The 72089-nt window shown below is 39.2% G+C and overlaps 1 protein-coding gene across 1 annotated transcript; it reads left to right on the top strand.

Moving 5' to 3' along the window:
- Positions 1-18389: 18389 nt before the first annotated feature.
- TMEM47 (transmembrane protein 47) lies at positions 18390-49770 on the top strand. The gene is made up of 3 exons (XM_056131170.1): positions 18390-18914; positions 33394-33534; positions 46408-49770. Exons 1-3 carry the CDS (start codon positions 18689-18691, stop codon positions 46584-46586), a joined length of 546 nt encoding a protein of 181 aa, XP_055987145.1. The 5' UTR covers positions 18390-18688; the 3' UTR covers positions 46587-49770.
- The last annotated feature ends 22319 nt before the right edge of the window (positions 49771-72089 follow it).

Below are 72089 nucleotides of genomic sequence, written 5' to 3' on the forward strand. Positions count from 1 at the left end.
ATACCAACTTGGACACCTACCAAAAAACACAAAAGACTACACGAATTCTAAAACTCTTATGTATCAACCGTTATTTTATCCCTGATGCAGCAACCACTTCCCACGTTGTGTTGAATGAGTTTGTTCCAGTTACCTTCAGGGCTTCACTCTCACTGGGCTGCATTCTGCATCCTTCCCTTCCTAGAATCCTGCAGGTAACCAGGATGGTAAAGGTTACCTGCATGATTCTCTTGGACTCATGCATCTGAAACCTCCAAGCAGAAGTCAATTAACCACCACTTGAGTCCATACTGGCCCACTTCTCCCACATGGACAATTCTGAGTTGCCTTTCCTAAGTCTCCTCAGAAAACCTAAATGTTCGTGAAAAGAGATAACAATAGAAACTTTATTTCATGGTCTGGTGGTAGAAGTATAAACTGGAAAACAGTTTATAGTGTTGTCCAATAAAGGTAAATAAGAGCATATTTGATGATTTATGTGTCACTAGTTAGTAGTACATAACACTTGTGCATGTACATTAAGCCTTTAATAGTTTCTGAGCAGCATTGCTCTTTCAAGGAAAAATAGAATCAACTCAAATGTCGCTCCACAGATGCCTTCACTCATACTTGATTAATATAATAATAATACAAAAGTTTTGCACAAAGGTATATTGGTGTTGTTTGAGGCTTTTTAAAATAAATGTTGTTGAGTCTGAAAGAGTCAGCCTCAAGGTAACAGAAAAGGCTTAAAGTAATGCAAGGGGAAGAGAATGGGTAAAGGGGCATCAGTCCTAAGCTTAAGTCTATGTGAAGGAATAAAACAGAAAGCAATTAGCAACACTTGTCAACTCTTGTTCCCTCTGTAGAACATAGCTTAAGTACCTCTTTTTAAAAATAAAATTTTACTTGTAATAAAGCACTTTTTTAAAAAATTTATTTTTTTTCAATAGTGAATCACTGTGATGTACAGTTACATACTTACAAATTTTCATGCTTGTGTTTCAGTCATACATACAATGATCGAGTACCCATCCCTCCACCAGTGCCCATTTTCTACCACCAATGATCCCAGTAGCTCTCCCACCACACCCACCCACGCCCCCCTCCTCCAAACCCTGCCACTGTGGCAGGGCATTCCCTTTTATTCTCTCTTACCTTTTGGGTATTGTAGTTTGCAATAGAGGCATTGAGTGGCCATTGTGTTTGATCTATAGTCTACACTTGACATGCATCCCCCCAACCGTAGTGGGTTCTCCAAACACCCTTTACTTTGTGTTCCCTTCTCTATCTGAGCTGCTTTTCCCCCAAGCATTTGAGGCCAGCTTCCAAGCCGTGGATTAAACCTCCTGTCCTTATCTCTACTATTCTTGGATGTTAGTCTCCCATTCTGATACTTGATATTCCACAGTTAAGTACAATCTTTCTATGGCTATCCCTCTCTTTCTGACTCATTTCACTTAATATCATACTTTCCAAGTCGGTCCACTTATCCTTGGTTTCCCTCCTGACCCACTCATTGTTCAACATTGAGTTGTTTAATTTCCAAGTGTTTGATTTGGTTTTCTGCGTCTGTGCATGATTAACTTCTATCTTCAGTGCGTCATGGTCTGAAATGGTAGTTGATGCAATGTTTATCTTCCTGATTCTGCTGAGGTTTGTTTTCTGGACCAGCATGTGGTCTATTCTGGAAAATGTTATATGTGCTCTGGAAAAGAATGTATGTTCTTTTTCTTGGGGGGAGGGGATATAAAGTCCTGTATAGATCTATTAGGCCTTTATCTTCTATTTCTTCCTTCAAAGCCAGTATTTCCTTGTTGAGTTTTAATCCTGTTGTTCTATCCAGAGATGAAAAGGCAGTGTTGAAGTCTCCAACTACTATTGTGTTGTTTGCAATGTCCTCCTTAAAGTCTGTTAGCAGTTGTTGTAAGTATTTAGCTGGCCCCTCATTGGGTGCATATACTTTTAGGGGTGTGATTTCTTCCTACTGTACATATTCCTTGATTAATTAAAAAAGGCCTTCACTGTCCCTTCTGATCTAATAAAGCACTCTTGATGTTCTATCCATTTCAGATGACTTAAGATGGAAATCTCAGCTTTCCTACTTGATCTCGTGTCCTTCGGCAAATAACTCAAACTCCATGCAACTTGGTTACCACACTTGAAAAGCATAGTTGGTGTGCCTACCTCTGTCATTGTATTCATGTATTAAATTAAAACACTCAGGTGAACCACCTAGAAAATTCCAGTGGTTGAAAAGAGCTCAATAAAGTATAGTTAATGGTTGTATCAATAAAATGGTACACCATATAATTGGACTTAACACTGCTTAAATCTCTCAAATAGTAGATCTCTGGGGATGAAAAGACAGATGGGGGAAAGGCACTTGTTCTACATGCTGCTGATCCTGTTCAGATTCCAAGCACCGCATATGGCCCCCACCCCGCGCTCAGGACCCCCAAGAGTAATCCATGAGTACAGAACCAGAAGTAAACACTGAGCCAGCAGTGGCCCCAAACCCCAACAACTCTGCACCACAACCCACCCCCCTGCATAATACTGGGTCATTAATTCCATTAATTCATGGTTCTAATAAGAGTTAAATCTTTGACGGTTTTCATTTGTTTAGGCAGAGGTCTGGGGGATATGAGGGTCTTCCAAGCAGTGCTCAACCAATTACTCAGTGGCGAAGTACAAGGCATTACACGGGACATCTTAGTGGTGCTCGGGAATTTCCAAGGCTGAATTCTTCAATGCCTGGGGAACCATGTGTTGCCTGGGATTGTACAAACAAAAGTCAGCTGCATGTGAGACAAGCACCATAATTCATGTACTATCTCTTGGTCTCTAGTCTCTGACAGCTCCTGAACATTCCTGGAAGGGACATGCACAATAATCTCCTCCTTAAAGCCTGACAGTACATGATAACAGTGATATTACAGAACTACTCTTACTTCAGATTCAACAGGCCAGATATTGGAATGGCAGAGTCGGGGTGAGAGAGAGCCCCTTCTGCCCCTTTTCCCAAGACCGAATTCACAATCATCACACAGTAAAATCAGCTCTATGGCCCTTGTAGCCCTGAGCCTAACACAAAAAAGCATAGGGAGAGTTGAAACAATGCCTCTCAGGGAAAGAGCTGCTTTATTTATTCCACCTGGATCAAACCTGAGCCACAAAGAACTTTTAATGCTAGACGCATTTTGGAGTTTTGATTCATATGTTGCAGCTTGAATTCTAATGGCTGAGTTGAGGTTGCAATTTCAATTTAAAGTGAGAATAGGCATGTTTCCTACTGATTACCAGTTCTCATGTTGCTTCTACTGTCTTTGGGTGGAGGGAAGCATTCAACCAGGAGGAGGGGGTGGTGCTGAAAGGTGGTAAAGTGTTATGTGTGAAACCTAATCAGCCAACAGTATTATAAACCACGGGGAAATAAACTTATGTTTTAAAAACAGAAAGAAAGAAAGCACCTCTCATTGAAGCAGACTGGTGGGTAGGAGGCCATGGGGCTGTGAACGGAAGTGGTCATGGGTAAAAGGAGTGATGCTGAAACATTTTATGCTTCAAATCCAATCATGAATAAATCTGTAATTTCACAGTGACTAAATAAAAAATTAGGTTAAGAAATAAAGTGATGATAGCGTGAAGCTAGAGAGATGCTACAGTGAGCAGAGCACTTGCATGCAAGTGACCTGTTTGATCCCCAGCACCCCATATGGTTCCTTGAGTAGCATCAGTAGTGATTCCTGAGTGCACAGCCAAGAGTAATCCCTGAGTACTGTAGGGTGTGGTCCCCAAACCAAATATTATAAAAAGGTAAAATGAGATTAGGATTTTCTGTTACTTTAAAGTGAACCAATGAGCTCTGTGACAGGTTTCAACTAGGCAATAAAGAAGATTACCTTATACCAAAAATGTTTCATAAGATCTCAAGGGAATGGGAAACATATAAGCTGACTTTTCCTCCCTTTTAATTCTTTTAATTCTTTCACTGTGGTAAAATACACAGCTCATAGTTTGCCACCTTATCCATTTTGTTTGTTTGTTTGGGGGCCATTCCCAGCGATGCTCAAGGTTTACTTCTGGATATACACTCGAGAATTACATGCTCAGGGGATTATATAAGATGCCAGGAATCAAACCCAGGTCAGTGGCATGCAAGACAGGAGCCCTACCCCATTACCATAGCCATCTTTAAGTATACTGTTTAGTGGAATTCAGTGTTTTTACAATATTGTGCTGCCATCACCACTATGTGTCTCCAGAAATATTTTCATCTTATAAAACTAACACCCTATACCCATCAAACAATACTTTATTATTCTCTTATTCCTTCCCCACACCCCTGGCCCTTTCACCTTGCCCAGCTTGGCAATCACTATTCTACTTTCTGTAAATTGCCTTTAGAATCCCCATGAATTTTTTTTCTAAAAAACCTAATACTCATAAGCGGTTACCCATTTTTCAATTCATGATTCCTTAATATCCACATACATTGGTTGATTCCAAATAGGTTTTGAATTATTTTCTATACAATATTTTCTCCCAATTTTATTTCTTCTGGACTCATTTCCAAATGAGTTCTTCAGAGTCTAGTCAATTCCAACAAAATCTAGAATAACGTTTCTATCTCCTTTATTTAAAAATAATGTTTTAAGACACAGTGATTTCCAAAGTTATTCATGGTTGAGTTTCACGCAAACAATGTCAAACACCAATCTCACTAGGTCAACTTCCCTCCACCAGTATCCCTAGTTTCCTTCCCAGAAGCCCCTCCATTTCTATAACAGGCATATTTTGGTTTCAGATACTGTGGTTTACAGTAATATCACTGATAGAATTTTATGCCTGACACATTTCAGTTCAACACCTTCCCCAGAGTGACCACTTCATTCCACTGCTGTCTCAGTGTCCCCCTCCCTATCCTATCTCCCCTTCCCTCCCCGGTGATGTTTAAGACCAGTTCTCCATTTCTGTTGCTTTGGGACAATTGTTATTCCTCTACTATGCTTTTGCTATAACTTACATATGAGAGAGATCATACTATGTTATTTCCTCTCCTAATTTTACTCAGAATGATACTTTCTAAATCCATAACTTTCCTATTTCTAATCTCTTTTCATTTTAAACATCATTGGTTATTGCGTTCAAAACTATCTTCATTTATACATACAATCCACTTTCTTCTACTGCAACTTCTCAGAATATTGGTAGGGGCATGAAAAACACTGCAAGTCTAATTACTGCCACTTTATTGAATAGAATGACAAACTTGGGCCTGGTTGGCAAACCATTTGGTGCAGTGAAGAGAAAATGGAGTGGTGACAAAGCCACCAAAGTGGTTGGCTTTGACAGTAAAGAAGTCTGACAGAAAAGAGATCAAGGACAGAGGAACCTTTTGTACTAAATATCTATGGATTCAGCAGTCCCTTGTCCTAGATTTTGCAGGTTGCTCTTGATTTTTACTGGTTTTTTTCCTACTTGTTCCTTTGGAAAACTTAGTTGATCAGATCTTTGTGTTCTCAACGTGGGTTTGTAGTCATGCTGGTTGGCATGGATCTGGCTTGCTAATGGCAAAACTAGTCTCTGGTTAAGTAAAATGGAAATAGAACATTATCTCAAAATATTCAGTTTCCAGATCAGTAAAATTGCCCACATCCAAGAAAAATTTGGCAACAATTCATGAAAAAGATTATACATTTTCTCTGGGAAGACAGAAGGCTTTCACAAGGATTTAAGTCATAAATATAATACAGTATTGGCTGCACAAAACAGGTTTGTGTGTATGTGTGTGTGTTTTCTGATCATCTTAATCACTATGTTTTTATTTCAATAGAAAAGTTAGAACTTGCATCATCTGAGAGACTAAATATGATATGGCACCAAAAAAATCAAAATTTTTTGAAATAGGAAATAGCAAATCGTGTATACATACTTTACAAGTGCTTTGTTGACTGTTTTTGCTTCTATGTCTCTCTCACTGGATTTAAGGACTCGGAATCATCATTGCAAACCACTATGAATTTTAAAGGATGTAAAAAATTAAAGCAGAATTAGGAAGCATGCAAAAAAACATATTTATATAAGTTCTATCAAAGTCACATTCTTTAAAATAATTTTAATCTTAGTTTTGCTGAATCTAAAGCACATCTTTAATATATTCACTTTTTCTTATAGTATTTAATACTAAACTCAGAAATTTTAGCAAAAATTGAAGACCAAATTTGCTTTTTTGTCCTAAAAGGAACCCTGTTTCTAAAGGAGAAATCAGCAGAAGAGAGAACAGAGACTGTCAAGGGAGTGTGGGAGAAGAGGCAATCTAGGTCCAGTGGTGGAGTGATATAGGGGGATGGGGTTGGTAGGGAAGCACTGTAAGCATAAAACAATAATATTAACATATTGTATATAGTGACACCACAATTTAAAAAATAGGGAAATAAAACTTAGAAAAAACTATGGCTGAAGAAGGGTTCAGATAATGAAATGAAAATGACAGTGAACTAGTAAAAAATAAAAACATAATATTCAAAACATTTTGAGAAATAAATGTAATTGTGAATAGAAGTCTATATTTAAAACACATACTTCAAAAAATTAAAATAAAAAATTTTAAAAATATAATAAAAATGTACTTCTCAGAACGTGTTTAGGAATCTGCTTTATCTGCCTTGTTTTATCAAAATTGATGATTCCTTGTCAAGAAATAATAAAGGGTTATCAAAAATCAAAGCTTTACTTAATTCACTGTAGGGCAATGGTGTCAAAACATATAATGGTGCTGTCAATCACCATGATTCTAGGCCAACTACGAAAAATTGGTCAGTGCAAAGATTACTAGGCTGTCCTTCAGTCTTAATTATCAATTCTGGTATTCAATAATTTTATCTAACTTCTATATTTTCTCCTGACCTGTAAACTATTTCTCTATAGTTGAGATTTAATATTTTAAGTAAAATTATATTATCTGCCACTTATATTTTTCTCTATCACACCAAAAACCCTCTATAGACTCTATAACTCACATTCCTAAATCAACTTTAAGTGCCATGTTTATCTTACTTGTGCTACTACAGGCATGTCTTGTTCTCACAGTGCCCACAGACCTATCATTCTGTTTGTCCAATCATCAATTAAGAAGACCGCATATGAGATTCTAAAATCTAGTAACTGGATTGCCTAAAGATGATAAGGAACTTGAAACGAGTTCAGAAAGCAAACAGCAAAGTTGGAAGAGTTTGAAACCATAACAATTCAGCTTTATCCTCTTACTTTACCTAGAGCTATCATTTCCAGGCTTTTGACTCCCAGTATTTGATGATATTTATCAGAAGGGATTAGCTGCCCTTTTGTACTTTGTTCCCTGATGTTCTTTTAGATGACCTGGATAACTGAACTTCTGCCTTTTACTTCTAGATCCCTGGTAGTTTAGTATTGTGAAGCCACATGAATGTCTCAAAGTGAATTCAGAAGAAGTCAGAGGTCATTCTTCTGGTCCTCAATCCTAAAAGTTGGCATTAAAGGGTATACCTAGAGAGACATCCTCATTTATCTTCATCAGTCAACTCACATACTGTTAGACTCTTGCACTCAGAATGATGGCTCTCAAAAGTAAGAGCAAGACAAAGCCATCTAGAACTAATGAGTCAAGAATAAGGCCAAGAGAGATAGCTAATACAGGCACTTGATTTGCATGTAGCCAAACCCATTTCATCCCTGGCACCCCATATAAACCACTGAGCACCACCAGGAGCAGGAGTCGGCCCTGGTCTTTGCCAGGTATAACCCAAGAACTGTAGCACTGTAGTACTGTCCTCCTGTTGGTTATCAATTTGCTCGAGTGGGCACCAGTTACATCTCCATTGTAAGGCTTGTTCTTACTGTTTTTGGCATACTGAATATGCCACGGGGAGCTTGCCAATCTCTGCTGTGTGGGCGGGATATTCTCGGTAGCTTGCCCGGCTCTCTGACAGGGACAGAGGAATCAAACCTGGGTCGGCTGTGTGCAATACCAATGCCCTACCCGCTGTGCTATTGCTCAGCCCAAGAACAAAGCAAACAAAACAAAAATAGAATATACTGATTCCAGTTAAAGTAGACAATGTTGACTTACCTTTGCCAATCAGTGACAATTAGAGTCTGTTGAAAAGTGGGCAAACTAGTACAAGGAATTTGTACTTTTAGTAAACTCCCAGATGACTTCAGTCTGTTGGCAGGAATAAGCCTCAGGAAGCAATGATTCAGTGCACTAAGGCTAGAATGAAAAGAGACAGATGAGGGATCCGGTGAGGCAATCTAGATATGGATGGCTTTATTTTTCAAAGAGAAGTCATGTTTGCCATGACTTATTAAGTATGTCTGAAAGTTTTGTAGATTCAAAAATCAACAGCGCCTTTTGATTTATATTTCCTGGAAACTGGTGGAGGGGCTGATATTTAAACATAGGCTAGTTCAAGGGAGAACAGGCACAAAGGCAGATATAGAGAAGAAATAAAGAAATAAGTATTAGTGAAAGGACTTAAAAATCAGAAAGATAATTACAGCATTGATTCAAAGTTTAGGGAACACTGACAGTACAACTGGCAGGGTGTTTGCTTTGCATGTGGCCAACCTAGGTCTAGTCCCATGCACCCCATGTGGTCCCCTCAATCCTGCCAGGAGTGATTCCTGAGAGCAGAGTTAGGAGTAAGACCTTAGCAATACTGAGTGTGACCAAAATAACAAAAACATAACAAAAAATAACATGTTTACCTACATCTTACAGGGATCAGAAAGCCCTAGCTGACATCTGAATTATAATAATGTAATAATTATAATTCGTGTTTGTCCTGCTAGACATTATAGACCATATAGATGACCTCACTAATCCTTTTGTTTTCTTGGGTTTTTTTTTGGGGGGGGGTGGACACTCAGTGGTGCCTGGGGTTTACTCCTGGCTCTGCTCTTAAGGATCACTCATGGAGAAGCTCAGGGGACCATATGATGTGGTGCTAAAGATAGAATCCAGTCAGATGCACGCAAGACAGGCACTGTACCCACTACACTGTCTCTCCATCCCTACCTTGTAAATTAAAATGAACTAACAGTACAGCTACAACTCCATCTTATAAAGTAGGGAACTGAGGTTAGTGATATGCCCAAACCCATATCATCAGTAATATCTTAAGTAAGTTTCTTAATCAATGAAATTCCCATTCCTCAATCTGTTTCCTGAGGACCACTAAAGTAGAAAAAAGAAAGGACAAATATGTGAAACTGGTAGGTGAGCAAAAAGCTGAAAAAAATGACAATAACACTGATCTTCATATTGTTCTGATATTTCCACCTATATTTGTTTGGACCTGAATGAGCTGACATTTTGAATTTTTTTCAGACTGCTGAAAAATCATGCGGCACTACTTACTCACTTTACAGACAAATTTTAAAAGGTGAAATCTAGAGAGGAAAGCTATACTGAAATATAATTCCTAAGAGGATCTTTTTTTCCACTAGCTTCAATCCCCTGGCATTGCTGACATTTAAGACCATCTTTTGGAAATTCCAGAGAGAAATAACTTAGCTGCATTCTTCAACTTGGGAGTATGAATATAAATGGCTTCAGATACCCTTTTTATTTAATACTTTGTAAAATTTTTGTATCTCCTTCAATTAACTTTCAAACATCACCACGTTTGATATGTAGGAATTTGAAGCTCATTTTTCCCCCTCGGTAAATGTGAGTTCTTCACACCTCAAAAAAAATGGATTCATACCTTCTAATATGTGAACTTTCTTACACAACAGACAAAATCCATATTTGGAGAACAACAGGAAAGAAAACTCAGCTATAATTTTGAAATTACCATATTATAAAAACAAAATCATGGGAGAGAATACAACAGCACCAATCATGAACATTAACAATTCTTTTTGTGATAAGAAACATACTGTTGCACTCAAATTTAGAATGAGAGATGTTTCTAGGTAGATATTTCTTTGAATTTTTCTAATTACAAGTGAATTTAGTCAAAATTCGGAGGGTTACAAATATCCATCAGAAAGTGTACAGAGATGACTTTAGACTAAAATCTAAATATTCAGAGGACACTTAACTCAAAAGTTCCAAAAAGTATAGTGGAAAGGATGAATGATTTCCCAGGATGATTTCTGATTCTCCCTTCTCTCTCAATTTTAATGTCCTTTGGTCTGTGTTTACATCAATCCTTAAACCATGATTCAACACGAATTCCCTTTAAACCCCATCAAGCATAAGATAAACTTGTTTATCTTACCCAAGTATTAAACTATTCAGAGCAACTATTTCTGAGGTTTCCAGAGTTCCATGTTCAATTTAGTCCTCAAGCATGAAGTACACCAGAAGAAACACAGGGATGACATAGCATACTGAAGGTGATAAAGGATGACCAAAATTTCACTGCAATAAGAATATGCCATAATATGTCAATATGTAATTGTAAAAACAAAACAGGAATGAGATTAAGTATTCAGTTGCGAAAGATATGGGGGATGGGGCTCAGTATGAGAGCACCTGCCTTACGTGAGGAGTTCAATACCAGGCAACACCTCACATCATCAAGTATGTTTCCTGGCACTGTCCTTATGATCCCTGGAGTTACAATAAATATGACATCCATTGTGAAAGCCATCTCCTCACCCTCAACCACCCAACATCTCAGGAGTAGGAGGAAAAGAGAAGGGTAGGGGCGGGGTGGGGGAATGCAGGCATAAGAAGCTTAAAAGTTTAGCACTTCCATTCAATTCTTTAAAAAGTTATATGTGAATACAATATGGAGTAAAGTGTGCCAATATGTGATTGTTGTTAAGGAAATGAAAGTTGGGGAATGGAAAAGTCATTTAGAATTAATCCCACTGAAAACATTCTAATTTCCAACACACACACTCCTACCTGATTCGCCTGTTAATTTTAAAACTAAATATACTTTCATTCCAGTGGCCTCTTGTGTTTTCAGCCCCATGATTTATTTTCTTTCCCTGTAGGAAAAGACATTGTGGCAATAGATCTTATTATAAAATAAGAATCAACCTAAAATTAAAACATCAACACATAATGTGAATAGTAAATATAGTATTATCTCCACTGTAACTAATTCAACAATAAACTAGAATTTCAATTATGAAATGTCAGAAAATAATGAAATTTCATTTTTAGATGTAAAATTTCTCATATTTTGTCGATGTTCTTTTAAAAAAGCAAATGAGTATGACAATTATTAGTCATAATTATTTCTAACTTTAAATCAAGAATTTTGCCACAACTCAACAAGAAATCTCAGTAATGCAACATAGAATGTACCAAAACCTTGAACTCTCTTGTTCCTCATTAAATATTATAAATAGCAGGCAGGCCTCATTAAATCATGGCTTCATTTGCTTCAGAATGTGTTCATTACAGAACTTAAGAACGGAATTACAGTTAAGGGAGTATAAATCCAAAATACCTTCAGTATTTCTATTTTCTAAAGTATTTTGCAAATATTATTGTAAGTTACACTTGAAAAACAGTTGGTGGCTATTTCTAATTTTTTAATGATTGCTTCATCATTTCCCCCTATATTATATTCTCTTCCTTTCTGAGAGCAAACAGGTCTAACCATGTACATCTGGATGTGCTCACACTGCTGAAAGACCATGGTGTAGATCTTTCCAGAACATGGGAAGAGAAACATGACTAAGGCACATGCCCTAGCCATGAAGGAGAGAGGCTACTCTAATTGGATGTTAACCTGGATTCAGAAAAGTGGAGGCCACAACAGCCCATTCACAACTCCCACCTAAAGAAGGGGTTCAGGATTGATATGAAAGTTTAACAGTGACCAGATAAACGTCTATTTGCCAGGCACATTTACAAAAATAAATAAATCAGTTTTTCCCCTTTTCAACTGGTTTAGACCCTCTGGTTTATCCCAAATGACTACATCTTAGTAGCTGCACATTTGAACCACCAAGCAAATATAAATCATGGTGCCCTTGCTGACAGACAATGTGCTGACAGCTCCTCTTTTTTTCTAAGACACATCTACCAACTCTTCACATGCTTTATGCTTTACCTTCTACCGCGACACCTCTACATTCCTGATCAGTTTCCCAGTTCATTCCACAAGACCTCATTTCTCATATTGAGGCTGCTTTCCTGGCCCTACTGATTCAAGGCTGAGGCTGATGCCTTCACTTACTTTAGAGAATACCAAACTTTCTGTATTCTCTGGCATCACAACTCACATAGAGGCATCCATCATAGCTCTGTGACTCTGATTTGTTGATTTTCCTGAGCTAAGGACTAACTTTTTTCATAGTTAAATATAGAACTATATCATTTCTCCCATTCCACTTCTAGCCAGGGACCTTATATCTTGGGGTAGGGTTTCATTCAATGTTTATTAATTGTTCTAGTATCTTACCTTATTTTTTCATGTATAGGGTAAAAGCACATCTATTCATTTACATGAAACACTAGGGGCTTGATATGTTGAGAAATTCAGACTATTTCAGGTTTTGAGGGATACTATGTTGCACACACTGTAAATTATACAACACACAGCAATATCTGGGGCTGCATATTTATTCATGTTAAGTGGGATGACTCAAAACCAATAATACCCTCACATCAGTTAGAAATTTGTTTTTCCCTGAAAGAGTTTGTTACAGATTTGTGAAAAAAATTATATTGAGATCTTTTCATATTTGAAAAATAAGGATTAAGGGTGGTTCATTAGTTGAGAAGATTCTAGAAAAAATTGTTATTATGAAATTATCTGCTATTAAACTGTGTGAATTCCAGAAATGACAAACAGAAGTATGCAGCATTTGAGACATATTTGGAATTTTTGGGTGTTAAAAATGGCTTATTTCTCCAATTTTAGAGACAATATGAAGACAATTTTATTGACAGTACAATGAATGGTAGAGTCAGTCAAATAAGCAGTTGAGAACAAGCCAGAAAAAGGAAGCAAATCAAATGTGGGTGTAGAGGGGGCTTACTTGGAGGTAGACGAGGAAAAATGTCTAAATTAGAGGCAAAAATATAATGAAAAACATTAGCTAGCTGGAAGTGGTAAATTTGTAGAGAAATGTGTTAAAAGTTGGGGGCAAAATATTTATTACTTTGATAGCATAAAACTTTTAATAATCAAGACATTTATTATTTTCAATTGTGCATTATAAATCCACAAAAATAAATGCAGGTCAAAGGAAAATATCACAAGTCTGATCACCCCATTAATCATTGTGAATTTTTTCTTTTTAGTGTTCTATTCTAGGCTGGAGCGATAGCACAGCGGTAGGCTGTTTGCCTTGCACGCAGCCAACATGGCCGACCCGAGTTCGATTCCTCTGCCCCTATCGGAGAGCCCGGCAAGCTACCGAGAGTATCTCACCCGCACGGCAGAGTCTGGCAAGCTCCCCGTGACGTATTCGATATGCCAAACACAGTAACAACAAGTCTCATGTTACTGGGCCCGCTCGAGCAAATCAACGAACAACGGGAGGGCCTTTACCTTTTTACCCTATTCTGAAATACTTTTAAAGAGAAGCATTTAAACTTCTTTCTCCTTGGGTTGCTGAATGGTGGGAACATCTTTATAGTTAGAGTCTAACAAGCTTTGGAATGCTTCGATCATTCTTTGCTAAGAATTTTGTAGTAATAATCATAATTGAGAGATAGTGGACATTGGCTAGTTCCCAGTTTTCAAATATACGAAAACATGAGATTTTATTTCAATTAGTATTAGTTCTTATTCTCAAGATCTTTGACGTTAACTCCACTGTTTCCTACATTCAAAATGCTGCTCAGTCCAAATATACTTAAGCCTATAGAAAGATGCAGAAGGAAATATTTAGAAGAAAAGAAATTACTGCATCAAAAAAAGTTAAAATATCTTGGAATAAATTTATCTCAGGTGGCAAATACACAAAACAGTGTGAGACACTGATGAAAGAAATTGAATAAAACACAAATAAACATTATATGCTCAGAATTAATATTATATGCCTAAAACAATCTACACATTCAACACAATTCCTGTTAAGATCTCAACAGAACTGTTTAAAAAAAAGAAAAAAAATTCTAACATTCATATGAAATCACAAAGAATCCTGCATAGTCAAAACAATATTAACAAAGGGGAAAAAAAGTTGAGGTATCACACTTCTTAACTTCAAAGCATATTACAAAAGCTACAATAATAAAAGCAGCATGGCACTGGCAGAAAAGGAGACTTGAAGATCTAGGTAACAAAGTAAAAAGTACAAACATATACGATCAATTAATATATGACATAGGAGCCAAGAATATGTACTAGGGAATGGACAGTCTTGTCAATAAATGGAACTAGACACCACTTTCAGTCACTTGCAAAGAATGAAAACGGAACCACTATCTTATACCATACACAAAAATTAATTCAAAATGCTTCAACTATTGAAATGCAGGACCTGAAACTATGAAACTCCTAAAAGAAAACAGAGAATAAGCTCCTTGATATCAGTTTTGGCAGGTAGACAGACAGACAGACACACACACACCTGAACCAAAAGCAAAGGGGACAAAAACAAAAATAAACACATAAACATGTGGAACAATATCAAACTAAAAGCTGGTTTTAGTTTTTTTAACCCAATAATTTTCACCTTAAAATTTCATTAAATATGAATATTTATATATTTAATTGCTATTCGTATTGTGCCACAGTGTGGTCCCCCAAGTTAGCTAAAAGTGAAAATTTAACCCAATTTTTTCACTACATAAAACTAAAAGCACATAGGCTCAGGAGCTGGTTCAAAAGGCTGGAGTGTATGCTTTGCATGTGGGAGGCTGGGGATCTCCAGCACCTCATGGTTTATCTAAGAAGCGCAGGGAGCAAGCCCCAAGCACAGAGCTGGGAGGACCGCCCAGTTGATACAAAATGAAACAGACAAAAGTGTCTGCATAGCAATAAAAAGGATAAACAAAATAAAAAGGCAACCTAAGGAATGAGAGAAACTACTTCCAAACCACACATCTGATAAAGGATCACTTTCCAAAATATGTGAAGGGCTCTTATAGCTCAGTGGCTGAAACAAACGGAAAAGTTCAATTTAATTTAAAATGGACAAAAGATTTTGAATAGATGTTTCCCAAAGAAAACATGCTGATGGCCAACTAGTACATGAAAATAAAAATACTTGGCATCATTAACCATCAGGGAAATGCAATTCAAAAGCACAATAAGGTCCATTCCCTCCCACCTATTCGATGGCGAATATCAACAGGACAAGAAATAATAAGTGTTGTTGAAGATGTAGAGATAAGGGAACTATGGTGCTTGTTGGTGTATCCACTGTGGAAAAGAGTACAGGGGTATCTGAGGAAAAAAAAAAACAGGAGGATGAGAAAGATAATACACTGAGTGAGGCACTTTCCTTGTATGCAACTGACCTGGATTCAATCCATAGGACCCCATAAGTTCCCTCAAGCACTACCCAGCTCAGAGACAGAAGTGAGCCCTGAGCAGCAGTGAGTGTGACCCCAAATCAAACCTCAAAACAAAGCTCAAAAACAGAGAGCTAGTTCATTTGGCTGGGCTCATATTTTGCATACAAGATACCTAGGTTTGATCTTCAGTACCCAATGATCCTCTGAGCACCACCAGGCGTGTCTTCCAAGTAAAGCCAGGAGTAAGTCTGGAGCACCACCAGTATGCCCCCCCTAAAAAAATTAAAATGGGAAATACCAGGGGCGCTAGGAGCTGGCTTATGGATGAAAAATGACTGCCTTGCAAACATGAGACCACATGTTTAATCCCTGGGGCTACCCATATGTCCCAAGCTTGGTCTTGGCAGCTCTGCTGACTGTGATTCTTGGCAATAAGCTAGAATGTGCCATCTTTGGCTCATAGCCAAGTGTATGGAAACATTACAACTAAAAAAATTGTACAACCCTAGTGAGCAGTTCAACTGAAAAGAGCACAATGTCCAGGAGTGTGGCTCCCTGCCAACACACGTATGAACACTGCAGCACGCACTTGTGAGGAGGACATCAAGAATGCACTTGAATTCCAAAAATAAAGGCAAGTGATTCCCGGTGCAGATAACAACCAAATGTGCAAGCACCACAACCAGGCAGGTGCAATCACAACAACAAGAAGAGACGAAAAACCACCAGCCCACCCAGCAACTCCACCTGGGAAAACATTATCTGAAAACAAAACAAAGAACCAAAGCACTAACTCAAAAAAGTAGATGCATTCCCATGTTCAATGCAGCATGATCTGTAACAAACAAGATAGGAAGTAACCAAATGTCCACAGATGTATTGATGGAGAAAGAAAATGTGATGTAGAGGGCCAAGAGGCAGTACAGGGGGTAGGAAATTTGTCGCCCATGTAGCTAACTCAGGTTCAATCCCTGGCACAATTTACAGTCCCTGAAAGGGTTATGCCTGAGCACAAAGCCAGCAGTAAATCTTGTGCCCTGAGGCTGCCAGGTATGGTCCAAAACCAAGTAAATAATAACAACAAAAGAAAATGTGATGTAACATCTACAATGGAATATTAGTCAGCCTTAAAAAGAATAAAATCTTGCCATTTTGACAACATAGAATATAAGCACATGAAGCTACATGAAACAAATCAGAGAAAGAGAAATATATCAATGTCACCTCTATGTGGAATCTTAAAAACAAACCAAAATCAAGCTGGGAGATATAGAGAACAGACTAATGCCCAATGGAAAGTGGGCAGAATGGGTAAAAGGGATCCAAACATGCAAACTTCCTTTTATAAAAGAAGTAAATCGGGATAGAGAGATATGTCAGAGGGTAAGGCACATGCTTTGCAAACTGCTCACCCCAGTTCTGACACCTCATCCAATTCCCCAATTCCACCATGGCCGTGAGTGATGCCTGAGCACAGAGAAAGGAGGAATCCACGAGTACCCAGAGTTGTGCTCCAAATCTGCCAAATAAGTAAATAATGGGGATGTAATTTGTAGCATGGCAGCTGTAGCTAATGATATTTGTATATTGTTTCATAAGATAATTCTGACAAGTAAACAATTTTGTGCCATATTTGTGGTGATGGAAGCTACCTAGACTTCTTGTGATCATTTTACAATACAAACAAGACTAAATCATTATAGTCTACACCTAAAACCAGTATAATCTTATATGCCAATTATACCTCAAATCAAAGGAAAGAAATTGTTACCAAAACAAAGTATCAAATCTGGCAGCGTCAAGTGCAATGTTTCACTAAAGGCGAGAAGGCAATTTTTTCCATTCCCCAGATCTTAACAACTATTTGGTTTTCTTGCCAAATTCCACAGATGGTGACAGATCTGGGCACACCCACAACGACTGGGAAAGAAACAAGAGATCAATCGAGATCCCTAATCGGACAATCAGGGACTCAACTAGTCAATTATTGAGGTGCAATGGCATTTTCAAGAGGTTTCTATTCCTCACACACTAAGGGGAGGGCTTTCAGAATTTCCTAAGACCCAGGAGAATCCTGCACACAGATGTCCGCATTTGTAGGTGCCCGTGTGTGTGTGTATGTGTGTGTGTGTCTTTCCTAAACTAGGCCCAGGTTTCTGTCTTGCAGGGTCCAAGGTCGGTTGGGAATTCAGCTCCAACTTAGTGCAAAGGTGAATAAATAAAGGTTTTCGCCAACAGGCGAAGAGTACCAGCGGGGGAAGCAGGCTCACTTCACATAGTGCGGGCGCTCTGGGTCCCATTTTCGGCTGCTTAGGGATCGCCCTCCCTGGGCTATGGGCCAGGCAGGAAGCCCAGAGAATTACGAGTGGCCGCAGGCTGGAGGGGAGGGGCCGGGGGGCTAGGAAAAGTTAGGAAATCCGGGAAAATTCGGCTTTCCTGAGTAGGACGCCAGGTCTGGGGCGCCTTTGAAAAGAAAGGACCAAGTACCTATTGTCACTTTCTTCTTCTCTTTCTTCCCGATCCTCTGGGACTAGAAATTGGCGGGCGGGAGGCTTACATCACTGAAACGCACTGCGAGCCTCGCCGAGCTCTAAGCCACAGCCCAGGAAACCTAGGAATTCACAGCCAACGCCTTCGAGAAAAAAAAAATCCCCCCCAAAACGCCCCGCTTCGGCGAGCAAAGGAAATCCACGTGACTGAAGGGGGGTGGGGAGTGGGGGGAAGGTTCGGGGGGAGGGAAAGTCGACGACCTCCCTCCTCCCCCTCCCACCGTAAGGCCCCCGGGACCCAAGGGGCGGGGCCGGCGGGCTCCTGGGAGCCGGGGGCCGGGGTCGGGGGCTCCTCACCGGGCGGCGCGGGGGAGGAGGCGCTGGCCGACGCCCGGGTGCGGGGCTGCCTGCTCCGCCCAGCTCGGCGCCGCCTCCCGCAGCCCGGGGCGGGGCCGGGGCGGAGCCAGCCGGGCCGGGCCGGGGCGGAGCGGGCGCTCGGTAGAGCGCAGCGCGGGGCTCGGAGGCAACGGTCCGCGCTGGGATCCCGGAGGCTGCGGCTGCAGACGCCTCCAGCTCCCCTGTTTGGGATCGGCCGCCGCAGCGGATCCACCCCCCCAACACACACACACACACACACACACACACACACACACACACTCACACACTCACTCACTCACTGCGCCCGGCCCCGGGTGCGCGGATCCCGGAGGGGAGCGAGTTCCCGCGCGGGCGGCGACCCCCCAGAAGAGCTCCGGTGCCGGAGCCGCCTGGCGTCCTGGTCGTCCGGGGCATGGCTTCGGCGGGCAGCGGCATGGAGGAGGTGCGCGTCTCGGTGCTGACCCCGCTGAAGCTCGTCGGGCTCGTGTGCATCTTCCTGGCGCTGTGTCTCGACCTGGGCGCCGTGCTCAGTCCCGCCTGGGTCACGGCCGATCACCAGTACTACCTATCCCTGTGGGAGTCCTGCCGCAAGCCGGCCAGCTTGGACATCTGGCACTGCGAGTCCACGCTCAGCAGCGGTGAGGGCCCGTCGCGACCCCTGCCCCCCTCCCCCGCACCCCCCCATCCCGTCCTGGTCCCCTGAGTCCCCTACCCTGGCCCGGCCCCCTCTGTCCTGGCCCTTGGCGGGATCCTGGTGATCTCCATGCCTCTCCTCTTCCCAATCCTCCACCCCGAGCCTAGGCGCTGTCCCACGCCTTCTCACCTCCCTCAGTGGCCTTTGCTTGGGCTGTGGAGTAACACGTAAGCTATTTCGGGGAACTGTTACCATTTAAGGGGATAACCATGTGGGTCTGCTAAAAGATGCAACACCTTCCACTCCTTGTTTGAAAAGCAGCCAGCAAGAACGCCCCCAACTCCGGAGAGATGCCGCGGCGCTTTGCCCTGTCTTCACTCGGGCGTCCTCCCCTCTCCCTTCTCTCTCCCGGTGGAATTTGCCCGAGTTAATCTCAGAGTACCCACGTTTCTTTCTTCTCCCTATTCGACTCCACCTTCTCGCGGTCTCTCCAATAAGTTCTGGTTTAGATTCACTTTCCTAAAATGTTTAAGGAATACGGAGATTTGGGAGAGGGACAGAGTTTAATTTCCGTTTTTCTTCTTTTTATTTTTTTCCCCGTGACTCTTTCATTGATGTTGAGCTGCCCTTTGCCGTGCCAAAATACCTCTTCTCCCGACTTTTTTTTTTTTCAAATCCGTGTGTCACTCTGAGATGCTGGAAAGTCCGATTTTATTCAGATTTCCCTGGAATGTTAGAGAAGGTAGTCCCCGGGACTACAAGCCCCACGGAGCTGGGGGTGGGGGGTGGCGCTTTTATTGCTATGCTCTCTTCTAGACCCCTGGTTGCCTTCCACCGCGCCCCAGTTATGCTCATAGCAGCAATGTGGCAACTTCCAGTTTCTTGCTGCAAACGCTGTCCCCGTTATCCCAATTCTTCAGCTTCTGGCGTCGGTGCAGAGAAAGGAATTGCCCGTGATTTTTGCGCGCACACGCGCTCCCCTAAGAAACTCATTAAATTCCTTCGTGACAGTTTCATGTCTTCTCTGGGACTATTTATAAAGCTTTGCTGGAAACGTTTCAAGTTTCAACAAAGTTGAAACGGCACAAAACCCCCACAAAAATCTGAATTACTTTTTCCTTTGGTTTCTTGCCACAGGCGAGATTAATACTTGGTTAAGTTGCTTCCATAAACCTAATTTTCTGCTTACAAAAGACTTGTGCTTTGATTTAACCTCAGAATTCCCATTGAAGGGATTCCTCTTTGTTACTTAATTCACTGTGGAGGCGGCTGGTTGGCAGCGGGAGGTCAACATTTAGGTCTTTTAATTCTTTCAGGGTTGGTTGTTTACAACTAAAGATAAAATAAATCGGGAAAATGCCTTTCTTCTGTAACCCGGGGATCCAAATAAACTTTGGAGAAAATATCCCCCCCTCCATAGAAATGTAAATTTATGTAGGAATGCCAGCTTCTTCTTGTCTCCGTAGCAACGTGAATCTTTTGCCCCTTTCTCTGTCTGCTGAAATAATAGCCCCACGCTAGCATAAAGACTTTTCTGATAGGATCGGGAAACGCACTTTAACTCCCATTTTCTTTTCAGCCCCATATACGGTTCTCTTGGCCAGGAATGTAGTGACGGAGAAGCAGGTCGAGAGTTTGTAGTGTGGTCTGCAGTGTTTGCTAATCTTTGCTTACTTGTCTCTGCATCCTTTTATCCCTGCTCCTCGCCACCCTCAGGGCAGAAAACCAGAAAACCCGGCGGCGTGTGTGTGTGGGGGGGGCGGGGGGGGGGGCGGGGTGTTGGGAGCGGGGAACGGACCCAAGCTTAGTGCAAATATAGCGGTGGTAATAGGATTCTGAAAGGTGAAGCTTAGAGGCGGGTACACTTTCTGTCTGAGGGTTTTTTTTTTTTACCCCTCCCTAGTCCCCTTAGGTTATCCTCTGGCGCCAACCCAAACCCCAACATTTATTTCTCTTCGGGTGCCTGAAATCATCTTGGTTTTCAAAATAGTTTTTGTCAAATGCCCCTTTCCCCGCCCAGAGCAGTTTGTAAGCTCCGGCGGAGCCCGGAGTAGAGTGGGGATTGTGGGAGGCTCTCAGAACTAGTTCTGGACTTTGTTTCAATTGAGGAGTAGCAATTCCTTTCCCTCCTTCTCTCCCAGGTGGAGGGGTGTTTTATTTTGGCGGGGGGTGCGGGAGGATGTTTCGTCTCCCCACTTTGCAAAATGTGCTTTCGGCAAACGTGCCTGGGACTTAAAGCCGCGATTCGCCCTGCCCCCCGCCCCCCTTCCAGTGTTTGGAAATGAAGGGGGGGGGGGGGAGGAGGACGCTTGAATTGAAACCAGCAATGCCTTTTCTTGCCTGTTTCAAAGGGCTGGCAGCCATTCTCAGTCTATTTGCTTTGTGGAGTAGCAGAAAGCAGGGAGGGAAATGTCTACTCTGAAGATCTGAAAAGGAAAAGATCCACTTCATTGTCTCTTGAAATGAATTAACTCGGGAGAAACCACCAAGGACAGTTTTACTGAAGGCCCTTCACCAGGACCTTCAGGGCTTAATTAAAAACCGTTTTCTTAATTAGAATTAAAAGTGCCGTGAAGAGGCAAGCTTGTATGTGCAGAGGGAAATTTCAGGAATGTTTCTGTTGACAATATGTCCTACTTAGGCCCAGTTCCTACTGGAACTTTCCCCTCAGCCAGGATTTTTAAAGTAGCTCTTTCTCTGTGGTCCCAAGGATGCATCGTTTGCTGCTTATAACCTGTTTTATGGGTTCTCACTGAAAGCAGAACCATGCCTTTTGTGTCCTGGTGTATTGAAGGTTGTATCAGCACTTCAGGAACCAGTGACTGAGTCAACCAAAATGCTTTGCTCCTGAGTTCCAATTCAGTGCATGGGCAACACAGTCCAGGCATTCATCCTGAGCAATAACTTCCAAAAAGACAAAGGAGAACCGGCTAATTGGCTGTCACTCTCAGTGGAAAGGGGGGGGGGAGACATTTAGTAAAGTGTGCTTGTTAAGAAGTTTAGAATACTCACACCCATTGCCTGTTGGCCAGAGAATATCTTTCTAAGGAGTTTTCTTCAGAACAGATTTTGGCAGTCTTTTAAATTAGTCATAAACCTTATAAATGATAGTGATAGTCTTTCGCTTAGTCACATTCAGTTCGCATAACTTTTTTGAGAATATAGTTGTCTGGGTTTCACAGCCAAAGCAATTACAGGCGATTCCATATGCAGATCAGGTTACAAGTGTCCATAGATTGCTGAGAGGCCAAATTTGGCATCGCCTGGGCTGTGGGGTGATTTCCCATTTCTTCTGTAAAATGTATACATATGCAGTTATTTTATATAAAGCATATTTCTTTTTTCATGTGTATGATTTATTGACTAAGCAAAAAAGCAAGGATGTGCAGATGGTCAAATGAACACATTTCAGAGAGTGATTGCAATGAGGATATATAAACAGCCCATTTACCCGTCGTTCCAGTCATAGAATTTATCCTTCTTTTCTATCCACAAATCACTCTATCAGATGCTTAGTGCTTTTTTCAAGGAATATTGTTAACATCATTTTTGCACTACCCTAAAAATAACTGCATTTGTAACATGATTCCCTGGCATTTTTGAAGTGGTACTGCACTGTAGGCTAATTCTAGGTGAAAGATATTATTTTCAGTTGACAAGAGGTTCTTTAAAGAGTGCCTTATATGTAATGTGTAACTTCCTTTAAACTGTAATATAAAACTACACTTTAAAAGGTGTTACAAAAAACCTGTTTTGGGTGGTACTTGAAGATAAACTGAACTATGGAACATTGACAACTCATAAATATTGTGAGAGTAATTCTGCCTTTAAAAGTGTATCATTGATACATGCTTTGAATCTAGATCTTAATTGGGAAATGGGGTGTCATTGCTTTGGGGAAGATTTCAGTTTGTTGCTTGAAATGAATTGTTATTGATGGGTGTTTACAAAAAGCTCAGTAAGCCTGAAAGTCTCTATAGTTATACCTTTTTCTATCTTCTTGCAAAAGAGCACAAGGAGAACAAATGCAGTTTTTCTTCTACCTATACAGCATAGATATTTGGAATGTGAACAAAGAATAACATTTAGCGCTAAAACTTCCTTAATTAACCATCAGAGAAAACCAAGTGTAACTTGTTTCAGGATCTTTGTGCTCATTTTCTTTTAACAACTCCTAAGTTTTTCCGGCTTCCCTATATTGATTTTTACAAAGGGCATTTTCATTTCTGTGCAAATATATTTCCCCTTTTCCTCACAATTATAAAAGATTTTTAGTTGCTGAGGGACCTTGTAGATCAAGTTTTGAGGTTTTTTTTTGGGGGGGTGAGTTGTGGAACTTGATGAAAGTGTGAAAATCTTTCATAAAATGATTTTAAGAAATAAAAAGCAAAAGTATATCTTGGGCAATAAATTTGCCTGCTTTCAGGAATACATCTTGGGAGTTTCCCTTAAGTTTCTGTTTAATAGTGACACCACCTTGAGAGACCATAGAAACATCTAGTGCTATTGTATATATTTAAGAAAAAGATGTCTTAGCTTCAAAACAAATCCCTGGAATATATCACTTATATGAGTAAGCTACCACAGACTTATTTATGAACTATGGTAAATTATAATAAAATCCTTCCTGGAGGGAGGGCAAGGTAGTGATGTGAACACTTTTGAGGCTTTGGATTCTCCCTGGATTTGACCATTTACCAATAATGTGACTTCATACAACACATATCTCTGAATAATTTTTCATAATCACTAAGAATATGGAAATACCTGTTTATTAACAGTGTATTTCTTCTTTTGCTATGCATTCAGAAGACAAATCCAAAGTGACGTTTTCCAGTAATTGAGACTTTCCCCCCTTAGGTATCACACTTTTGCTTTTTGTTGAATAATGAAGTATTAGGTTATAGCTTGCAAATTTAAATTTTTAGATGCATTACCTAGCATTTAGCAATGCTTTCGATAGATTGTACAAAACTATTAATTAACACTTGTTTAGTACTATTACAGACCATGTATTTTGACTGTACCCTGTGTATATAAGCTCATGTTTCTAATATTATGCATACATATTATTAAAGGCCAGTGATTTTCCTAAATTTACCAAGTTATCATTCTGTAATAGAGGTGAGTTTTTAACCAACAGTGTTGCAGTTACTAATGCAGGCTGTGGCACCAAAGATTTCCATTAAAAGAATAAAACTTAAGGCCAGAGAGATGGTACCAGGATTGAGGCACTTGCCGTGCATGTGACCAGCCCTGATTTGATCCCCAGGACTGCATATGATCCCTGAGAACAGAGCCAGGAGTAAACCCTGAGCACTGCTGGGTGTAGCCCTCCCCCCTCACCCAGCCCAAAATAACAAAACTCTCTGGAAATAGAAGCATCCAAGTTCCCAAAAAGCCAGGAGGGGAAAAGTAGATAATTTTTGTTACAACTACCACCTTTGTTACTGTTCTGAGATTTCGATAGATTAATGATCCACATCCTACAGAAATATCACAGGTATTAAGATTGCCTTTTCAAAATATATGTTAAAGAAAAAGATGCTGCAAAATATAGAATCCGGAACCACAGTGTCACACATTCTCCCTATATAAAAGGGTCACCCACAAAAGAACTCAAATGTTCAATCAAGGATTTCTTTGTCTTTTTCTTTGTTTGTTTGTTCTTGTTTCCTGGTCACCCATGTGGGTTGCACTCAAAGATCAATCCTGGCAGGGCTCAGGAGACTATTCATGGTGCTGAGGAAGGAACTCTGGTCAGCTGTATGCCAGGCAAGGACTCTACTTGCTGGACTATCTCTGCAGCCCCAAAGGGAGTTTTACTGCTGTGTGGTGTAAGTTGGAAGTTGCTCATCAAAATGCTGCCATGGTATTACGTGAATGAAACCTCGAGTCTGTTTGCAGCATTACTAGGTGGATGACTTAAAGAGAGACACCTCTGTCCACACTTTGCACACATAGCCAAGGAATTCATTTCATTGACACGTAGTCATTGATTTCCTAGAAGGGATCCCATCTAAAAATGCTTGCTCACAGGGAACTGGCAGGAGCACTAGCTTGCCAATTCTGTCCCTCCATGTTTACTATGGGGGTGTCTTAATTCTGCTCGTGGGTGCTCTCTTGGCATGCTTCTGGCTATTCTCGGGTTATTATTAGTTATTATTATTAAAGCTGTTGGCAGAATGCAGTAGCTTTTTCAATGGCTAAAGGGAGGTCACCCATATCTAGTCCTGGCATGGGATTTCTTCTTCTTCCTGTCTTTATAAACAAGCTTATTTACCAAATTGTAGCTTTTGATTTCTTCCAAAAACTGAATAAGGAGCAGCGGTTAAATAAGCCATGCTCATCACAGCCTATAGAAATACTATGGAACAATACCAGTGGCCCTTAAGTAATACTGCCAAATGCTAATGGAAGCTTTTTAAATAGTACACCATAAGAAACTGCAGTCTTTAGCAGCAATGGTTTCTTTCTTTCTTTTGGTCTAAATACCAAAGGTATGCTTTAATAATAGGGCTTTTTGCTAATCACTGTGTACATTGAGGGATGATAACGTATATTGTGGTGTTTAGATGATAAATTGCATCTCTACCAGATTTTCTAAGATTATGTTGGAGGAACTAAAATGTCCATCTTATTTGTTAAAAAAAAATAATAAAAAAGCACAGTTTTCTAACATTAAAACAAAACTACTCAAAAGAACAGAATTGCCCTGGACTGAAAATTATTAATCCTTCTGACACTTTTGGACAACCAGAACTTTCCAAACATGTAGAAAAATTAACCTGCACTTTGATCCTTAGAATTGCATCACTTTCTCAGATGGTTATCTGCAGTCATTTATCAGAGTATCACCATACTTTCATTAGTAGATCTAAAGAGTCTAAGGACTGATCCGGTGAAATAGCTCAAAAGTTTGAGTGCATACTTTATGTGAAGAAGGCCTAGGTTTGATCCTGTACCACATGGCCCCTGGTGCTGGAGCAATAGCCCAGTTGGTAGGGCGTTTGCCTTACACGCAGCCAATATGGCTGACCCGAGTTCGATTCCTCCGCCCCCCTTGGAGAGCCCTGCAAGCTACCGAGAGTATCTCGCCGGCACAGTAAAGCTTGGCAAGCTTCCCGTGACGTATTCGATATGCCAGACACAGTAACAAGGCTCACTATGTTACTGGGCCCGCTCGAGCAAAATCGATGAACAACGGGAGGACCGTGACCATGACCACATGGCTCGAGGCACGAATCTCAGAGCGATCCCTGAGCACCAAGCCAGGAGTAGCCTCTGAGCCCAACTGGGGGTGGCCCCCAAGTAAAAACAAAATGTAGCTCTCTAAAGTTTAATGTTATCAGCTTGTTTAAAATGGCTGTCTATATTGAAGAAGTGTAAAACTATACTCCTAAAACAAACAGTATTATAAATAAGTGATATACCTATTTTTTTTTAAAAAAAGACATTCCATATCCTACCCCAAATCAAATACAGTAGGTGCTTTCTTAATAATCCACATTGTGTAGTGCAGTACACATAAGTTTCCATATTTTTGTTCCTTTTAAAAAGACACAGTTGTCTTTCAATATTTGCACAATAAAGAATGTTAGTTTAGGTATTAGTTATTTGGGAAAAGGTGGTCATTTTTAACTATGGGAATTAGAATCTGAATTCTTTTGACTGTCTTTATTTGTGTCTCTGTCTCATGAAGTAGTGGAAAATGAATGCCACACTGACGGATTTAGGTCAGAATGCAACTTAGCCAAGAAAACAAAGTTTAAATTCCCTCAGTAATGGTTTCAGTTTTCCACTTCATTTGCCACATGCAGACTAACTTGAAAAAGTTAAGTATGTCATTTGAGAGCTGAAGAGATGGTTCCACAGGGCTGGAGTGCAGCCGTTGCTTGCAGGAGTCCCAAGTTTGATCCCTCCCCAGCACTGCATGGTCCCCTGAACATCACTGGCTGTGCCTTGTCTCCCCCACCCCAATAGCAAAGCAAAATCTCTTCTGAAAATAAAGCATTCAGTACTTAAGGAAGTATCTTATTGCTTTAGTCTATAGCTACTTTCTTTTTTTGTCCACCGTTAATAACTTAAAACAGCAGCACCATTTTGGTTCATTGTTCATATATAAAGACACAGCCTTTCTTTCAGACTGAGATGTATGCAGCTGTAATCTCAGTTGAAATTCTTAAATTACACTTGATGGGAAGAACTAAATGCCATAATCTCTGTCAGTGTGAGCTAGGTGGGGAAGAGACATGGGTCTTCTGTGAAAAGATGGATATTGAGGGAATGTTAGTTGGAGATGTAACTGGAACTGAGCGTTCTCTCTCCTTGCAGATGATTCACCCCAGTATTTCCAATTCCCGGTGACTGAATCACCTAGTTAGCATTCTGGGTTCTCATCGATGTAACGAAAACAAAGTTAAACATGTTGCTCTAGATTTGTTCCACGTGTGAATAAATGCATTTGAAAAAACTGAATGTTGTTGGGGATAAAACTCGGGGATGTCTCTAAGAAGAACTGCATGCATCAAGTAAAAAACTCTTCGAGGTTAAATAGTGATTTTCTTTGATTGATCAAAGTTGCATCAAAATAAAATCCCAAGGTGAAATGTCAATACTTTAATTTTTGAGAGCATTATAGGAAATTGAGACTTGTGCATTCAAGACATTAAAATATATCTAGGGTAATACTATGCACCCAAATGATGGGGTTGAAGTTATGAAGTTAAAAATCTGTTTCTTCATATTTTTTGTAGTCATATAGAACTTATTATTCTTAGGAGGGACAATTGTTTACTCGGGGATTTGTACATACAGTAGAAATAATCTCAACATATAAATAGAACGTACAGAAACAAAGAAATTAACTAGTGTTTGACAAGCTAAAGATTTTGAAATAAGATGGATAGAGGAAACTTATACTGACCTTGGCTCAAAGGTGTGGAAAATGAATCATCATTAATATTTTTTCCTTTCCTGAAAATTGGAAATAAAATTTGACCATGAAGTCTCTAAGGAAATGTGAATCCTTCAGTTTAGCAGTTAGAATATGACCCATAATGCACTGGCAATTTCAAACTAGTCTCATAGTTAAGACTGCTAAAGTAACTCAGTACAATTCTGCAGAATACTAAAACATTCATGGACAGGAGAACCTCACACCAGCTAATAAAAATACTTTGAAAGAGAACTGGAATTTAGTTCCTGAATTGTATATTAATGTTGGACTTAGAGTTATACCGTAAGTTCTGCCCAATTTTTATTTTGTAATTGCAAAGGAAATATATAACATTATATGTATATGCAATATATATATATATATATATATATATGTTTCTGTTTTACTTAGTAGGAAAGCACTAGTAGCTCCTCACTTATTATAAGCCCTGGGTACAGTTCCAATGCTTCTTGTGTGTGTATTTGGGTCAGTTTTGCCAAAATACTTTTAAATGACACATCACATGGCAGCTGAATTTCAGGTTTGATTTCCAGATTCAAAATGTTCCTCTCAGCCAATTTGAATCTTTAGCAGTTTGGGGACCACAAAAGTACATTATTTTTTCAGATTGTTTCATAGGTCTTAGAAGCTTAACAGCTTTCAAATCAGCAGGCTTGGCATTGAACAATAATCAGTTTTAATTGTGTAGGGCATTGCTGTTAGTTGAATAGCCCTATGGCCAGTGATGTTTTGCAGAGTTGCTTTATGTTCACAACTCCACCACAGTGTCAGTGTTATCATTTATAGAAATGTGTAAAACTAATACCAAGTAATAAATCTCCCAAGCTTCTTAACACCTCATCTGACTAAGTACTGCAGAGGGCTCTAATTGAAGAACTAAGATTGACACTGAAATGAACTGATTATGCAAACTTGGTATAGTTGCTTTTTAAAAAAAAAAGAATTGCAACAGAAAATTCAGAATTCCTTTGGCAGTTTAATTTTTTAGACACTAACTACGGGATTAAAAGTATTAACCTTACAAGCTTCTAAGAGAAAAATGATTAGTGTAGAGACAAGTGTTCTGGTCATATGAATATAAAATTGTCATAGTCCTTTACTGTCAAGCACGGTATGTGAATATGTATTCTTGTAAAATTTACATTTTATAGAGAAGAAAAATTTGAATATACATGGAGCCTCGCCCGTCATTAATGATCATTTGTAGATATAGAATACCTATAACAGTCCTTTTTTTTCACTTTTTATGATTTCCTATATGCTAATGTTATTCAGTAAGAAAGCAGAGAATAGTTACCAGCCCAAGAGATCTACATTGTCTCAGACTAGGGCTCACCTCTTAGGCAGACCCTAAAGTTTGAACCAAGGCATCTCTCTGTCTCTGAAAGACACAGTGCCTGAAGCACTGTCATCAACTCCAAGACATCTGATGCTGAAACTTGAAAAGTGTCCCAGGACTCCTTGGCTGTGCTAGCCTTGTGGAGCCACTCTTTCAGCTTCCTGATTGAAGTCTGACTGGTCAGTGAGTTCAAACTTTGATCCTGGGCAGCCTGCCTGAGTGAATCATTCCAAATGGATATAATGGTGCTTCCAAAAGTTGGCACCATCCACCAAAGATAGAGCTTCAGTACTTGAGTGAAGCCCCAGCTTCCTGTGAGGACAATGACCAACGTGGCCCACTTCTTGTCTCTGCTGGGAAACAAAATGGTTTGTCTCTTGGAGCAACAGAGCGATCATTCGGCATTTGCTGTTTGAGCAGAGTTTTGGTTATGGACCAAAGGGAAGGGTAGCAATGGCACAGCTGTGGTAGTGTCTGGCACCTTGCCTCTTTTGAGGTTAGATTCAGAATGAGACTTTCATTAGCCACAGCCTCAGTACTAAAAATAAATACAGGACGTTTAGAAGGAAATCAGAATTGGTTGTGTTCATCCACTTTACAGAACTATTTCCTGTGCTATAAAAGTTTCCCTTCCTACTTAATTTCTAGTCCCTTTTAGTATATTATTCTCCTGGTGGCTTCTCTTGCATTTTCTTGCAAGGAAATTTAACATTTTATGAGTTTAAGATTGTGTGCAGTTTTCTTTTGTGATAACTGGATAGGCACCAGTTTATCCTTCTATAGTAATCACTTACCAAACAACATCATTATAAAACAATTATTGTTTAAGATTTTTACCCGGAAAAAATAATTCATTTGAAATTGGTGTGCAAAATATAGACTGGAGTAAGCAAACCTGACATGGTGTTAAGGAATCAAAAACAGCCAACCACCTGTTTGTATAGATAAACAATTAAGGGGACACAGCCATGCTCATTCATTGACATTGTTGATGAATACTGATGTACTGAATAAGACAATATTGAATATTGATATTTTCATATACATAAAGTTGAGGGACCTGAGTCATATAATACAGCACGTAGGGCACTTGCATTGCATGTGGCCGATTGAAGCTTAATACCTGGGCCCCACATAAGGTGCCAAGTCTACCAAAAGTAATATGAGCCCAGAGCCAGGAATAAAGCTTGAGCATCGTTGGATATAGCCCCCAAACCAAACCAACCAACAAACAAAATAAGAGTTGAATACTGTGGCAGAGACTGTGATCCACCCACGGAAATGAAAACTATTTGCTATGAGGTCCTTCATAGGGAACGTTTGCCATTTATTTCCATGTTAGTCTAGCCTTACAAAATGTAAGCAAACACATACTATTATTTGGGGTTTAAAATGTTGAATGTGTGCCACTTGTATCTATTTGATTATCTGAAAGAGCATATTCAAAAAATGGCAATCTGTTGTACTTTTAAGTTTTTTTTGTTGTCGTTAATGAGTGGCTAGTGTGTTGATTTAAATAATGGCAATATTTTGATGTTTTTTATTAAAAATCATTTGGAGGAAATTGCTAAAATAATAGTAATTTCATAGTCCAACTAGAAAGTATACAGCATAAGCTCTTGTAAATTCTCCTGGAATTGGATGGATAATTGAATTTTATTATTTTATTTGTATCCCAAACAATAAACATAGTCATTCAGGAATTTACAGTTTCCAGTAGATTTCTCTTATATTCAAGTGCATTTAAAATGTGCTATGTATAAACTTTTTTCAAAGAAATGTAGAGACTTTCAAATATAAAGATTATTCTTTCGGTTTTTTAAAAAATTCAGAACTCCATGCTGTTATGAAATGAAAAGCTATAGTATGGCTATTTGTAAAAACTCTTATTGAAAACTAGATGTACCTTAGTTTAATATGTTTAAGGCTTTGTTAAAAAGAAAATGGCACTAAAAATGTCCTCCAATGTCTTGTGATTCATCTTTACATTTTAAAAATGTTCTATTTTCCCTTGTTTGTTTGATTATGATGTAAATCCTTGTTCAGTTCTCATTATGAAGCCAGAATTTATTAAAAGTACAGGGTGCGGAAGAGAACACTTGAGTCAGGGATATACAAGTATAAATCAAAGGAGAAAATCTTAGGGTATCGTAGAATCTCCACTCATCCCTTATCCTACGGTGGCAAAGAGTATACTTTGGAAGCTTTCCGGAGGGATAATTTCAGAGTGCTACATCAAAATGTGATGAGTTCTTGACTTTGAGCAAAATCCATTGCAATTTAACCGTAGATTAAAACTTCTTTTCATTTCTTGCACATGCATTAAAGTGAGGTCCAGGAGAGACAGTGTGGGACTTTCAAACAACAAACCACCGAAGAATATTTTCCACAGCATTTTCAGTGAATGGTGCTCTCATCCATTCCCTTTACTTCCTTGGGAAGAGTATTTTGCTCTTTAGATTCTTCTCGTAGCCCACTATCTTTCATAAGCAATGATAAACACATTCCAGTGAGCTTCCCATTTCCCTAAGGCATGGAAGAACTTAAGAAAAGGGTTATAGTGATGAGAAAGGAAAAAAACAAATAAAAATTCGAAGGATTAAGACAGCCCTCAAAGGAATGCATTGCTTCTACACACAACAACATGGATGAGTATCAGAGACATTCAAACCAGACTAAAAAGTGTCTATCCCTAACTTACAAACCAGACACAAAAGGGTTCCTGCAACTTGTTTATAAAATATAAGACCAGAGATAACGTTTTATTGATTGATGGTCAGTGTCTTTCAGTAGCCTGGGTGGATGGGTGATTATTATTATTATTTTATTGAATCACCATGAGCTACAGTTACAAAGCTTTCATGTTTGAGTTTCAGTCATACAATGATTGAACACCCCATCCCTCTGCTAGTGTACATTTTCCACCACCAATGTCACCAGTATCCCACCCCCCATCTTGTCCCACCCTTCCCTCTGCCTCTAAGGCAGTTTCTCTCTCTCTCTCTCTCTCTCTCTCTCTCTCTCTCTCTCTCTCTTTCTGTCTGCCTCTCTCTCTCCTTATGGGCATTATGTTTTGAAATATAGATAATGAGAGGCCTTATGTTTGGTCCTTTATCTACTTGAAGCACACATATCCCATCCCGAGTGATCCCTCCAACCATCATTAACTTAGTTATCCTTTCTCTATCCCAGCTGCCTTCTCCTGTAGCTCTTAAGGCAGGCTTCCAACTAGGAGTAATCTTCCTGGTCCTTGTTTCCACTGTCCTTGAGTACTAGTCTCATATAATATTTTATATTCCACAAATGAGTTCAGACTCATTCATATCAGAAAGAACAACACAGCTTCACAGACAACAACTCAGGAACTTCATAGACTCAAAACCATGGTCACAAGAACAACTAAACGGGCTGCTTTAATATAAGACAAGCCCCTCAAATACATCAAACTTTGGCAGAAAGATGGGACAAAACCCCTTAACAGTAATCTCTCAACGTCCATGGGTGTTTATTGACTGGTAAAGGGCACTAGGGAACCTTCTGGGTGTTAGAACCTTCGTTGCTCTCACTCTGGATAGGGATATCTGAGTTCTTAGCTAGCTGTATATAAAAAATTCATCACTGGACTAGAGATACAGCTCAGTGGACCTAAGTGGTCCCAAGTTCAGTTCCCAGCAATGCACGGTGCCCTTAACATCACTGGGTACAGTCCTGGTGCCCCCCCCAAGTTCCTGGACCTGGACAGCATCTGTTCACCAGCCTTTCAGACCCATATAGCAGGGCTGAGAATCACTGGGCATTGCCTCTGACTCCCCTAAACACTGCTTGGAGGAAAGCTTCTGCATCCCCCAAAATTCATGCTTTATAACTCAATAGAATATTTAATAATAAAAATAGTGGGTCATGGAAAGGGCCCCAAATTTAAAATGTATGCTTAAGAGAGTCATTGTGTGGAAAGCATGGCAAACTGTTCAAAAACCACTGCTAACCTTAGCATGGGAGACTTTTCTGAATGACATTTATAGTAATGTTTGTTGTAAAACCTTTCAAATCTCAAAGGATGCTCAGCATGCAATAAAATCATATCTGTTTAGTGGCTCCAAGGTGAAGGAAGGCTGCTCAGGGTAGTTCTGGGGGTTCCTTGAGGATGTCTCGTTTAAAAGCAACGCCTTTCATTTTTCTTTACAGATTGGCAGATTGCTACTCTGGCTTTACTCTTGGGCGGCGCTGCCATCATTCTCATTGCTTTCCTGGTGGGTTTGATTTCTATCTGCGTGGGATCTCGAAGGCGCTTCTACAGACCTGTTGCTGTCATGCTTTTTGCCGCAGGTAAATACTCTCATGGCTTTGAAAGCCGCATTGAAGTTTCAGGAATCACATCCTCCTTTATCATGTGGAAGCAGTGTGCAATCGCTGTAGTCCATACAAATTGAGAAGCACTTGTTATATTTTAAGGTGACTTGGCTACAGGTTGATCAGTTTTCAGTGTGGTAAGCATTTCACAGAGCATGGCGGGAATTTATACACTTCAAACCAAAACACAAATAAAAAATAGTTCTGAACAGGGCTGTCGCCTCTGGGATTTCAGCAAATGTATTTTCCAACAGTCGTGTTCACATTCGTTACTGCCCCACTTCCTTTATTGCCCCCTTGGTGACCTTAAGGCTACATTTTTTTTTCTGACTTGAAATGGGGGGGGGGGGAGAGGGAATTTCCAGTGGATGTTCCCTTAAAGGCATAAATCTCTTTGTAAACAAACAAACAAACAAACACGGTTATATTGAAAAATAATAATGTATAACTTAAGCCAGCAGTCAGTTCCATCAGATGGGGTCAATTGCATACTCATTAATTTAACAACCACCATTTGTTGAAGCACGGCTTGAATTAAATATCAACCAAGATTGTAAACGGAGATATTACCAAACATCGGGAGCTGTTTTGAAAAGGGCCTTCCAAGACTCAAAGCCCAGTACAATATTTGCTGTGAGTTGTAATTTTCATTTATAAGAATATTCTTAAATACATTGTTCTTTTCGACTCAAAACTGAAATATTCTTATGGTGCCTTCCATTTACCCTGTCAGTCATATCTGATTTGAAGACTGCAAAATAAGCCCCTGTGACTGTCAATAATGAAGACACTGACAGAACCATCTAATAGTCTAGATAGATTTTTTTTAAAGCTGTTTAAAGACAGGGATAGATGAAATTTCTCAGCATTTGAAGGGTAGTTGGAGCCCACAAGAAAAATCGGAAGTGTTCTGCTGCCCCCTGCTGTTTGAATTGATCTTATCCACTGGGAAACTGGTTGTGTTATGGAACAGAGGTTCAAAAGGCTGAAGAAATCTAGACGTGCTTCTAATTCAAATGTCTTATATGACTTGCTTGAGACGATATAGTAGCTTTTGGCCTTCCTGAGACTGGGAGATTGCTGAATTTTAAACTAGTGGTTCATGTGCAACTGACTACCTCCTGGGTGCTTATATGGATTGAATATTGCTTTAACATATCTATAACACTGACTGAACAAGTAGCATCATGAATATTTGATAATAGGATAGAAAACACTATTATAAAGTATTTTTATTACAAAGTATTTTGAGGTCTTAGACAGCGACATAGCATTTTTATTGTGTCAGGGATCAAATCCAGGTCCTCAAACCTATAAGTTATACTCCCTCTGAGGACTTCATGTAAATAATCTCATGTCAATATTATGAATCATGTATTCTGACATGAAGATTCACCCAAATATGCCACACCAGTGTTCGTTCATTCCTTGTGTTTGGGCTCATAGATTAGCAAAGGCTCTTTTTATATTTTTAATATAATAATTAAGATGTTTTCATTGTAGCATAAGTATATCTTTGCAGCTAACATTTGCTAACATTAGACTAGGTCATTAATAGCACTGTAGCACTGTCCTCCCATTGTTTATCGATTTGCTCGAGCAGGCCCAGTAACATCTCCATTGTGAGACTTGTTGTTACTGTGTTTGGTATACGAATACGTCACGGGTAGCTTGCCAGGCTTTGCCATACAGGCGAGATACTCTCAGTAGCTTGCTGGGCTCTCCAAGAGGGGTGGAGGAATCGAACCCGGCTCAGACAGGTCAGCTGCGTGCAAGGCAAACGCCCTACTGCTGCGCTATCGCTCCAGCCCAGGTCATTAGTAATTAGTGATAAATTGTTCTCAAATGACACGTCATTCTTTAAAACTGAAATAACATTTTGAATAAATTCTAGAATACTCAGATGTTTCAGATATTGAAAGGAATGGAGCTGTTCTAGACACTTCACTTCTAAATATTCAATATTGTGCTCTGCCCAGTAACCATCACATTTAGCCTTTAACTTATCATAAAATAGCATATGGGGAATCTCTAGAAGGAGTTCCACTTATAACAACCATTTCAAACTTGCTTAGAAAAACAATTGGAAGTTTTTCCCTTTCTCTGAAAAATTGTGTGCTTTTCCAACTTGAGCAAAATTTATGGAAATACAGAAACAAGTACCTATGTAACAGAAAATACTGTGAATGAGCATAAGTTACAGGTAATGGATTTGGATAAAATAAAAATTTTGATTTAGCTCTAGCTGCCACAAATATTAGAAAATTATAAAATAGTGAAATGAATCCCTAAGCAATATTCATATGTTGTTGTTCTATCTCCTGAGACCTAAAATCATTATTATGCTGCTACAATTTAAAAATGTGCATTTGCTGAGATTTAATTTCACTCATTCTCTTTTTTGTGCTAATTTTTTTAAAAATTTTTATTAGTGAAACACCATGAGGTACAGTTGTAGACTTACAAATTTTTGTGCTTGAGTTTCAGTTATACAATGATCGAGTATCCATCCCTCCACCAGTGCCCATTCTCCACCACCACTGATCCCAGTATCCCTCCCTCCCCCCCATACCCCCATCCCACCCTGCCTCTGTGGCAGGGCATTCCCTTTTGTTCTCTCTCTCCTTTTGGGTGCTGTGGTTTGCAAAAGAGGCATTGAGTGACACTCATTCTCTTTTGATGCAGTGCTTTACGAAAGCTTTTCTGGAATAACCATTAATTTAGTTTTCACTCTACGTATAAGGAAGGTAAAATCTAATTGGTTATTTGAAACATTTCACGAAAAGGTTTCCCTTTTGCCTCCAAAGACATTAATAAAATCATTCCTGTAGCTTATTTCTGGAAAGATATTCACGACACATAATCCATTATTGATTTGGGCATAACATTATCAAAGTTGGAAAATTAGCCTTCTCAAAACAATGCTAGCTAAAGTTATGATTTTTTTATGGATTTGTGTGTGTGTGTTTGTATGTGTGTGTTTTTCTACTTAGCATGCATTTTAGTTGTTGGTTTGTCTCACTTATAATACAGTTTAATGACACTTTGTAACAGTGATTTGGGGTTACCGCCCCCGTTTTAGTTATTTGAGCAGCTTTGTAAATGGTCTACATTGATTCTCTTTTCAAAATATTTCTTCTCCAAATAATTTCATGATATTTATCTCAACGAAGAAATATTCTGGTACTCAGACCCGTAGTACCTAAAATCTAAACAGAGGTTACATGAGCACATGGAAAGACCTTACTCAGTACCAGGTACTGAGTTGTATCAGTACTGATTTTTCCCTGGTACCAAGGTGTAATAGTAGTAGTTGATGGGTGAATGATGAAAAAAAATTAATGCAGGCAGTTTCAGTCTGATTGAGGAAAACATGCATGCCAGCAACTAGCTAAACATAATTCCATTAATTTAAACCATTGTTCACTTGATCACCTATAAGTATACTATCTAGATATTAAATAACAAACTGAAATGGTTTTTACTAAAAGCTAGTAAGAGCAATCGCACAGCTATAGGGCGTTTGCCTTGCGCAGGGCCAGCCCTACCGAGCCCGGTTCGATTTCTCTGCCCCTCTTGGAGAGCCGGCAAGCTAATGAGTGTATCTTTCCTGCACGGCAAAGCCTGGCAAGCTACCCCTGACGTCTTGAATATACCAAACACAGTAACGAGTCTCACAATGGAGATGTTACTGGGCCTGGTCGAGCAAATCCATGAACAACGGGAGGACAGTGCTACAGTGCTACAAAACAGCCAAACTCATTGGAAAGACTTTTTCATTTCTTATCTTTTTCCTCTGGTTTCCTTTATTTACTGTGGGGCTTCTTACCTGCTTAAATAGTGCTTAAAAGAGCCAAGAGCTCACCGTTATTGCAGCCCTTTAAAAATGTTGGTTTGTATTCCACAACAATCTCCCTCTCTTATCTTAGATGTATATGGACTCGATAATAAAATGCTTATAAAATAACAAGACGATGATAATGTTGAGCACAGTAATTAACTAAACACCTGTAATATGTTACACTGCTAAATGCTCAGCATATGCTGTCTCGGACACAACAATCCTGAAATTAGGGCTGTATTTTCCTCATGTTATCAGTAAAGAAAGAACCTCAACAAGGTTGAAGGAATATTTCCCGGCTTCTTCAACTAGTATGGTACACACCCCAGGTTTACATTCAGGGCCTGTAGAAGACCTGAAAACCCAAGGGATGATCCGTGAGTACATCTAGCCTTGAGTATGCAAAACAGGTAAAAATACAAGATCAGAAAAGATGAAGAAAAACGGGATTCTGAAACTTTTAATTCCCTTGCTAGCTCGAAACTCTAATGGGAATTCATCCTGTACCTCCAATTATTGCACCTCTTACAAGGAGCACTTGAAGGAAATCAGCACTTTGAGAGATGAAGACGCCAAACTGATGGGTGTGTGCAGCACCGCTGAACCTTCATTCCAGAGAGATGTGAATGTTTCCAGTACCATGGAGCACACATGTCTTTTGTCTGTAGCTGACAATGATACTCAATACATCATGAGATCCTGATCATTGCTATTTAGTTCTCACTTTGGACTTAGTAAAAACAGAGGGGTTGCCTCTTTCTAGATCTCTTTTATTATGGTTAGCTTTTGCAGATTTTTTATGCCCTGTCGGAACTTAATGTTTGTTTACTTGTGAAGCCCAAGCCTTTAATACAAATTGCAGAAAATTATCCATCTTTTTGACTCAGATTTTGAGTCATGGAATCCTCGGGAATTGTATTTTGGGGATGTTTATTTTCTGATTTGGATATTTATTTTCTTTTTTATCTGCAAAAACAGCTTCCTGTAAATTATTGCGTGGAAAGATGAATGTTCTTTTAGGGTCCTGCAATTGCTTTCCACCTCTTGGGTCCCTTTGATGGGGGAATTGTGGTTGTTTTTGCAGCCCTTCTCACCACAGGAGATGGTTAGAGGTATTTTAAGTCTAGATCTTCACTGAAAAACCATGTCCTGCTTTGGTTTCAAACTAAAGAGGTGGTGTTCTCTTCACTGATCTTAAGATGCCAGCACTTACTCTCCATGTATCAATATCAAACCACCTTCTAGGGAGAAAAATTTAGGCTGACTGCCAACAATTAATTTCCAGTGTACTGCTACATATTTAGAAGGTACAATTTTTAAAAAAAATTAGCTTTGGGTCCACACCCACATGCTTAGGGATTACTCCTGACTGTGCACTAAAGTAATGATTCCTGGCGGGCTCAGGGGACCATATAGAATGTTGGAGATCGAACCCAGGTCAGCTGCATGCAAGGCATGCACCTTGTCCATTGTACTGTCTCTCTGGCCCCTATTTCTTTTTGTTTTTATTTGATCTTCTTTACATTCTCCGACCTTTCTCTTCCATTGATCTCACCTTTTTCGTCACTATGCCCAGTTTCCATGCCTTGACTCCATCCGTCCTCTACACTTCTCCCTATTTCACCTACCTAGCAAGCCACACCTAGGGCAATGGTTCTGAAATACAGATTCGGTTTTGTCCCTTATCTCTTTGGTTTCCCCAAAGGGGAGGGTGTAGAATAACACTGTTTTTGTCCTTCCTGCATAGCCTTAAGTAGTTCAAGTTTACTGGGTTGCTTCCATCACAGTATTCCCATTTCTCTGTGTTTATTTGTAACTTCTTTCTTTGTGCTCTGTTGACTTGTAAATATTGTTTTCCTTTTCTCCCTAAGTCCCTTGCATAGTTTATTAAGAGCAGTGTCCCTTTTGTATGGACACAAGAAGACAGTATATGCTATACTTTTGTAATGTGACTCTCAGTGATATTTTCCTCCTGGGCATCTGTTCTCTTACCTAAGCCTCAGCTGCCCTTACTTCCTAGTGCCCCCAAAGGCAGGGTACTGAGAAGGAACTGGATGAAACCAGGGCAAGCGGTAAGCTATGTGCTACCCTGGCATTGAGATGGGCCTGACCAAAGTGCCATAATGCTTAACTATAAGGTAAGAGTTTGGTCATGGACAAATGCTGTCATGATCTAAAAAGTAATAACTAGATTCGGACCCTGCTAGGGTTAGGAATGATTAATCTGACCTGAGCACTGTAGTCTGAGTCTGTGGCAAGATGTTCCCAGGAGAGCTGCCCTACAAGCTTCAATGTTATCTCTTACTGTGTCCATACAAAAAAACTAGTATTAAGATATTGATAGAGTTATTGGACTGAGGAAAGGAGAAAAATTCCTTAGGAGGTACTTTGCCCTTGGGCAGTCAGAAAGGACTTTGGAATGCCTCTTAGGTGGTGTTTCCCTTGAACCTGGTGAGCCTTCAGGAAGGGCTTTCTTATTTTGATTTAGCTACCAGACTGGGGAGAGTGTCAGCCCAGAGTGCTGGGGAGTTGGAGAGACAAGAGAGCTGGAGAGAGGAGAAAGAGCAGGGCAGCAAGATGGACCGCTGGAGAGATAGCAAGAGGGGCAGAGAGAGAAGAATGTAGAAGAAGAATACAGGAACAGGCTTGTGGAGAGAGAGAGCCCAGGCTGCGAGATGGAGCACGGAGAGATGAGTGGGAGAGACAGGAGGAGACGGGAATGAGGGACAGTGTGAGACTAGAATGGGGGGCTCAGAGAGACTGGCGCAGGCGCGTGGGGAGAATGGAATAAATGGCAATTGATCAACCAATCGGCTTGGCCCTCGTTTCGCCCAACGTCTGCACCGTGGACTGGGCTGCCCCAGCTGAAGGAGCAGCCTGGGCCCACCTCAAACGCAGTCGGCTAGGGGGAGAGATGTCAGGCCTCTCCCTGGCCGCCTCTAAAGAAATTATACAGGAGGGGATCTGAGATTTGGAATCAAGTTCAGGTACTAAAGTCAAGAGAAGGATCTGGAAAGAGAGGTGGGACAAAAGCAAGACCGCTGGCCTATGTAGTAGATGCACTAGCAGGTCAATTGTCACAGTAAATAGCTGGAATTTCATCTTCTTGGAAACATTCTGGAAACCAATGTACAGCACACACCTCAGAGTTATCTCTCTGGAAGGACAGGAGAATTGGGATGTTTATAACCCAGATCCCAAGGGTCACTGGAAGGGCTGCTGGTGATGACGGCAAGAGAGCAAGCAGTGTTCATTGGTCTGTATGTCAGTGCTGCCCAACAGCAATTATCAGGAGCTTTGGTGGACCGGAAAAAAGGCAGGGAAAAAATGCAAAAGCTGACAGGGAAAAGGCAGGCCAACAGGTACCAGAGTGTAAGGCGATGAGGAGGAGAGAATTTGGATAAGACCAGAACAACAGCTACAAGTAAAAGAACCTCTAAGGGGTCTCCTTATGGAAACTAAACTGTATCATTTTTATAACAACTAAACCTTTCCATGTAAGGAAAGGCTTAGTTGTTATAAAAATATCGGCATGCCTGTGCCCCTTTGGTCCACTCAGGTGAACTATCTATGGCAAATCTCTCTTATTGAGCTATATCCCTGGTGCCCACCTTTATTTTCCAACTAAATCCTAGCCAGCCTTCAAGAATAATTTCATAGGGTATTGTCTCTGAAGAGGCTGAAGCGATAGCACAGCGGTAGGGTGTTTGCCTTGCATGCAGCCAACATGGCCGACCTGAGTTCGATTCCTCTGCCCCTCTCGGAGAGCCCGGCAAGCTATCAAGAGTATCTCGCCCGCATGGCAGAGCCTGGAAAGCTACCCGTGATATATTCAATATGCCAAACACAGTAACAACAAAGTCTCCAATAGAGACGTTACTGGGCCCGCTCGAGCAAATCGATGAACAACGGGAGGACAGTGACAGTGACAGGAATTGTCTCTGAAATAAACCCTTTTCCTCCAGGTAGAATTGGCGCATGGATTCTCATTGGGCTCAATAAATATGTGTGGGATGAACTATGAGCATGCCTCTATTACTACTGCTGAACACATTCAACTATCTGTGTCTTTCCCCACTATTGAGTATGAAACACCCAAGGGCAATGGCTTACCCCTTACACCAAAGACTGGGGGCCTGAATGTTTATTGAAATATTGAAATACCCCCTTAAAATAAAATGTTTGAGTGTTCAAATATTTAATTTTTTTTCAATTTTGATATTGAGAACAGGGGAGAATATCCCACAATGAACCTTAGAAATTGGGTCAGAATGACAGCTTAACAAGCTGAGCACAAGCTTTGCAGAAGGTTGGGATTTATGCTCCAGCAACTCATGATCCTCCGAGCACTATCAGGAACAATTCCTGAGCACTCCTGGGTGTGGCTCTCTTCCCCACTAAAAGAAACCTAGGACTAACACAGGAATGACGCCACTGAGTTCTTGTTATGCACCGATCTACACAACTGAATGGTTGGTAGCTATATTGCCTCTTCTTAACAATAAGCCTCAGATACCCTTCAAATTCTAAAATGTTACACTGCTTCACGCATGATGCTTCCGAGGTAAAGCAAAGAGATAAACCACGACTCATGCCTGTTATGTTTCACCGATTACACAGAATTAAAAGTATAAAAGTATTTGCATGCGTTCTGAACTCCTTTGCCCTGTTTTTAATTTTGCTTTTGTGTCCAGTTTGTTTCATCTATAAAAGGCAAGGCATTATTTTACTTGCAGCTAGGTGGAGAAAATTATTTATAAAACTAGGATTATGTCTTTTTCGTAGTTTTACCATTACATGCATTTTTCTCCATGATTGCAAGGAAAGTAAATTAATAGAGACATTTAATTGTTTTAGGGTAATTTTCATCTGGCTGAAACACAAGGTTATAGCTCCAAATGCTATTCAGGAGAGTAGAGACCCAGTGACATCTACTGGAGTTATATTTCCAATTTTCCAGTAGAGGGAAATGATCCTTTGTGTTGTACTTACGCCACGGAGGCCAAATCTTTGCTAAATTAAAAAACTTTGAAATGAATAGTAAACTCATTCAAGGTAAACACTTCATATCAGGGACTAGCTGACTCCCCAGCAAAACATTTAGAAGGAAATTCCGATGAGTTGCATTTCCCAAACTCTCCTAGCCATTGCCCATCAGACTGACTCTATCCAGACCCTTCACCATGGGTCCCAGGGCCATGCAGAGATAGGTTCTGACTCTGCAAAGGCTCCCTTCCTTGCTCTCTCAATTACAGCTCCACTTTTGCATTACTTCTACCTGCCCCGGCCGCAAAACCAGAGTGATCCTTCTCCCCTCTCTTGACCCTCCCAGAAGTCTCAAGTCTGTGCTCAAACACTTCCCCATCAGAGAGACTTTTTTCCTTAGTCTCAAAAGCAGCATCCCTAGCTTGTTCTCTTGCACGCTTGTACGTTGCTGCCTTAGCAACTCCTGCCATGTTCTAAATTTAGTAATAGCTCACCTACCTCTGGAAGTAGCACTTTTATTACCAAAGCCTTAAACTGTGTGCTTTAAACAGTGAATGAATTCATTTGTAAATGAGGAAATGAATTACTATTCCTAATTTGCATTCCTGTTTAAGTTATCTCCCAGCAAGATGGCTGGTGATTTGATTAGTGACCAGATTATAGAAACCTGAAAGAGAAATGCTTTTCCTGCTTTAGGAGGAGAGTATCAGGGACTGGGAATCCAACACAGGGCTTCATCTGTGAGGCATGTGCTCTATTACTGAGCCACATTCCCAAGAAATACCTTTTTAACATAAAAAGAACTAGTAATTTGCAGCATTTCCCCCTATAGTTCATGGTTGGTATTAATTGACTACTTACTAGTTCTAAGATGCTCAAGACAGGAAAGTATCCTTTCCCCAAAAAGGTGCAGAACCAGCTGAAGGTTTTTCATTTTTAATTAACATGTATTTAGCACTCCTTGGCTGGAGTAGATGATGTGGGTTCTACAATATGCCATCAAGTTGTCCTAAAAACACTTAACACTTTCTGAGGTTTTTGATCTATGAAAAAGGTCTGGTTTCTATTTTGAATGTCAAGAGTCTACATTTATATGGCACTATTCATCTATTCTCTTAGTAGTAATATGGAAGAATGATAGATCCGAGCTGACCCAAGGCAGTGTTGAGTTCTGAGGCAAAGGAAAAAATACCTGGAGTTCTGTCTAGTTTCAGACTGGTCACTTGACCCTTCGAACCTTACAGAAGTGATGAGTTTTGAGCATTTGTACTCTTGCAGCTTGTTGTGTAGTTCAGCAGCTTTATGCCAGAGATAGATGACTATTATGTAGATTTTTCTAAACACATTAATCATATGAGTAATAATGATCTCTTATACCAAGAATAGATGAGACTAGATCTTAAAGCACAAAATTTTAGTTTAATGAAATGCACCATCCATCCCATTGGTCTTGAAAAAAAACTAATTTTCTCTCTCTCTCTCTCTCTCTCTCTCTCTCTCTCTCTCTCTCTCTCTCTCTCTCTCTTCCCCCTCTCTGTCTCTGTGTCTTTCTTTCTGCTTTGGGGCCATACTCAGTAGTGCTCAGCAATCATGGATCACTCCACTCCTGACAGGGCTCACAGGACCTTATTGGGTGCCAGGGACAGAACCCTGGCTCAGCTTCTTGCAAGGCAAGTGCCCTGACCACTGGGCTGTCTTGCCTGTCCCAATAAACAGTCTTTTTTTACTACAAAGTTTATATTCTTGATCTCTTTAACTCTTACATTTTCATTGTTTAGAATGTTGTTGCACTTTTGGAATTTAGGATTCGGGTTAAATAATAATTTTCTCCAAAATCTTAGTTCGTTTATCACGGATAAGCAAACTTTTTAATGAAGAGCCAGATAGCGATACTTGTGACTTTTGGAGTAGTTTAGTTTCTGTTGCAGCCACTCCTCTCTGTCACTGTAATAAGTGAGTAAGTCTGGTTATGGGCCAGTAAAAATGTGGTAGTTTTCCAGCCTCTTTCTGTCACATACTACTGTATCCTTAATTCTCAGTGAGAAAGTCACCTACTTCTTAAGGTGGAAGCTATTACATAGTTGATCATGAGGCAGAGACGTCCCATAAAATTCTAGTTAGATTGATTTAAACTAAGTGGAAATTATGCAATTGTTGACTCAGTGGAAAGATATTATTTTCAGTGGAATCTATCATTTCTTGTGTAATCCCATTTTTCCCATACAAAGATACCCACAGGACAAATAGCCACCTTAAATTTCGATATTAAAAATAGCAATCCCCTTTCTGAATGTTTTACTTCATTAGGTGTGACTCACCACATCTCCCCTTTAATCCTGACTAAGAACTAAGAATGAACCAAGAATGAAGAGCTAAGTTAGTAGCCTTCATAAGCGTATGTTAGCTGGTTCCATTATCTCCTATGCCTTCAATTTAATTCTTTGATGAAAACCGATGTTATCTGCTACAGCTAAACTAAAGGGTATAAATCGGCACTGCTTCTTAAAAACAATGCCTTTCGATATCCTTTGGAAGGATGAGGTGCAAGGAATGTGAGAGGAAAAGAATGAAAATAAGTTTGGATCAGAAAAATATAAGCAAAGTCATCAAGTAGGACTTCAAGACTATCGGGCTGAATTAAGAAAGATAGATGCCTGTTAAAAAAGTGGTTGATACTGCTGCTTCCTCCACCGTCCACCAATCCAGAGGGGTGGTAGTAGAAACTTGGGTGCGATTGGAGTACACTTTCTGTTTTGTCACTAAAAGTAGACTTCTGGGGTGGGGGTGGGAGTGTTCTTTTTTTTTTCTTCTGAAAAGGGGGCAGTTGACCAAATAAGTTTGGGAACTTTTGGTTTAGAGAAAGAATAGCAACAAAAGCATGTCATGATTCAGTTTCTTAAGATAAATGAATTTGAAGTCTTAGTATGACAAGAATATACTTAAATAACACAGGTTTCAGCTAGTATTGGTGTAACTAACCTGTAAATGTATAGTAATTCATAGGTTTAGTGTAGTGGAGCAGTTTAACTTAACAAGAATTTCTTGCTATAATATACATGTGTTTGTAAGGTGTGGATCTCTACTTGGTCAGCTTGTATAAATTATTGCATTCTAATTATTTCATCAAACTATTGCAACAATTTGCCAATTATTAAGAATAATTCTAAAGTAACAAAATAGGAGACTAACTCCCAAGAATAGCCGAGATAAATACCAAGAGGTTCACTCCATGGCTTGGAGGCCAGCCACACATGCTAGGGGAAAAGGCAGCTCAGATAGAGAAGGGAACACCAAGTAAAGGGTGTTGGGAGGATCCTCCCAGGATGGGAGATGCGTGCTGAAAGTAGACTATAGACCAAATATGATTGCCACTCAATGCCTCTTTTGCAAATCACAGCACCCAAAAGGAGAGAGAGAACAAAAAGGAATACCCTGCCACAGAGGCGGGGGGGGGGGTGGGAGGATGGGGGGGTGGGAGGAATACTGGGATCATTGGTGGTGGAGAATGGGCACTGTGGAGGGATGGGTACTCGATCATTGTATAACTGAAACCCAAGCACAAAAATTTGTGAGTCTACAACTGTACCTCATGGTGTTTCACTAATAATTTTTTTTTTTTGCTTTTTGGGTCACACCCGGCAATGCACAGGGGTTACTACTGGCTCTGCACTCAGGAATCACCCCTGGAGATGCTCAGGGGACCATGTGGGATTCTGGGAATCGAACCCGGGTCGGCTACGTGCAAGGCAAATGCCCTACCCGCTGTGCTATTGCTCCAGCCCCTCACTAATAAAAAATTTTTAAAAAATAAATAAAATAAAATAAATTACAATGTAAAAAAAGAATAGTTCTTAGTATATTGTAAAATAATGTAAATGGGAAAATACTAATATTTCTAAGTAAATCATATAAGTAATGATTTGGATTTTATGATGAAAAAATATCTCCATATATGTATGTTTGTATTTCATCTTATTTCCTGTAAATGACATTGTTCTAATTTTGATTTGCTTTTCTTCCAGTTGTTTTGCAGGTTTGCAGCCTGGTCCTTTACCCAATCAAGTTCATTGAAACTGTGACCTTGAAAATTTACCATGAGTTCAATTGGGGTTATGGCCTGGCCTGGGGGGCAACTATATTTTCCTTTGGGGGTGCCATCCTTTATTGCCTCAACCCTAAGAACTACGAAGACTACTACTAGAACCAGTTGTCTACAATTTTAAAATCAACATCACCATCCAAAAGAAGAGTTCTGTCTGCATCTTTTCTATCTCACTATTTTCTAAAACACTTGTGGAACATCAGGCAGTTTGTTCAGTTGATTTAAGATCTTTTGCCTTTTGGCTGTAAACATCATAACCAGCTTTTACATCCATTTTAGGGACCTGCACAAATTAAGAGAGCTGATTAGACATAGGCAAATGCTGCAAACTTCCAATATGTTGGTGTCATTTTTCTTGACAAGTGAAGGGTCTATATGACAGCAACTGTTATGAGAAACTAGTTGGAATGAGAAATGCCTGAATCTCCTATTGCCTGCAGGGGAGCAGCTGGCATAAGCAACATTTAGAAGTTTCTTTGCACTGATATGGATTCCACTGTTAGGAATCCTTATTGCCTGCTTATCCCACCTAATGACTGCATTGGCTGTTGGTTATTTGCTTGAGTATTCTCTTGAAAATGGAACTGCTTTTCAGCATCTAATGGGAGTTCTGAATGTAAGTGGTTAATGGTACACATTCCACCTTTAAGAATACTCTGTTATGTAGGAGATTCTGCTCTGGCAATCAACATCTCCCTGGGAAGGGAGCCACATGTGCTTTTCATTACACGGTTAGAATTTGTGCCTCAGCCATATCTAGAATGAGGAAAATTTGAGTTTCTCTTTTGCCTGAGGCAACTAGAACCAACTGTGCATGAGTTGCTTTTGTCCTGCATACCCTTTAAATCATTTACCAAACATTGCAGCAAACAACTGTGCATATGTAACAAGCTTCAATATTTTTATGGATGGTAAACATTTTAGTATAACTGGTGATAAGTTGTTTCCTAGCCTTCCACATGCATTTGCCTATTACATGTAAAATTAATATTTGCTCTAGTGAAGTGATTTGAACACTAACCTTGTACACATTGTTAAGAGGCTTAGATTGGTATTTACACTTATTTACCAAACTGAAGTACATATATCGTAAAACTTTTGCTCTATGTTCTCTACTGTTTCACTGGAAAGTTTTAATAGAATAATGTAAGAAAAATTGAAATGATGTTAATCTGAAAATTAATGATTCTGTAAGCACTGTAGTACAAAAGAGAGTAGTAATTAGGATGATAATTTTGTTTAAAACTCATTAAAATAGAAGGCTTTTTTTTCAAGTATTTTAAATGTCTTCATTAAAAATAAAGGAATTTAGTGATAGATTTCTATAGACGTCTAAATGTCTCAGTAGAGAAGTAGAATTCATCTGATTATCATCTGGTCCTCTGAAGTTAACTAATGGGCTAACTGATTTGTGCACACAGTTCTGAAGGATTTACGTTCTGTGAATCATTTTTGTTGACTGTTCAAATGGAAGGAAATATCAACAATAAGGAATAAGTTTGCTTCTGCAAACTGGTGTGTTGAAATCCTGTTTATTATACAAATTTGGATAGTTTAATTGAAAACATATTTTTGTATCAAATATACAGTTCTAATATAAAAGTTATAAATAATTATTTTTGTTAGCAAAGACACTAAAACAGTATGTCCTGGTTTTAGCCCTCTTACAGAAAGAAGCAGTTGAAAAATTATTTGAAGTGTACCTGTGTTCTATCATTGAAAATCTGTTAAGAGCCAGGACCATGTCAATAGTTTTTAATAATTTGTTTTACCTCCCTAGGCAGAGCTCTGCTTCCAGCTTGTCTTAAGACTTGTTGCCAAAACAACCAACCAAATAAAAACTATTTTATTACTCAAATACTTTAAAAGAAAAAACTCTTGTGGCTTTTCTATAGAATTGAGAAGTAAATATAAAGAACCAGGTTTATTCTTATTTTACAATGACAGCAAATTGACAAAATGAATCTTAGAGAGTGACCTCTATTAAAGTATAGATTCTATATGGAATCATGACATACCCTGAATTTTTTTCAGAAAGATATTAGTATTGTAGAACCTTGAAGCAGCTTTCTTGAGAAAGAGTAAAATTTGGGCCGGCTGTCTTACAGTTAATTACATATTATCAGAGTAGCATGAGAAATATATTTGTTGGAGAGGGATTTTGGCTCCTAAACTCTCTTGTGAGAGAATCTCTTTGTTCCTGAATAATAGGAAAACCATACTTTCATGCTGATATCACTGAGGCACTTTTCTTAGTCCTAGTGGAGGATGCAGTGTGCTACTAAATGAGGGTCACATCTTGAATCTTACCATGGTTTGAGTCTATGTGGATATGACAAGCTGGAAAGTGACAGAATTTGTTAAAGGCTAAGGCACACATATTTGCAGTTTATTGAAAAGTAAATTTATTATATATTTTCCCCCATTTCTACCATATCTCAAAGTTAGTTTCATTACTAACAAGTTCAGAACATAAAAATTATGTCACTCCTATGAAGCAATGTTTTGTCAATCAGAATAAAACACAAGTGAATATTTCACCTACTTTAACTTTATCTTGGCACCTTTCCGTTTGTTTGATGTTTTCCTATAAGCAAAACTGTTAACTACAGACCCATTGTTTATCTTGGAGAGAGAGCGAGAGAGAGGGGGAGAGAGCAAGTAAGATAGATACACATACACACATATAGCATAAAGTACTCAGCAGGGCTAGTTATTTGGATTTCTTGCACAACTCTTTAGCGTTTTGTATGTTCAGCGTGTACATAAATACATAAAAACATAAATATAGAGAGACCTATGTGTTTGAAATATAAATGATATATATGGACTAGCATGTACCTGTATATTGTTAAACATGCAATGAACTGATTGGTAAGTGATGTCTAATTGTATGGCTAGCAATGTAATTTATTCAGACTGTATTTTTGTACAGAGCAGCGCACACTAACCTATGCCTCTGTGTCCTCTTTAATGCCTAAAACTGTGCCTAGAATTTTCATCTGTCTTAAAAAATAAGATATACTTCATGCTGTTCATGCTATTAGTTTATCTATTGCTGTTCAGTATTTATTATTTTTAAGTATATGACATGTTTACTACTTAAATATGAATTCATGGTATTCCAGTTACTTTTTTAAACAGTGTTCTGGGGGAAAGCTGTTGATCACGCCAATGGTTTTTGAGTTTGCAGTTCACAATTGGTTCTTTATTTCTTGATTTTTGTAGCTGACACGAAGTTATCTGTGTAAAACAAAAACAAAAATAAAAGTGACTTCTCGAATGTGGCTTGATTTTGTGTCTTCTCTGTAGATCATCACTGTAAATTATGTCTTCGTTTTTTCCAAATAGCGTTTATTAGAAAACACAGCTTACTACAACATGATTATTTTGTATTCAAATTTTTGTAGCCATATTTTATTTCAACTTTCCTCCCAAAATCCTTCCTCTCCTCTACAGCTGAATTATGTGAACAGTATAAGAAAGAATGTTGAGTTCTTTCTAAAGTTTTTTAAATGCACAGAAAGGAGGTACATTCCCCGTTCCCATCACCTGCATCTCAACCTAACGTGAAATTCCCTTCTTTTATTTTTTGTCGAAACTTACCTTTGGCTCCCTACCCTCCAGAGAAGCCCAGGTTCGTTCTTGAATAGCTCTCGCATGCTCACACTCTTTTTTTGTCTAAATAAAACTATTTTGGAACCAGAGCAGTAATATAGTGGGTAGGGATTTGCACACTGTTGACCCAGGTTCAATCCCTGGCATATAGTTCCCCCAAGACTGCCAGGACTGATCTCTGAGTTCAGAGCCAGGAGTAAGCTCTGAGCACATCTGTGTGGGGTCCCCAAACCAAAAATAAAATAATTTTACTTCCACAAAGTAAGTAAAATGCACAGAAAGAGATAAAGTGTATGCTAGTGGTTTTCCTACACAGAAAAAGGAATAGTAAGAGTGTTTGATATTCTACTTTGCTGTTTGTTTGCAATCTTGTTTTCATCTTAGGAAGTTGTAAGTTAAGCATGCTTCTCTGCATTATTCCTGTTTTTAAATTAGGCACTCTAAATTTGCAGTGTGCATGTATATATGTAAAGATATTTAAAACGATAAAAGCAAATATTCCTATTAGCTTTATGTGTATACAAATGGTGAGTCTTCTTGAACAAGTCTTAAGAAAAAATTCACTGGTTTTATTGTACAAAAATTTTTTGAAGATATAAGTAGAGCCATTTATAATTGAGCAAACTTTTCTGTGTTGATTAAGTCTAAATACAAAGTTTTTGTCACAAAAACAGTCTTTCTTGTATCATAGAAACCCTCAGATTTTGAGGTGACACATTTTATCTGCTAAAATTAAAATACTGTAAATCGGCAGGTCTATGGTATGTTGGGTATCAAATTTTCCAAAAGTATATATATATATATATATATTTCTAATTAAAATTGCATCATTTTCACAAATTTTCTATCATTTTAGAAATGCTTTAAGTGCCTTTATCTTATGAAAAGTGTCATTTGCTGGCTGTTTTAAATATTTAACTTAAAATAGTTTCATCTTTATATAGAATTATCAGAAGGAAAACACCTTTACAAATATATCCTGCCTGGTAATTATCCATGACCCACTTTCTTTGAATTTGGAAAACATAGAGACATAAGTTTACTAGGACTTAACAAGGGCCTTTGCCTTCAGTGACTGTTTTGTATACATGAAACAGAAAAGGAATTAAAATTTGTTGTGGCATTATGACCATATGCCTTGTTAGTAGTTTGTTTCATTAGAACAGGTCTATGCTCTGTCAATACACTGCTTTGTCTTGATTTTTTTATTTCTTTAGTTTCCTCATTCCCCTGACCCTGAAAGAGCCCCCAATATGCCATCAGACTATACTAGTACATGACAAGGTTGAATAGAGACATTACTGGTGCCCGCTCGAGCAAATCGATGAACAACAGGGTGATAGTGATAGTTTCCAGAGAGTAAGTCCCCATTTGTGACCACATCTCTGCTCAGTCCTGACATCAAGAATGAGTTCCAATTTTAGCCAGAAAATGAATTAGTAGAGAAGTTATTTTGTACTCTGTAGAAAAATCCACGGAATACCTGAATTTTTAATTAATCAAAATCTCATGTTATGACCTTTTGTTAATAGCTTTTGAAAAGTGCTGTCTTAGATAAGATTAAAAGAGCAAATAAAACTAGAATAAAGTACTTGGGAGTAATTCCACAGAAAGCAGTAATTATTTGAATAGTTTGATTTCTTGTCAAGTACTGAAACCCAGTAAATAGTAACTACTTAGTGCTTCAGAGCTAAAATCCAATGAAACAACCCCATGTACTGAAAGGCCAAAGCTTTCGTATATAAGGCAGCTTTTCACGTTGGAAAGTTCTCACATTTTAGAGAACGCCTAAATGTTCCCATGAGCAGAGGGGCCATATATCTATATTTGAAAAATCTGTTTTCAAAGAGTCACCAGCTAGGTTACATTTATATTCCAGCAGTAAATCTAATGGTTCCAAACTATGAGAGAACAGGAGCTGAACTGTTCAAGTGGGAAAGATAATATGTGGTGTTTTAAGCCAAGATTAACAGCCCAAAAAGAATGGTTTTCTTTGTAAAACTAAAGCTGTGTTGAGTGGTTCACCAGAGGAACTCAGTTTTGGCAAGTAGTTATTTCCAAGCCCAATGACTTCACAGAAATTATTATAAAAGAAGCTTGGATCAAGTGCTGGAAAATCATGTCATCAAGCCACTAAAAACCTTGACTGCTTCAATTTCTGCATATGACAAACACAATGAAAACAATATTTTAAATAATTCTATCTGTGTCTTTCCTGCTCACCCCAATGAGACCCGGAGTCGCCGCCTACGAACAGCCTCTATGGCTCCTGATCAAGCTGCTTAACAGCTATGATCCCAGAGTCTCAGAAACAAACCTCGAAACCCAGCAACATTTGGCAGAAATGTGTCTGAACCCCACAGTAGGTTACTGTCGAAGGGCCACCCCAGGGGGAAAAGGGTGCTGTCCTTCCGCTGCTCCCCCTTAGAGGCTTGGTGGCCACCATCTGCTAAATGCCATTAGACAGTCAGGTTTGGGCCCACAGTGACGAGACCCGCGGGGCCTCACATGCTGGGAGTGGAGCCAGCCATTTCCTCCCTGTCCCAACAAGACCCCGAGTTGCCGCCCACAAACGGCCTCTCTGGCTTTTGATTAAGCTGCTTAAAGGCCATGATCCCAGAGACTCAGAAACAAATCTCGGAACCCAATGGCTTTTGGCAGAAATGCGACTGGACCCCGCAGTGGGTTACTGTCGCCAGGCTACCCCAAGGGGGAAAGGGTGCTGTCCCTCCGCCTGCTCCCCCTAGGGGCCTTGGTGGTCGCCATCCTCCAGAGGCCACTGGATAATCAGGTATGGGCCCTCAGTGACAAGACACGCGGGGCCTCACAGGATGGGGGTAAAGCCGGCCCTTTCCTCCCCATCCCAGTGAGACCCCGAGTCACCGCCCATGAATGGCCTTTCTGGCTCCTGATTCAGCTGCTTAATGGCCATGATCCCAGAGAATCAGGAACAAATCTCGGAACCCAGCAGGTTTTAGCAGAAATCCCTCCAGACTTAAGTGTTAAAATTTTGGAATTTCAAAATCGCGCGGCCACTACTGCAGCCATGCAACATCATATGTTATTCTTAAACCAGCAATAGAAAACAAATTGTCAAAAAAAGAAAACAAAACAAAACAATTGAAAACTAAATTGTCTGCTGTTGCCTTTTCGGCAGATCTGAGTGTTGGGGTAAAATCCCAAATAATAATGGTGGGTCTGGTGTCAAAATATTGAATGTGACCAAAGTAGAGAGAGAGTAATGTGGAAATCATCTGCACAATAGGTAGGGGGAGGGTGTGGGATAAAAAAAAAGAATTCTGTGTACTAATTTTGGCACAAGTGAGGATGGGACTGTGGATTAGGTATCCTGAAAATGTGAAGCGGGGGCACTTTGGCTCCCACCTGGTGGTGCCCAAAAGCTTTTCCTGACTATGCTCAGGGGACATTTCTTGTGCTGAGGTGTAGAGAGGGGCATATGGGATTTCAGGGATTGAACCAGAGTGGGCTGCATTCAAGGCAACTAAGTGCCTTATCCTCTAATATCTCATTCAATGTCACTGTCACTGTCACTGTCCTCCTGTTGTTCATTAATTTGCTAGAGCGGGCCCAGCAACGTCTGCATTGTGAACTTGTTGTTACTATGTTTGGCATGTCAAATAGCTTTCCTGGCTTTGCCGTGCAGGCGAGATACTCTCGATAGCTTGCCAGGCTCTCCAAGAGGGGCAGAGGAATTGAACCAGGTCAGTTGGGTTGGCCGCGTGCAAGGTAAATGCCCTACTACAGTGCTATTAGTCCCTGAAAACATTTGTAAGTGAGAGGCACTCCTACATGGAATAAAACATATCTGTGATGATAACGTCCTCCACTCTACCAGCTGAGCTATCAAAGGGACTAAGGGAGCTATGAAGGTACTGGCAGAGGGACAAATCCACGCGGGTTCCGGGGCCGAGACCTCCAAGCCTACTCGGATTGGAGTCGAGCATCCTCCACCCAGATCCTCCAAATTCCAGTAGGCGGGGGTCACACCCACCAACTGGCCCCCTGGCGCTGTGTAATCCCATCAACGGCCAAGACTCAGAGACTATAAACACCAGCTCCTGGAACCGCATGGCCGCATTCGCGGTCGCGCGACATCCTATTATGACATCTTATTATCTCATTCCTACTTTGGACAAACTGGCAGGCTACCGAATGTAACCTGCCCACAGGGCAGAGTCTGGAAAACTCCCTGTGTCGTACCCAATATGCCAAATACCAGTAACAATGATGGGTCTCATTCTCCTAAAGAGCCTTGAATATAATCTCAAGGCTAGGATGAAGGAGACTTTACTAGGGCCTTCTCGAGGCAATCAACGATTAACAGGATGATTTGTGATTGATTTGTGATTTGTGATGATAATACTGACAACTGCCCCCAAATTGCTTTGAATTAATCATTATAAAAGTAAAATAAATGAAAATAAATCACCTAGAAGCCTATTTCTTACATGAAATTGATGTTCACTAGAAAGATTTCAAAGAAAGTGTAAATCTGAGCAGAAGACATTTAGGGACTATTATGAATGGGGAGGAAAATTGCTAAGGGTTAGATGAAGAGGGAAGAGCACTTAGTTGGCCTTTAGATACTAGGTTTAACGGAAAACACAGCAATGACAAACTTGACAACCTCTTCCAGGCAAAGTTTTCAGAAAGTAGGGCCAACTTTGTGTCCACATCTCTACTCATTCCTGACACCAATAACAAGATTTTTAATTAAAAACCTTCACATAATTACTTTTACACATTATTAAGCTATGATGATTTTGTTGAGTTGCTGTTGGTCTAAATAATGCAATGCGAGGAATTTTTATGAAATCACTAATACTTGTGATCATGAAAAACATGTTTCGATACGAAGCTGTGAATGCCATTCACTATTGGAAGAGTTTTACCATATATTTGACAATATAGAAATCTTTATAGAGTTTTTATATAAATTTTTATTGTATTTTCTGAAGATTTTTTTTAATTTTTATTAGTGAAACACCATGAAGTACAGTTGTAGACTTACAAATTTTAGTGCTTGGGTTTCAATTATACATTGATCGAGTACCCATCCCTCCAGCAGTGCACATTTTCCACCACCACTGATCCCAGTATCCCTCCCATCCCCCTTCTCCCCCATCCCATCCTGACTCTGTGGCAGGGCATTCCCTTTTGTTCTCTCTCTCCTTTTGGGTGCTGTGATTTGCATTGAGTGGCAATCATGTTCAGTCTATAGTCTACTTTCAGCATGCATCTCCCATCCTAGGAGGATCCTCCCAACACCTTTATTTGGTGCTCCTTTCTTTATCTGAGATGCCTTTTCCTCTAGCATGTGTGGCTGGCCTCCAAGCCATGGAGTGAACCTCCTGGTACTTATCTAGGCTATTCTTGGGTGTTAGTCTCCTATTTTGTTACTTTATGTTCCCCAGATGAATGCAATCTTTCTATGTATGTCCCTCTCTTTCTGACTCATTTCGCTTAGCATGATACTTTCCATGTAGTACTACTTGTATGTAAATTATATGACTTCATCCTTGCTAATAGCTACATAGTACACCATTGTGTAGATGTACCAAAGTTTCTTTAACCAGTTATCTCTTCTAGGACACTCAGGTATTTTCCAGATTCTGGCTATTGTAAAGAGTGCTGCAATGAACAAACAAGTACAGATGTCACTTCGACTATACTTTTTTGCCTCTCTGGGATATATTCCAGGAATGGTATTGTTGGGTCAAATGGGAGCTCAATTTCTAATTTTTTGAGATTCGTCCATACTGTTTTCCAAAAGGGTTGAACCAGTCGGCATTCCCATGAGCAGTGGAGGATGGTCCCTTTCTCGCCACATCTGGGCCAACACTGGTTGCTTTTGTTCTTTTGGATGTGGGCCATTCTCTGTGGTGTGAGATTATATCTCATTGTTGTTTAGATCTTCATCTCCTTGATGATTAATGATGAAGAGCATTTTCTCATGTGCCTTTTTGCCGTTCAGATTTCTTCTTTGAGAAAGTTTCTGTTCATTTTGTCACCCCATTTTTTGATGGGGTTGGATGTTTTCTTCTTCTTGAGTTCAACCAGTACTTTGTATATCTTTGATATCAACTCCTTGTCATATGGGTATTGGGTGAATATCCTTTCCCATTACGTAGACTGTCTTTGTATTTTGCTCACTGTTTCTTTTGCAGAATTTTCTTAGTTTAAGATAGTCCCATTTGTCTATCTGTTTTCACTTTCTTGGCCAGTGGCACGACATTTTTGAAGATACCATTAGCTTCACTGTCATGGAGAGTTTTGCCAACTTTGTCTTCAATGTACATTATGGATTCCGGTCTGATGTTGAGGTCTTTAATCCATTTTGATCTTACTTTTGTACATGGTGTTAGGCAGAGATCTGAGCTGACTTTTTGCATGTAGCCATCCAGTTTTGCCAGCACAATTTGTTAAAGAGGCTTTCTTTGCTCCACTTCACATTTCTTGCTCCCTTGTCAAAGATTAGATGATCATATGTTTGGGGGGAGATGTCAGTATATTCAACACTGTTCCATTGGTCTGCAGCTCTGCCTTTGTTCCAGTACCATGCTGTTTTAATTATTACTGCTTTGTAGTAGAGTTTGAAATTAGGGAGGTTGATTGCCCCCATTTTCTTTTTCCCAAGAATTGCTTTAGCTATTCATGGGGGCTTATTTTTCCATATGAATTTCAGGAGTATTTGTTGCATTCCTTTGAAGAATGTCATGAGTATTGTTTTAGGGATTGCATGAATTTGTACAATGCTTTGGTAATTATTGCCATTTTGACAATGTTCATTCTCCCCATCCATGAGCGGGGAATTTCTGAAGATCTTAATAGTTTGATATGGTTCTTAATAAAGTAGACAGTAAAAAATCAAACATGAAGAATGTCGCTCTGCAAATCTCAATATTTCGCACATAAATTTTTCACCCAGTATCCAAAACGAGACTTTGGGTTACTTTTCTCACATTTTTTTCAAGAATGGGTCTGTGAATTTATGTGTGTGTGTGTGTGTGTGTGTGTGTGTGTTTCATGTGTCAGAATCAAACATTAATAGGCATTGAGCCAGGTATTTCAGCTTTGAGGAATTTCAAATATCCTAAAGATAAACACCTTCTTCTGCTGCCAATGACTGTATGACATGAATCAGAAATACTCCAAGAATTAACAATGAAGACTTCTCATGGCCATTCTTACTAAAAGCACTATTTGGATTCAGTTAGGTTGTTTGACTATTGTCTATTTGGATGGGAAAAACATCTGATCAACATACTGTTTTCCTACTGTTAGGCTGATTTTGATTTATAAGCATAAATTTCACACATTTATATACTTGGAATGGTTTGCATGTCATTTTATAACTTCAGCATTTTTAGAATTATGACTTTGTGGAAATACAAAGTTAAAGTCAAAGTAAGGATTGGGGAAAAGTTCTAGAAAAAGATCCTAAACCATTGCTTGTTCCACTGTGACCATTCTGTGATAACCATGTGATGTAAGACTGCAGATATTAGAGTAGAAACCTGATTGGTTGACGCAACTGATTAGCTCTGGAATAGAGTTTGTGCTCACCCATGATTTTTCTGAGAGCAGAAGATTTGATAAACTATCAGATTTACACGACATGACCCTGAACTCCTGGACAGAAGTGATTACAATAGAAATTTCCTTAAGCTAACTTCCTCTGTTTCTCTTTCTCATTAATTTAGAATTGGTCTCCGTGTGTAGTTACTGAAAAATACATAAACTATGAGACTTGGATGTGTGTATGTGTATGCATAGAGATGCATGCAAAACTGCATAGAACAGTAGAATGACATACAAACACAGAGAGAAATGCCAGAGGGAGTATGTAAGACCAACAGAGAGGACAATCCCAATTTCTGGAATGGTCAAGGTGCCTTGTGATTCATGACATACCAGTATGTCAATATTATGGTGAGATTAAGTCCGTTTTTGTTGGGAACCAAGAGGAAATTTATGGTGGACACAGTACCCTTTCATTGAGGTGGTGGGGGTTCAATTTCCAGGTTTTGCTAAAACTTCAAAAAAGAATATTTGACATATATGATTCCTTCACATTTCCCACCTCACCCCAGGGTATACAGCCCTCTATTTCTCTTTCAAACATTGCTCCCACTAGTCTCACTCCTGTAAAACATAACTCAGTGAAAATACTTTAGTGTTAATTCTCCTCTCTGTGTTTAGTCTTTTCCAGGATGAAAGTCAGATGTCACAGGAGAAAGATCAGTAATTATCAGAGGACATAAACACTGCTCTAAATCTATGAAGCTACTCAGGGCAATTTCACTCTTTTATTTGGCAGGGGTGCAATAGAGGACGGGCCTGAGGTATTCCCTGCCAACTGTCCCAGAAGCTCAGTGGATTGGGGGAGGCAGCGGTTCGGGGCCACACCTGACAGTTCTCAAGGGACCTAGGGTTGATCAGAGATCAAGCTAGGCTTGGCCACATGCAAGGCATGTGTTTTAACACCTGCTCCCACGACCCTTATATCTATGATGAATTGGTGACCTATGTTAACCCTTCAGATCTATTCCACTGCATAACTACAGGGAGCATCATTCATGTGTTTTTGAGAACACTAGTGCTGCTGACACTCTTGCATTTTTGAATTCTTTTGATGATGTTAGAGCAATACCTCACACAAAATTATCAAAGGTTTCTGTTGCCTTAACTCTAGAGAAACTTTTGGTTTAGTGCATCAAGATCCAGCACAATCAACTCGAGCGGGCCCAGTAACGTCTCCATTGTGACACGTTACTGTGTTTAAATAAAGCCATTAACTGCTTATGAGTTTTCTGCATGGCTATTTAAGCAAGTCAACCCGATGATGAGTTATTTCAGATAATTTATTGCCAAATATTGTGCTTCACGAAGATGCACAGATAAGGCAACCCATGATCCAAGGCTCTGTCTTCCCAACCTCTATGTTCCTTACTTAGCACAAGATTCAACAATAAATATGAAGGTAAAGTCTTCTTTTCTGTTAATGGTATCGTCTTAAGGTAAATCTCTGTGTGCATGTGAATGTTTTAAGAAATAACCATTACTTGTTGGTGAAAATCCTCTGGTATGTCTTTAAATATCAGATGCACTGATGCAGGATATAAACATCTTCAAAAGGATGATTGTTTTTTCTTGAATAAAACCAACATGATTTAGGTATTTAAATGGCAGGACAATCTTCATAGTTCTTAGTGCAAAACTTAGAGAGCCAAATTTTCTGTCGTATCCACAGCTTTCATCTTGGGATGAAAGTCATCCATTTTGAGAGCTTTATTTTTCTTAATGTAATTTCAAAACAGAGTTCTATTGATTAATGTGAATTTCAGCTTTGATGAACATTTTTCTCTGATTTTGAAAGCAGATGGCCTCAAGCCCTTTATGACAAACTGACTCATCATCAGAAGCATGTAATCCATAATCCCTATATCTTGTGAATATCTTTACATTGTCTTGAGAAGTCTCTTGCACTCAGAATGAGGTAGAAGGGTGATCTGACAACTCATATTACTGAAAGGGTTCTTGAGACTTAATTGATGGAAGACTTGAGAGATATTGTTTGATATCAGAGCATTTTCGTTGCTTTGAATAGTAATCTGACCAAATACATCATTATTTTCTCATTTGTTTCAATTTCTCAGGCCTTCTAAAGACCCTTGAACATATTTAACCTTTAACACGTTTTTGTCCCTGTGGTCAGAGAAACAGAATCCATTTGTTTTTTTGAAATACCAGGCCATATTTCCTGAGTAAAGACACAATGCATGCCTTGTTATATTGTTCCCTATTTTTATTTGGATCTAAGAATAAAAGGCAAAGCAATCTTGCACTCTTGACTCCTTCATCAGAAAAATGACATTAGAATCCACATACATAGCTTGATGCATTTAGGAGTGCTGTATTTTGCACACTATATTTAAATGCCACAAGAATAAGAATAGAGTCTTAAAAATACATCCGGTCAGGACTTGCTATCTCCTTTCTCCACTGTCTTTAAATGCAAACACATGCATACTGACAGCTCTCAGAAAAATAGCCCTAATGAGCATTTCTCTTTTTCCTAAGGGGTGCCCTCTGCCACCATCTATTTATGGAATAATAACAGGCTCCCTTCTTCATTCTCACATCGTACGTTTAAAAGAGCAATTTCCATTTTGGAAGTATTGCTGAAAGGAAAGAAGTCATCTTTTATCACAGCCAGGAAAGGTCAGAAAGTCAGTAATCCTCCATTCACTTACTGACAGAAATATCCTCTTTCCTTTCACAGCAGACCAGAAAAATGATTTATTTGCGATTGGCATTAATACATAAAATGGTCAATGCACCTAGCTATGCCTGGGCAATCCCTTACATGGTCCAGAGGCTTCTTTTATTACCTGCTGAGGCTATGAATTGAATCTGTTGGATCAAACATTGTAGATAGGATTCCCAGTTCCCTCCCAAATATTCTTCCATAATATCCAATTCTGGCAAGACCAAAATATTTTCATAATAAAGACTAACAGAGAAACTTTCTTGTGTACAAATGTTAACAATTTCTTTGTATCTGGGTTCATACACAAGTATATTTACATACATGTCCACATATAAACATGCATGCCAACATTTACTCAAGATACATTCCGAGACTTCACAGGTCTCCTCATTCAAATTGGAGTACAAAGCAAACAAATGAAAATTGTAATTCTGCCTTATAGGATAACATGACTATAACTCTCAAAGTAAATTTACTAATTTTATTTAAACCTGATACTTTTAACATACCCAAAATAGTAATAACAAGTCTCACAATGGACACGTTACTGGTGCCGGCTTGAGCAAATCAATGAACAACGGGAGGACAGTGCTACAGTGCTACTTCTACTAACAATATACAGTACATAGCAAGATTCTTACTAAAATTAATACATGGTTAAACAGAGCAATGCATACAACAATCATTCAGGGGGTCTGGAGAGATAGTACAAGGGGCAGAGTGCTTGGCTTGTATGCCTGCCAACTGAGGTTTTATCCCCAGCAACCCAACTGGTCCCCTGAGAATCATCAGGCGTGTTACTGAGGGTAGAACAAGGCATAAGCTCTGAGCACGGCCAGGGGCAGCCCCAAAACAACAACAAAAATTCTTCAGGTACTTCCTGTCTAGTTGTAAACTGAACATCTTCTTTTGGTAAAAAACATCTCTCCCTCTGACTTGTATTTTGTGCAACAGAAGACTCCATTGATTGTAATGCTATATGCACCAATAGGAAAGGAAAATTACAACCAACATCGGCAGAAGTGGTCAAACAGGAGGTGTTCTCTGCAAAGTAATGGGTCACTAAAGGTTACAATTTGAATGCATGGCTAAGCAACTCAGGCGAGAGGCCACAGGGAAAGGAACATCAAACTGACCTTGGCAATGAGGACAGAATTTGAACTAGTTCGTATTCCTGCCGATTTTGAGGACTAAATTCACACTTCCAGTGTGGTCCAAAAAGCCTCAAGCAGAGAACTTAATTTAAAATGGTCTCAGATGGGTAATGACTGAAGTTGACTGGCAAAAGCAAACAAAAAGACTTTCTGGAAGACCTTAACTTCAAACCATAGTCACAAAGATATAATATGCAATTCATTACAAAATGCACTCTTTGTTCATCATAGGTGTGAAAAAAACATGTTCTAAGATTAATAAAATATGGTCTTTTGTTATTTCAAAGTGATTAAAGGACTTCCACCTCAGAATTAGCTCTGGTTATGATTAAAATATCTGAGACTTAAAAAGAGTTATTTTTCTTTTTATATCTTAGTGTATTTATCAATTTTTCTAAAATTTTGCTAAGTTGTCTGTATATCTTGTGAAATATGCTTCAAGCCTAGCAATTCAAAACTGATATGTCACTATTCACAAAACTATAATGCTGACAAATATCAGATAATACTTGAAGTTATTTTTTAAGAAGATTTGCTCTATATAAAAGCATCAGTTTGAAAAAGTATAATGCTTAATGGAAGCTTGGACTAAAGAAATAAAAATGAGACAGATGATAATACAAATATATATATATTTGTAGGGCTTAATAATTTATCATTGAGTGAACATTCATATGATCAAAATTGAGATCAAGAAACAAACTTACCAGCATTTCAGAAATCTTTTATGCTCTTCTCATCACTGTCCTTCCATTATCCCTACTCTAGATAAAATCATTTCATTGTTCCCATTTCCTTTAATAGCTTGCCTACATACATTACATTTTTATATAGTCTATTACTTTAAACTCAGAAAAATTTATTCATGCAGTGCTTAATATTTTTTGTTTATGATTTATTTTATCCAATATTATTTTCTTGAGATTTAGTCATATTGTTTTAAAATATATTTTAGCATCCCATTTTTTATTTATTAAAGAAAAATATATTTATAAGAATACAAATTTACATGTGTACATATATAAGAAAAAGCATTATATATATGAAAATCTGGAATAATATGCCTCTTACAAAAACCATTACTATTCATTTATATGAAGAAGGAAAACTAAAATAATAGTGAAAATTATTAATTTTAGTATTCTTATTGCTTCAATTTGTTGCAATAGTTATGCATTTTATAAGGTAAAATATGTTTATTTAACTCAAACACAAAGCACCCTACATTATCAATAGACTAAGAAATACTACTAACACAATCATTGCTAAATTGAGATGTCACCCATTTGGTCACTCACCTACTCATCTAATGGGTTCTGCATTTTTTAAAAACTTTTATTGAATCACCGTGAGATAATTAGAAGCTTTCATGTTTGGGTTACAATCACACAATGATCAAATACTCATCCCTCCACCTGTGCACATTCTCTACCACAAATATCCCCGGTATACCTCCTCTTTCCCACCCTCCTCCTGCCTCCATGGCAGACAATATTCACCATACTTTCTCTCTACTTTTGGACATTATAATTTGAAATATAGATACTGAGAGGTTATCATGTTTGGTCCATTATCTACTTTCGGCACACATCTCGATCCCGACTGATTCCTCTAGCCATCATTTTCTTAGTGATCCCTTCTCTATTCCAACTGCCTTCTCCCTCCACTCATGAGGCAAGCTTCCAGCTATAGTCCTTCAAAAACTAGAAATTGAGTTTCCATATGACCCCGAAATACCACTTCTTGAAATATATCCTGAGGATGCAAAAAAGCACAGTAGAAATGACATCTGTAACTATATGTTCATTGCAGCACTGTTCACAATAGCCAAAATCTAGAAACAACCTAAATGCCCTAGAACAGATGACTGGTTAAAGAAACTTTGGTACATCTACACAATGGAATGCATATGTTAGGAGAGATGAAGTCATGAAATTTGCTTATAAATGGATAAACATGGAGAGTATCATACTAAGTGAAATGTGTCAGAAAGAAAGGGACAGACATAGAAGGACTGCACTCATTTGTGGAGTATAAAATAACATAGCATGAGGTTGACAACTAAGTACAGTAGATACACGGGCGAGGAATGTGTTTTATATATTGTAGAGTGTTCATCTTGTTGCCATATAATATTTCATATGTGAGTATTTAAGCATGTATTTATTCATTCATGCTATTGTGCTAGACATACAGTTCACTCTTACTTTGGACTATTACAAATCTGATGATGTGATTGTTTTTGTTCATGTCCATTTCTAAAACTGTGCACACCATTCTATTGTCTACTTATTTCATGTAATGCAGTTGATGGATACATAAGAAAATGATATGTTCAAGTTAATATGTATCTCTGAGCAGCTGTTCAAAGCTGTAGTTATCAATTTGTGTGTTCAGTTTATAGTTGTCAATTTTATCAGGTTTTTCTTGGTTTAGTCTTCTGGTCTATAAAAGTATCTTTTCAATGACTTTTGAAAACATAAACATTTTCTGGGCTGAAAAGGTAGGTCAATGTGCTGAGCGCATTCTCTGCATACAAGAACCCTGCACTCAATTCTCTGCATCACATGGTCCACAAGAACTGACAGGAGAAACCCCTAACCACAGAGGCAGAAGTAGCCCCTGAGCACTAGTAGATGCGGTCCAAAAACAGTCCAAAAAAAGAATACATAAAAGTTTCAAATAACATTGTGGGATTATATTGTTAGGATTTGAAACCTTTGACAAGCTGGGACAGTGAAGCAATAAGAAGAAAACTCAGCAGGGCCATTATCATCTGAGCAAGTACAGTATGCAGACAGTGTCTCAAAATTTCACATGCAAAGGATGGTAGTACATTACTAAGCTGTAGTTGTCCAGAAAGTTTAAATTACCAAGAAATTGACATGAGAGAAAAGCTTGACATGAGAGAAAATTGACATGAGAGAAAAATACCCATCCACTCAGTGAGGTGTTACCATTGTGTCCAATAGACACTAATCATTGAATGAACAGATTGAATAATTTTTCAAACCTCTATTCTAAAAAAGTAAAAGTACTCTGGTGCAAAATTCCTTTGTGTTTCTCTCTCATTCCCCTTCATTTACTTTTTTTCCTTTCTTTTTGGGTCACACCTGACAATGCACAGGGCTGACTCCTGGCTGATGCACTCAGAAATTACTCCCTGGCAGCGGTGTTTGGGGGACCCTATGGGATACTGGGAATCAAACCTGGGTCGGCTGCATGCAAGGCAAACGTCCTACCCATTGTGCTATCATTCCAGGCCCTCATTTACTTTTTATTCAAAGAAAGGTAAAGGCCCTCCCGTTGATCATCGATTTGCTCGAGCGGGCCCAGTAACGTCTCCATTGGAGACTTTGTTGTTACTGTGTTTGGCATATCGAATACTCTCGGTAGCTTGCCGGGCTCTCCGAGAGGGGCGGAGGAATCGAACTCGGGTCGGCCATGTTGGCCGCTTGGAAGGCGAACGCCCTACCCGCTGTGCTATCGCTCCAGAACAGAGAAAATTAGGTGACAATTATCAAAGAAGAAACAAATGGCTTAAATAAGAGACAATTAAAGAAAACTGAGGATCTGAGGCATTTAGGAAATAATTCTTGTACAGATCCTAGAAGTTTTTGTTAGAATTTCCAAAGCAAAACTCTTCCTGTTTTCCTCAATCCCTTCCCTGTGGGTGCCTTTTTAGTATTTTCCTCTCTTTTCTTTTGTCAAGTTTTTAAAATTTTTTCCTTTTAAGATAGTGACAGCTCTGCATTTTATGCAAAAAGAAACTATAGACAAAGTCCCCCTTCCTACCCCTTGCCCCCCCAAATCCAGAAGTTCCACTTCTGGTCACATGTTGAACCATTTAGGTACATCCAATCAGAGAGAATATTTTCCTCTATTCTATATTCTTCTCTGCATTAATCATTGTATCCAGACATTCTTTCTAGTTTCCTACTTTCCAGAAAATAATAACTCTCCAGGGGTGGAGGTGTTCAGTATACATAAAAATTAAAAAATAGAACAGAATTTTAAAAACTCATGGCCATACAGAATAGTCCATGTAAATAAATTCACACCTCATAAAGTTAATGCCTATTGGCATCTCCAGACTTTTCTTTTTATGTTTATTTCAATTTCTAGGCATAATCAGGTTCTTGTTTTGCACCATTTACATGCCTTCTTGAAGCTGTGGAATAAATGCCCTGTTTCATTGCTCTTTCCCTAGGTTATTTTAGTTCGGTGGTCTGATGTGTGTAACGCTTCATAAAATTAAGAAATATCTTATTAGTGCCTTCATTTCCCCTTCAGGTTTTTTGTCTTTATGATCTATGCTACAGATTACATTTACTGTAAACTTAATCTATTTTTAATGACATTTGCCAAGAAGACTGTGGCTTTATTTTTCTGTTTACTTGGTAGTTGCCTAGCAAATAGCAGCGGTCTATCACTGATTCGGAAGGAAGGTGGCATGTTAAATTTCACCATTTATCAGTTTTTCCTATGTAACTGGCATATCAAAGAACAGTGTATTTTAAATCATCCAGTGCTTGCCTGGGGATTCTTTTTTATGAGACAAAGAAAAAAACTTAGCAGGAATTTTAGAGCATCTTTGAAAAGAAGTTGCAGCTTCATAATAATGACATATTTTTAGTGTGCTTTAATATTGACAAAATACTTTTAAAAAAATAGAAAATGCCATATCATCTTCACAAGAACAAAGACTTTCTGTGCACGAGTTAGAATATGGCCTCTGGGCCAGGTTCTCTAATTTCAAACTCTTCCTCCATCACTTACTGTTAATATGACTCAGGGAAGTTTAACTTTCCTGTATGTCGTGGCGTCTTTTGTTCAGTGAGGATGACAATACATCTTACAAGCTTTTGTATCAGTGAAATGAGATAGTAGTTTATAACTATCAGTTATAACCACCACAATAAGTATGCTGATCAAAATCCTCAGTGGTATACAACTATAGGTTGACAACAGGAATTTAGCTAAGTATAACCTATGATAATCAAAACCTGTCTTCTGTATAAGTCTGAAAGTTATCAGTTGCTCTAGAATGACCTCAGCTGGAATGACTGGGTGTCATACATTGTTCTAGAAGTACTGCATTCTCCAGGAGTCTGTCATAGACATATTCTAATGGAACAAGAGACAAAGCCTCATGGTTAAAATTTCATTTCAAGGCTCTGTTTGTTAACCCATGCTAACATCCCATGGGTAAAATAAGTCAGGTTGCCAAGCCCAGGTTCATGGAACGAAGAAGACTGATCCATGCATGTCAGTGCATGCAGTACGCTGAAAAGAGCACAGATAAGGGAGAAGTAAGAAAATGAAGTCATCGTTCTAATCAACTATCATATTTTTCTGTTGAAACAGTGCCTAAAAAGCAGAAATGAATTTGTAGCTATTATGTTGCAAAGATCATTTTTGCAGACAAAAATGATCAAATATCAGCAATTTTATATGGCTCAATCTCAAATTGCCATTACAGTGACTTCTAAAAAGGAATTATCATCCACAAATTTCAGTGGAAGAAACTGAAGCTTAATTAATTCTCAAGGTTACTCAGCTAGTAAAATTTATCTTTTTATTTCAATGTAGTCTTCTGACTCTAAATCTAGGAAGTCTTCTCTTATATTACAGCTTCATTTTGAAATGCTTGGTGATAGATAAATAATTCTGTGACTTGGCTTTATATATAACACAGAGACACCATTTCCCAACTCTTTATTCTCATAAAACTCATGCACTGCCGGTGAAGTGAGTACTGACATTTGAAACACCTGGTCTTTTGCCAACAATAACCTTATAGCATTCCATTTCCTGGTTACTAGCTCCTAGAAATAGAATTTAAGCTGGTAGTGGTTAACTGCTATATTAGTACTCCCAGAAAAGCCATCTCAAGAACACTTGAGAATTTGTGACTTATAGCTAAATATACAATTTCATGCTTATCTCACTTATATGGCTTGTTATGGTATTTTTTCACATTTATGTCTTGGTTTTATAGCCAATTATATCTGAGTCAGGTAAACAGACACGATATGTAAACATTTGGATTATTTTTACATGTGCTTATCCATATTTGGCACGAAACTATCCATCACACTGTTTTCATGTATTATATATTTTTCAGATGGCCTCTACTGAATCAATTGACTGGATTAGTAAATAGCCATAAGCTATAGTACAACTGCTTTCCTTATATGTAGATTCAGATCAGTCATAAAATAAGCATTCAAATAAAATTATTCTCCAGTTATAAATAATGCATATACTTCAGAAGAAGAGAATACTTAGAAGGAGCAATGCATTATTGAATCTCCTCAATATTATATACTGCCACTAAATTCAGTCTCCTTATAGGCACTATAAATAGACCCAGTTTCATACCCCCTCTCCTCTTCTCACTAAGGTCAGAAACATCAGAGGAGTCTTCATTTTTTCAAAACTGGTCTTTTGGAATCCACAGAACTGTTACTTGATGCCTTTTACATGGAATGGTTGTAGTTTAGGGTTCAATTTATATTTTAGTCCCCTCCCTCTTGGCCTCCCTCTAGTGGCGTTGCTGATGCTATGTGGTGTTCCAATGTGATGAGCTTTGCAAACGCCTGGCTGTGGTGCTTTCACAGATTTAGCTGTGGTGCTTTCACAGATTTAGCTATGGTGCTCACTGGGACTTGTGCTTCATCTTGCAGTGGCTGTGCACTCAGACGCAGTACTCTCTGGGGTTTATACTTCGTTAGCTGTGGTGCTTGCATAATGCTCAACAGAGGTCATGCTTTTAGTTGAGGTACCCAAGGGATGATTTTGGTGTTCACCAGAGGTCACACTTTTATTTCAGGTACTCAAGGCATAGTTTTGGTGTTCATCATGGCACCCACACATCTCTTTTAGTTCTGGTGCTTCCCAGGGGTTGCACATTGGGGATGGCAGAGAGTGGAGCTGCCAGGCTCAAACAGCAAAGCTGCCAGGACCAAACTTAGTTCACGTTAGACACCAGGGGTTTGAATTGGTGAGCAGAGTGTTGCAAGGCAATGGCTTTAAGCTCCTGTATTATTCTTCTTGACCTGCACTGACCAATTTTGTCAGTGCTGTCAAACCAACAAGGATATTTCTAGTATCAGAAGCCATATCATTTTTTTTCAGCCCAACGTGATACTTTCTTTTTGCTTTATTGTTGTTGTTGTTGTTGTTTTGTATTTTGGTCACACCCCACAATGATCAGGGTAACTACTGACTCTGCACTGAGGCATTATCTTGGCGGTGCCAATGGGATGCCAGGGATCGAACCCAGGTCAGTCACGTTCAAGGAAAATGCCCTCCCTGCTGGGCTATGGTCCTGATACCCCAAAGTGATACCTTCTTCAGTCTTCTGTTTTCTGCTGTCAATCTGAAGGCTATGTGTTCATGAACCACCTATCATACACGTTCTAATGGAAGTCTGAGAGAAGGGGATATGACATCAGAGTCCATAGTTGATTCCAAGTGACTCATTGGGTCACTTGGTAGAGCTATTAAGTTCTAATCCTGTAATATTTGTGTAAATCCTAACCCACAGTCATATTTGGCATCAAATGAAAGTATATGTAATCTTAACTGCCACATCATTGTTCACCAGGTTTTGATTGCAGATTGCAAAGAACCATCTGGATATCTGAGAAGCACATATATTTGTGAGATATTTGGGAAATAGCTACTCATGTATCTAGTGAAGGAGAAAATAACAAATAGCCTGCACAGCCTCTAAAGCAGAGGAAGTTACCAATCAAAACTTCCATTTATAGTACTTTATTTTAGGACTTTTCTTTTTTTGCGTATTATAATTTCCACAGATTATTTTGATTCCAGAGTGTAGATAGCAGTCTTTTTCAAATTTCTTTTTTTTCACTGTGGTACAGTCAGAAGACATTTTAATTTTAGATTTTTATACACATGCTATATACACACATTCAAAGAAGACTTTTATGAATAGTTACTACCTATGTTGCCATCAAAACTTCTCTACTTTGCCCTGTTCTCTGGAAATTATTGTTATTTTTTTTAACCTTTTTATGCCACGGTTTTTTTTAGCTTTGGGTTTTGTTTTGTTTTTTGGGGGTCCATACCTGGTGGTACTCAGGGCTTACTCCTGGTTCTGTGCTCAAGGATCATTTCTGGCAGGGTTTCTGGGACCAGATGAGGTGCCAATGATTGAACCCTGTTTGACCACCAGCCAAGCAAGAGTGCTATCCACTGCCTTATATCTCTAGCCTCGGTGACATGTTTTAAGATACTCAAAGTAAGATACATTAGAAACCAAATTCCAAATCACCCACAAGCTACAAATGCATAGTGACTACGAATACATATTCAAGTCTCAGTTTCCTCATTAATAAAATGGGAATGCCAGCTAATATAAAACACTAAATATAGTATATTTTCATTATTGGGTTTTTAAAATCAATAGCACTGTAGCACTGTAGCACTGTCCTCCTGTTGTTCACCAATTTGCTCAAGCAGGCACCAGTAACATCAAATTGTGAGACTTGTTGTTACTGTTTTTGGCATATTGAATATGTCACGGGTAGCTTGCCAGGCTTTGCCGTGTGGGTGAGATACTCTCAGTAGCTTGCTGGGCTCCCTGAGAGGGGTGGAGGAATTGAACCCGGGCCAGCTGCGTACAAGGCAAACACCCTAACCACTGTGCTATCATTCCAGCTCTTAAAATCAGTACCTTTCACTAAGTTAGTAAGAAGGAGAACAGAATTTGCCACCCCGTAATATGCCCCTAAGAATAGGATAATTTTAGGCTGATTATATTTATATAAAACATTAATAGTGTAGGGGTCAGAGACAGGGCATTTGGCCAAGAGGTGTGGGCCTAATCGGAATAAACATCAGATAAAAGAAAAGTTCAGAAAATCAAGAAATCACTCTTTTGAAAGAGATGTTTACAAAGAAAATATTCATTTCTAAGAATGTCTCCCTTTAGCCTCACAATGCCCAAAATGGGAGAGAGAGAGAGAGAGAGAAAGAGAGAGAGAGAGAGAGAGAGAGAGAGAGAAGTGAGTGTCTGCCCTAGAGACAGCTTGGGCGGGGGAAAGGGTGGTGGGAGGGAAACTGCGGACATTGGTGGTGGGAAATGCACACTGGTGGAGGAATGGGTGCTGGAATACTGCATGACTGAAAACCGACCATGAACAGCTTTGTAACTCTACATCTCATGGTAATTTAATTTAAAAAAATAAAATAATTTAAAAATAAAAACAAGAATGTCTCCCCTTTTGTACCAGAAAGGGAGGATGAGTAAATCTCTAGAAACTCATCGGCAGGAAAGGCAGGAGCTTATACCAGCAGAACTTCTTCACTACACCTTTTCTGATAACTTCCAATAACGGGCTCTGCTTGTTTTCTCAACAGCATTTTTTTTTTTAGCTAGAAATGTGTACTTAAGAAATTTTGACTATGGCTGGAGGGATAGTACAGCAGGTAGGGTGGTTGTCTCACATGCAGCAGACCAAGGTTCAATCCCTAGCATCCTATTTGTTTTCCTGAGCACTGCCAGGAGTATTTCCAGAGGCAGAGCTAGGAGTAAACCCTGAGCACCTCCAGGTGTGACCCAAAAGCAAACGCCCCCCAAAAATCCATCAAAAAACAGGCAATTTTAACCACTTGGGGAAGATTATATATATATATATATATATATATATATATATATATATATATGGGCAATAGCACAGTGGTAAGGTGTTTGCCTTGCATGCAGCTAGCCCCGCATGGCGGGGTTTGATTCCTCCACCCCTCTCGGACAACCCAGCAAGCTACTGAGAGTATCTCGCCCCCACAGCAAAGCCTGGCAAGCCACCCGTGATATATTCAATATGCCAAACACGGTAACAACAAGTCTCAAAATGGAGACCTTACTGGGTTCACTTGAGCAAATCGATGATCAATGGGAGGACAGTGCAGTACAGTGCTATATATATATAGTTATAGTTATGGGGCTGGTGCGATAGCACAGCGGTAGGGCATTTGCCTTATGAGCAGTCAACATGGCCGACCCGAGTTCAATTCCTCCGCCCCTCTCGGAGAGCCCGGCAAGCTACGGAGAGTATCTCGCCTGCACGGCAGAGCCTGGCAAGCTACCCCTGACGTATTCCATATGCCAAACACAGTAACAACAAGTCTCATGATGGAGACGTTACTGGGCCCACTTGAGCAAATGGATGAACAACGGGAGGATCATGATGACATACATAGATATAGATATGTGCATATATACACACAAATATATGGCAGGGAGCATATATATATATATATATATATATATAAAGTTTTCATGTATTTATGTTTCTTCTGTTACATTGGTATTTAACTATAAGGAGTTTCAACAAAGTACATAAAAGGATATAGAAAAAGCTATTTCCCTTTCTTGTGAAAGTAAAAACTATACATCTGATTGCATTTGATAAAATTCAAGAAAGTTGGACAATAATATGGACAATTCTTCTATTTTAGTTTATTTCTGCCAATCTATGTAGAGGAAATTCAAAGATTCCTTTC

The sequence above is a fragment of the Sorex fumeus genome, unplaced genomic scaffold (genome assembly GCF_029834395.1).
Source record: "Sorex fumeus unplaced genomic scaffold, SorFum_2.1 ptg000086l, whole genome shotgun sequence".
NCBI lineage: Eukaryota > Metazoa > Chordata > Mammalia > Eulipotyphla > Soricidae > Sorex > Sorex fumeus.

What these genes read in the sequence shown, in the direction of transcription:
- TMEM47 (XM_056131170.1), top strand. Translation starts at nt 18,689, where the DNA reads ATGGCTTCGGCGGGCAGCGGCATGGAGGAGGTGCGCGTCTCGGTGCTG. An exon ending in CGAGTCCACGCTCAGCAGCG is followed by an intron (nt 18,915 to 33,393) that starts GTGAGGGCCCGT and finishes TTTTCTTTACAG; the next exon opens with ATTGGCAGATTGCTACTCTG. An exon ending in TGTCATGCTTTTTGCCGCAG is followed by an intron (nt 33,535 to 46,407) that starts GTAAATACTCTC and finishes CTTTTCTTCCAG; the next exon opens with TTGTTTTGCAGGTTTGCAGC.